Source organism: Ruditapes philippinarum, unplaced genomic scaffold, assembly GCF_026571515.1.
Source record: "Ruditapes philippinarum isolate M1 unplaced genomic scaffold, ASM2657151v2 ctg360_1_1_1_1, whole genome shotgun sequence".
Taxonomy (NCBI): domain Eukaryota; kingdom Metazoa; phylum Mollusca; class Bivalvia; order Venerida; family Veneridae; genus Ruditapes; species Ruditapes philippinarum.
Genome location: NW_026863741.1, coordinates 210,951 through 283,039, shown reverse-complemented (window position 1 = coordinate 283,039; position 72,089 = coordinate 210,951). Strand labels below are relative to the sequence as shown.

Here is a 72,089-nt window from a genome sequence, read left to right as displayed (position 1 = left end):
AAGTCCTTTTAGCATGCCAAAATTAATGCAGAGTAATGTAAAGGCCATGATTAATGTAGGATTTACATTGTATGAACGTCATGCTTTAAAAGGTATATTGCATACACAATAATTTGCATCTACATACTGACTTAGACATGACTTTTGTCAAATTTTGTTTATTTGATTACGAGTATTTCCAATAGGATTATTTTAGCTTTAAAAAGAGATATGCATCAGTTACTCCGGTAAATCGATCTTTAACCAAAGTAAAACAAATATATGTTCTGGAATATTTTTGGAAAATGTCTAAGATTCAACTTAGAGTATTATTGCTGATAACTGGGTGTTATTTGTTTACTGTGTGTTTAATATATAAGTGCATGCCGTTAGTACACAACAATGCTGGTGATGATAAAGATTTAAGGCATCTTATTAACAATTCAACACCGAAAATATCAAAGCAGGATCTATACAAATTAAACTGGAACGAAAAAAATAAGATGTTCTTCAAGAAAGTGAGGAATATTATAAAAAAGAGTGAGATAGTTGACCACCATAGTACCAGTGATAGTTTAGATTGTGACTCAACCAGTACCAACAAATTTCGGCGGATAAGTGCAGGGATATATTTTTATTCAGCCTATTTTGATACACGCAATGAAACTGCAAATATCCGTATGGTAGCCGCTATTTCAAAGGAAATAAACAAAGTTTATTTAAACGCTACGCTTTCGTGTGTATTTAATACAACTGATGACGGTGAAAATAGTTCTGTAACTTCTGTGGTGTATTCTCCGCTGCAATCGTATGAGATGTGTGAGAATCATAAAAGGCTTTTTGGGGGATGGATGTTTTCATGCCAAGTGCCTAAAAACTTAAAATCGAAACCATCAAAAATACAACTGAAGTTTTCAGATTTTGATAATTTTACAAAATCTACATTTAAAGACATTTGTATAACTTCCCATCATAAAAATGTTAAACGACGGAAATTGAATTTTGGTGTTTGTGTACCCCCTTTGTATGGCGAAGTAAAAGCGAAGTCCCTCATAGAGTTTATAGAATTTAATAGAATCCTTGGTGCTGAAATATTTATTTTGTACATTGACATATCTATAGATAATTTATCAATGGAAGTACGGAGCGTTATACATTACTATGAAAGACAAAACGTAATTATTTCTCATCCATGGCGACTTCCATTTACATCTGAATCAATATGGTACCATGGTCAATCACTAGCAATTAATGACTGTTTATACAGAAACATGGACGACTTCAAGTATTTAGTTTTTATTGATCTAGATGAATTCATTATTCCGCAGAATGAACTGATAACATGGACTGACGTCATCAATCGAGTTAAAGATAACGATCCTGAAATGTTCAGACAAAGTATTGGGATGTCTTTTAAATCAACATTCTTTTCGAAAGAGTTTTCAAGACATGTTTTCTCAAATGAAATGAGTATGACCATGAGAACAAACAGAACTAGGAACTTCAGTTTCCGCAGGAATAAAGTGCTGGTTCAGCCAGAGAAAATCTTTGAACTTGGGATACATCACGTCAGCAAACCACTGCATGAGAGAGATAGTCAAAACATTATTAACATCCCAACATCTGTCGCTCATATTCACCATTATCGTAGTTGTGTTAATGAGTTTGGTATACATTGTAAAGTTCGTATTGAAGATTATACCGTACCATATAAGTATGGTCAGCAAATAATTGATAATTATCTAAAAATTGTTTTTGATATAACACCATAATGTTGTGAAAATAATTAATTACTTTTTTTAAGTTTTGCATGCCAGCGTTCAGAATTCTTATTATACGAGAATTTTATGACGTCACTTTCAACTTAAGGACGTCATTTCCTCTAGTTGTTTAAGCCGTTACCGCAGATCATTATAGCAATACGTGCGCGACAAGACAACGACTATGGAAACACCGTCAAAAGAGGAACATCGTGTTTTTCTTAAGTTTTGCGTTAATCTTGGGAAAACGCCAACAGAAACTAAGCAACTTCTAGAACAGGCAAACAACGGACGTACTGTTAGTCGACCATTGGTATTTAGATGGCATAAAGAGTTTCGGGATGGCAGAAAGTCAACAAAAGACAAGGAAAGGAGCGGTCGCCCATCCGTCATCTGTTATTAGTAATCAGACGGGAACTGATCAACGCTATCCGTAAGAAGCGGCCGGAAATGCTTGCGAATCTGGAGAACATCTACCTACATCAAGACAATGCGCCTGCGCATACATCATCTGCCACTTCTCTGGAACTTGATGTTCTCGGGTTTAACCGCATCGCTCACCCACCCTACTCACCCGACCTGGCCCCAATGGACTTTTCCGTTTTTCCGGCCATCAAATCCGAACTACGAGGAATCCGGCTTGAGGACCTAGTTGAACTGCGCTCTAGAGTTATGAGCATTATTGCAACATTTAAATCTGACTGGTATAGAAATGTATTCGCCAAGTGGGTTACGAGGCATGAGAAATGTGTACGTTGTGAAGGAAGATACTTTGAAAAGGAGTAGCAGTTGACTTTTCTACGGTGACGTTAAACTCTGGAAATAACGGCAACGTCGGATAACGTCGTTGCGTGCGCCGGGTCACCGGTAGTGTCTGTGCCTAACGCTTTGTAGCTTTTGTATACATGAAGCTATTGTTATGAAATTTTACACTATAATAGATGAGGTATTAAAGTAATAAATAGTAAACTCTTGTTTGATTTTATCTTTTCCAACGCTAAATATTGACCCAGTCTCAAAACTTTCCGAACAACCCTCGTACATATTGACAAATTGTTCCTCTTTGTCACTGGCTATTTGTTTGTTGTTATTTTTCTAAGACCATTGTAACAAGACGCTTTCTTGAAGCAGACTTCTTACGCATAACACGTTTCAACATCCTGAGATGTAATAGACAAAATAAGATATACCGCCAGGAGTAGATACAACCATATGGCAGGCAAGGAATGACATGTGTCAAACACCCCGTCCAGATTGTCAATAGTATCTCTTATTGATACCCCCTGGAATAAACTTCTGGTCTATTTTTCTATTGTTGATTACCGCCCCAGACTTATTTGATTTTTTTCTTCCCTTTTGTGACAACCAACTGTTTGTTAAACTCCTGGGATTCTAATGAAAGTTATATAAACAAGAGATTATATAATTGCAAAATTCATTATCTCTGCGTTGAGTTGCTATTCTTTTGCTACGCCGTTGAACGTCGTCGTCTCATATGCAGTGCCTGTTTTGTAGCACATGGTAGGAGCTGTTCTTATTAGCAGTTTATGGCGGGCTCAGTTTAACAGCTTATCCGTTAAATTTTCTTTAATCGTTATACTAACAATTTGATTCCAAACAGTGGTGTGTCTATTTTGGAGAACACTGGTATTTTCATTGTTTGTTATTATAAAGTCTTCACTGTTTATTCATTTTTTCATGGACTTAAATGGCTTTTGAATGGGCAAAATCGTTGATGGTATAATAACTGTCTTGACATTAATATGCCAAAGACAGAATACAACATATAAGTATTGTGAATTCCAAACGATTAACAATTATTTAAAACATAACGATGTTGTAATTTACATTCTCTTCTTAAATTTTTTATCTATAAATCAGTTTTTTCCGGGTTTCCCTTTCTGAGATATTTTTAATCTTTTGCTGCCAGATCTTTACTTATATCATTACATGTATGATGTTATTTGTTTTGAATATTGTTTATATTACAGAGATCTTCTATTATACATAATGTATATAAAACTTACGTTAATGGAAGAAAACAAACGAAGTAAATATTAAAATAGTTTTTTGTCTAAAACAAACAAAAATCTGATATTTTTAATAAAGCATATCTCAAATACAGGTATACCTGTCTTGAAGGTTCTAAGTGAAACATGTATAATACTAGTCTTGTTGTACTATATTCGTAACAAACAGTCAGTTGAGGGTTTGCTTTTCGTTTTGTTTTTTGTTGTTATGTTGTAATTTTTTATTTATTTATTTTTTTTTTTGGGGGGGGGGGGGAGGGGGTGCTGTTTTTTGTGTGTGTGTGTTTTTTTGTTGTTTTTTTTTCGTTTTTTTGTTGTTTCTCTAGCTCAGTCTGTGGTCATTCACATTTTAATTTAAGTTGCTATTTGTAACACTTTAGAAATATGTTAAACTAGATTGAGGAAAAGTACTTTTTCTCACGTACTTTGGTTTATTGACGTCACATCTGGCGGTATTATTACATATATATCATTTCTGTAAAAATGTATGCTCCGTACGTTTCTACTTTTTATCACATTGTTCTTTTTATCTTTTGTTTACAAATGAGAATGCAAATGTAGGCAAATGTGTCGTTATTTACATCTACTTGAATCATTGTCTTAATAAGAAATGTTCTGAGGTGAAGGTACATGTATATAAATTGAAAGCAACATAGTTTCCTGTAAAATTTCCTTATTTAGAAACTTTGAAATAGAAAATGTCAGATAATCATGACTTAATATATATCTTTCAAGTGGATGTAAGTTCTCTTTTACCTTCTGTTGTTTGACGTGTGATTTAATTTATCTGGTATTTAAAGTATTAACAGAAGCAAGTTATCTTCAGTAACTATAAAAAATATTTTAAACTTGAACAAGTTCGATAACGATTGGATCAAATCAGTTCTCTAAATGTTTATTTCTTGTTTATTTCCCTGATGCCTAGAAATTCCGTTATGCCATAAATCTGAACAAAAATACAGTCACATCGTGTTGTTATTGTTTTCTGGAATACTAGTACCATTAGTCTCTACCTAGAACAAGAGCATTTGTCAAGCGGGGTCAAGCTTTTTTTATTATTTCCAAAAGCAAACACATTAGGGAAAGAACACTGTAGAAGAGGATATTAAACAGAAACACAAAGAAACCTTATTTTTCTGTACATTATTGATTTAAAATTTCATAATTGACCTTCACAGTTAAGGCATTTACAGATCAAGGGTCATGTTTCAATTTTTGTACCTGTCAATGATCACGGGCATTAGAGTTGCTTTTTAAATATATAATTTGAATATGTCCGTTAACAACAACGTTATGACAATTACAGAAAATGAAATCCATAACGACTTGTAGTGTCTTGAGATCATTAATTAAAAGTTAAGAAATGGTGTGATTCTTTATTTATAGCACACTTTTCTGCTAATAGATGCTGCAGCTTATTTCTTAAAGAATTCTTGTAATACATGTATTTGTCAAATAATTTTTGCTTTAAGTTCTATTTCAATAGAAATTTAACAAATTATCCCCACGTTAAGACCACCATTATCAGTGGCTGTACGTAATACCCGAGGAGGAGAAAAGCTCAAGACAGTCTATAACAGTAATCAACGAAGGGGAACAAAAGTAGACGACGCTATAAAAAGTTTGTTCTAAGTTTGTTAACACTTAGGATTTTAGTATTGGTATTAGGTTTTTTAATTACGTTTTTATTCGTGGTATATGTAAATTTGTCTGACACTAAGTTTTCTTAAAATGCTAAGAGATTGCATTTGGTAACCACAGATCTCTAAACCTATCAGATTATCTTAAAGTAAACTATATGTAATAAAAGCAGTTCAATTCTGCACACGTTTCAAGCCCTTTCGGTCGTGACGCTGACAGGCTTTTGTACAAGTTATTCAAAATTCAGCCTACATTTGTAGGCAAAACAGTATCAACTTACAGTATTCATACATAAGTAAAAGAATAGTCATAGTGGTGATAGGACGTAAACTCATTGAAACATAAACACTCAAATACAAAATTTATCTACAGTATTTGTATTCTAAGTTTACAGCTTGATACTAAGGCAAACGATATCATCAGATACTTCAATGTTACTCTTTTATAAATAGTATTCGGTATTGTATTATTTGTAATATTCTAAATTAGTAAAACTTATTGATAAAATGTACAAGTCCTGTTTATCTCTATTCTACGATTTGCTATGTCAATATCTATGTCAATTTGACAATATTATTATTATTTTTAGATGACATTATCATTATTAGTTTGAACATATTATAAAATTCGGTAGCACTAGTTTTAAACTTGTATCGTTCACTTTTCTTGCTTTACACTTTATCACACTCTTACATTAAAGAGATTTATTATTAAATTACAATGCATTTCTTATCTCACAAATAATCTTTGCTTTTCAACATAATACATTTTAGACTAAAGAGATGAGTTAAATTAAAAGAAAATGACAATACTTTTAACTACATTTTAAAGGATTGTTCGTAAAAATATAAATAGCTCTGTCATACCGTTAATGAAGCCCGCTATAAATTGCTTGATTTGTCAGAGAATAGTTCTTTACAATTAAGTTTAGAATTATCCTCTTTTCACTTTTTCGTGCAATTAATATGTCATTCTACCAGCTGAAGTGACACATAAGACTTTCCATGCCTACCTCTTATATTGGTTTAACTTTCATATTTATGACTATAAAAAGGAATATCGCATCAAACAAATTAAACATTTTATAGAACTTTCTCAAAAAGGCGTTTGATACAAAATGTAAACAAAAACTGAATCATTTTCTTTAAGTATTTGTTCAGTTGTTGCTTGTTTTTGTCTAATGGGATAACTTTAAGCTTTAACATTGAAATGTTGGATATTAAGTATAAAAACAAGGGATTGACGTAATAGAACTAATCAAATCACGCCTTAAGTGCATTCATTACCCTACCCAACATGCGATTGTAATCCTGTGAATGTCAAGTGATTTAAAACAGTTATTAAAGTTGATTTGGTCTGCTACTGTTACTTAATGTAGTTTGAAGTCATACAAGTGTAGGTAATAACGAAGATTAATTAACCTTTGTCATTGAACGCAACATGATATATTTAGCAGTTTGAAAGACTCTCCTGGTCTGTGCTTTGCGAAATATTAATTACTTTGTTAATCTTTTCATAGCTAAACCTGTTTGCTGATATTGTAAGTAATTAAGTGCATAACGATCACTCAAAATAACTTATCTTCGTATTTCTAAGAATTCAGAGACTATGTTTGGATTGCCTGCTGGTGTAAAAAATTCATTTCAGGCATTTTAAGTTTACAATGTTTGGTTGGTAGCCGTTTTGAACTAAAACGAAAGTTATACAATTAGCAATTTACTGCTTAGAAAATCTATTATCGTTATAAGTCATGTTAAGTCATAAAATGAAATTATGTTGAGCCCGTTTTTTTTTTTTTTTTGCAAATATTTTCGTTGTGTAGAAAACTTGTACTGTAGTTAAATATTATTCAACGGCGACGTTTCTGACATTTAGAATAAGAGTTGTAAGATGTTCATTTCATATCTGCACGTTGACATTAGCATAATTCTATTGTATATTAAACTTATTCACAGTAGTTGAAAGAAACGTAAAAAGCCGCTTTATTCTAATAATATTCAAGGACTAAAGACAATGATTTTTTAATATTCAATAAAAGAAATAAATGTGTTTTGTCCTTCTTATTTGTTTCTTTTTTTTTATTGAATATTAAAAAATCATTGTCTTATATATATATACTACAATTTGACACTTTCAGTAATGAGTTGACAATGTACTTTTATTTTAGTACAGAAACAATTGTGGATATTTTGTCGGCATATTGTTTCTACGTAATTATTCTTTCTACAAAAGAATTTATTTTAAGGATAGTTTACATAGTAACACACTGCCTCAAATCTCTTACATTTGATGAACAAAGATAATTATATAATTAAAACTAACAATTTGTTTCAATGTTTATTCAAAATGACATTTCAAGTCGTATATTTCTGCCAGTTTTGCACAGTAAAATATAATGAGGAAGTTATAGTTTTTAATAAACAGTTTTCAACATATATATATCAAACCATTGACGGTAATATTGGTCACTGTAACATACATTTTCATGGTTATAAACAAGAATAAAGATGATTTTATAAGAATAACACAAATACAAAGCTTCAGGTGTGGCTATATCTTTAGTAATTCAGCCAATATTGATAACGGTTGTTAACATCAAAATGAAGTATAAGCTTTCCATCAAAAATGAGTTTTCTTTAATTAATTCAGTGCATCTTATTACTATCTCTATTTAATCTGAAATATGATTATTTAAAACATGGTCAGTGTTGCTGCTACAGTGAGGGTTTCTAATATTCATAAGTGGTATATAAAGGTGGATTGAGAAGTACTGCCGTTGGAAATACATATCATATCATATCATATCATATTGTTGAACTATTTTGATGTAAACTTAAATTTTAATTGTGAAATATTCTAAACAGTTTTAATAAAATGATAGGAAAGATATCAATTTGAGTCTGGACAATCATTGTCATGTGTTGTACGCAATAGATGTTGTTTAAACTTGCTTGTAATTTACGGAAGTGAGCAACGATTGAAACGATTCACAAAATAAAAATGTTAAAAACGTATAATAAATGAAAATTCTCAAATTGCATTACACCCTTTGGTGTAATGGCAGTAATGTAGGCATAATATCCTTTTTCGAACATTAAAATAAATGTTGCTTATATATTTCGCATTTGTTGCATTTAGATAAAACGTGATACGTATTTAAGATAAGGTTGTTATTATACTGAAACACAGTATTATCAAATTTATCTAGCTGCAGTCATTTGAGGGATCTGTAAATATATAAAATACTTCCATTTGTAAAATAAAAACAGCAATTTCTCGACAATAAAACGTAATTGCATTGGAACCAGATAGTTCCGCCTTTCCTTGGATTTTATGTGGGTGTCAGACTATCTCATTTTATTGCTACCTTTTCTTATTTCAAAATTCCCAGTCGATATTGGTTCCATGACACAGACAACGGAGATACTCTAGTGGTAGTTTGAAATGGCAAAATTTGCATAATTCTCAAACGAAAATAGAGGACTTATCAATGTTATTCAATCAAGTTTAAGATAGAATCTTTATTTGTTTAAAAACGTAGATATTCTACATTGCGGTATTTGTCTGAGTTAAGACTTGTTAGTTAAATATCTTCCTTGCACTAAATTGTCTAAATGTTAAAGAAACTTAATTGTGTCAAGTCACACTTTCTATTTAGATCATTTTATGTTTAATATAATTACATAAAGTGAACCCACAAGCAATGCTAGTTCATCAGATATGTCTGGTACTAATGAATTTAAAGGAAGAAACCCGACAAAATTTTCTCTAAGCACCAATACTTTATCAATCATTGTCGATTTTAACACGTCTCAGTTTACACCAGGTTTGTCATTTACTCTAAATTCAAACACAATTCTTTTGTCATGTATTTCCTGGAATTCTTAGAAAAAATCCACCGATCACCTATAATGGGTGATGTTTATAGTTGTTTTATACATGTATAAGCATGGTTTATTGTTTAAAATAATTAGAATAAAAAATATCATAATCAATAACGGCATTTAAGAAAAACAGCAAGAAGTATTCAAGAGTACATATTCCGTTGACAAAATAAGTATTAATGGCAGTGGTTAAATCCGCCCGCTTTCACCTCTAGCAAGATTGTTCAGTGTTGCCATATTTTGATGTCATTAAAAGAATAGACTGAAAAGTTATTTTAATGTTAACGTGATAATGTTTTATTTATCCTCCAGTGTATTTCATCATTTATCTGGGAAAACAGTATTTTCAAAATACATTTTACACTCAGTTCTTTTCTGGACAGGCATTCCGTAATAAATTTAATATGATATCATATATTTCATGAATTACATATCATTGCTTGTATGTTACGTATATTGTTTGTATATGTCTATATGATGTACCATGCGTACGATGAAATAAACCTTCTTTTCTGCTCTGGTCATAAAAGCTGAAATGTCATACAATCCCATCCTTTGAAACATATTTTACAGTCGATACTGAGCGAGCTATAAGACATATTTTAATGTTGACATTAAATGGACAAAATGATTCATAAATATTTTGTCTACAGAACATAATTTGAACTTAAGATAGATGGTTTTATACCATGAGTTATCACATTGTATGCTATTAATTTAATAAACAAAAGGGAAGAGTGAATTATTACATCTGAAAAAATATGTCTAATAGTATAAAAAAATGACGTTTCTTCTTCCTAGAGTGTTGATAATTAATATACAAGGCATTTTAATTTACAAGATATTCTAGTATTTATGTCTAAATTCGCAACAAATACCTTTTTTACTTACTGTGCCTGGATCTTTCATTTCGTTAAACAAACATGCTAAAGTTCGAAGAAACATTTGGAAAGAAAAAGAAAACGTGTCAACAAACATTTCATAAGAATTAATTTTAACTCATTAACGATTGTCTAAGTATGTCTATTCATTCTTGATATTTGTTTTAATTGATACACAATAGTATTATAAATTTAACATCATGGTGAAGATAATACAGAATAATAAAATGATTAAAGAAATGCAATACTGACAATTGATTTTAGAATGTATTGACAATATCATGTGTATTGTATATATGTAGACAAAGTCATTTCATAATTATTCCATATAATTTGCATTTGATAAAAATACATCTCTATATGTACTTTGTAATACACCTTTTTAACAACTACTGTGTTCAGTAAACCCTATTATATCATAATGTTACGTTATGATATTTACCATAGCGGTGAATTACTTAAAAAGACATATATTTTTTCTAGCAAATGAGTCATGTTACATCAGTACATCGGTTTTATCGCAAAACATTCTCGATTAAATAGTTACGATTAAAAGAAATACCGAAACGTGTAAAGAATTAAATCCTACGTCCTATATTGCACCATATTTTGTTTTGTTGTACTCGCTGAGTGTTCTTTTTAGTTGCTTCGACCCGCACGTGTAAAAAAAACTTTACTGATATTTCATCATTTTTAATGTATCCACGATGAGTTAGGTGTAATCGGTTTAAAGAAATATCGTAATCACAATTTCTCAATCAAACCTGAATGAACAGATTTCTAGAACATGGCTGACTACAATAATTTTGATAAGCATTTGACATGGATTTTTTATTATATGTTTGATATTTTAATTAGGATTAGGGCGCATGTTGCAAGTTCCAGATAAAAATACACCACAAAAAAAGAATAAGAACATGACAAAATCATCGCTAAACTTATTAATGTAGCAGTTGAGCAATATGTTGATATGGGACGTTCACCGCGTGTTCTTATACAATGTATGTGAGTTTTAAAATATAGTCAACTCTTGCTACGTTACGTTTCATCCTAAGTAAGAGCAAATTTAAACGACGAAAGAATATGAAAATGTCATGATTTATAGTTGATATAAATGTTATCGCATATAATGTTTGTTATAGCTTTATATCTGTAACGTCAAGAATAGCAGCTGTGTGGCTTGATTCGTATCAATTATATAAAAACTATTTAATATTTATAAGAGTGGGATAATATATTGAAGATGAATTTCATAAAACAACATTTTTTTATCATATATTTATTACATAATATGTGAAAACTATCAGAATATATGCTAAGAGATTTCAAGAAAATATAAAGAAAATATTACATTTAAGTTTAACGTATTTTTGTAGTGAACATTTAAGCTACGAATGATGTTTATAATCTCGTAGGCGCTTGTATTAGAATTTATCTTAACTATCTCTCTTAAGTTGCAAGATTTTATTGCATGATGTTATTACCGGAATAAGTCTAGCCAACGAAAATTATAAATTTAAAAATATTCGTAAACAATTGTATCCCGTCAAAATGAAATATTGTTTCACATCAGAGCAAATAGTGGCGTCTGCACTAAATGCATTAGAGAGCGTGAAGTTGTTTTATAAGACGTTAACATGCGTAAATATAACCCGAGCGGCTAGGCGAGGGTTATATTGCAAACAGCCATTTATATAGGGGCCATATAACCTGCCAACAATCTTCATAACAGCAAGCATCATTTTGTGAAGAAAAGGTTAGATTTCTTCATGAATCGACAGCAGCCGTGTATATAAAACTATATAAACGTCACGATTTTTATCCAATGAAAAGCGACGTTACAAACGTGCAGTATTATAAAAACCACCATACTGGTGTCCATGCAAGTCATATTCTTTCTTACCTGGTCTTTACATGTATGATATGTTTTTGTTTTTTTTTTTTTTTTTTTTTTTTTTTTTCAATCAGCTGGAGATATGTAGAATTTACATTGAATGAACGTGTACGTCATGCTTTAAAGGGTACATAATTACATAATAGTTTACATATACATAACATATCAAGCTCATGATTTGAATTGTTCTGACTTTGATATGATTTATGTCAAAATCATTCTGTTTATTTTCCACGTATTATTATTATTATTATTGATTTCACTAGCTTACGGAACGTCGGTGGTTCTACTCAGGTGCCCGTTCGTGCCTGAAATAATGCACGGAAGGGCACCTGAGGTCTTCCTCCACCAGTAAAGCTGGAACGTCGCGATATGACCTATACTGTGTCGATGTGACGTAAAACCCAAAACAAACAAACAAACAATTGATTTCACGCGTGTAAATTGATAATGAAAGAGGGGAAATAAGAAATAAAAAATTAAAGATATTTATAATAATTAATGTTTTGTTTGCCTGTGCCAAGAGATATAAATCAAAGGGCTGCAGCTCTATGGTATTTTCTGATTTTTGCAATCTAAATCATACTGACTATCTGTATGTACTTTCCTGTATAAGTTTATTTTTATATACTATAATTCATCTTACGCAGCGACAGCGTTTTGATTTTCTTCTATAACAGTTTGAGATTGATACATATGGAATTTTGATTAAAAAAAAATATAGAATTGCCTCGACTAGGATTTGAACCATAGGCCTCTCACACCCTCAACGAGACCGCTTACCTCTGCACCACGGCGAAGTTATACATATGTACCTTGAATAAAAACGAATACATTATGTAATTCTAAATTGAGAATTTCCATTTCGTGTTTGTAATCCTTATTAATTTCGAGGTATTTTGCTCACGATAAACCTGTTGTTTAACACTGATGAAATTAATTTAGCGAAAATCTTCTCGCCAAAACAGTCCGACATGTATATATTCCACTACTCGGCAGTCAGATTTATTTGTGTACTACGCTCTGGAGTATTCGGTAATCGACATAGCTAAAAATAGCATTTTCATTGATTAAAATGATTCATGATAATCCGAAGCTTTACGGAAATAGCCGAACATTTTTCATTGGGTAAAAAAGATATTCATCCGCGAAATTTGTGATTGTAACCTCATATTTCTGTTGACTAATCTAAACTTTGAATGCACTGTAATTCGTTAAATGCCTACATTAAAAATTATTCTTTCTTTTAAATTGCTGGTTTTTAAGCAGTTTTGAGTGAGAACTACTTTGCGTTGTTAGGACTGTTAGGAAATTTTGTGTTAGACCGTGGATGTTAGCTATGTATTTATTGATCTTACGATCAGAAAATACAAAAAGTATGAATAATTGATGTTATAGCCGATAATCGATTTACATCAAAGTGCAGCATATTGACCAATATAAGGTGTAATAGCACATTTATTATTTATCAAGTATAGATATATTATCTATGTTTAGGGTATTTGGATGAAACATTTTGGTTTATAGCATATAGTTAGCCACCAATGTGTACATTACAGACGTTAATATCCCTATTCTAGGATTATTTTACTTTATAAACAGAGATATATACAAGTTACTCCGGTTAATCGACTCTTAGCAAAAATACTGGCAATATTTTTTAACAATGTCTAAGATTCAACTTAAAGTAGTATTGCTAATAACTGTGTGCTATTTGTTTACTGTGTGTTTAATATATAAGTGCATGCCGTTAGTACACAACAATGCTTTGGATGATAAAGATTTAAGGCACGTTATTAACAATTCAACACCAAAAATATCAAATCAGGATCTATACAAATTAAACTGGAACGAAAAGGATAAAATGTTCTTCAAGAAAGTGAGGAATATTATTGAAAAGAGTGAAATAGTTGACCACCATAGTACCAGTGATAGTATAGATTGTGACTCAACAACTACCAACAAATTTTGGCGGATAAGTGCAGGGATATATGTTTATTCAGCCTATTTTGATACACGCAATGAAACTGCATATATCCGTATGATAGCCGCTGTTTCAAAGGAAATAAACAAAGTTTATTTAAACACTACGCTTTCGTGTGTATTTAATACAACTGAGGATGGTGAAAATAGTTCTGCAACTTCTGTTGTGTATTCTCCGCTGCAATCGTATGAGATGTGTGAAAATCATAAAAGGCTTTTTGGGGGATGGATGTTTTCATGCCAAGTGCCTAAAAACTTAAAATCGAAACCATTAAAAATACAACTGAAGTTTTTAGATTTGGATAATATTACAAAATCTACATTAAAGGACATTTGTATAACTTCTCGTCATAAAAATATCAAACGACGGAAATTAAATTTTGGTGTTTGTGTACCCCCTTTGTATGGGGAAATAAAAGCGAAGTCCCTCATTGAGTTTATAGAATTTAATAGAGTCCTTGGTGCTGAAATTTTTATTTTGTACATTGAGAATTCTATAGATAATCTATCAATGGAAGTACGAAGCGTTATACGTTATTATGAAAGACAAAACGTAATTATTTTTCATCCATGGCGACTTCCATTTACATCTGAATCAATATGGTACCATGGTCAATCACTAGCAATTAATGACTGTTTATACAGAAACATGGATGACTTCAAGTATTTAGTTTTTATTGATCTAGATGAATTCATTATTCCGCAAAATGAACTGATAACATGGACTGACGTCATTAATCGAGTTAAAGAGAACGATCCTGAAATGTTCAAACGAAGTATTGGGATGTCTTTTAAATCAACATTCTTTTCGGAAGAGTTTTCAAGACATGTTTTCTCAAATGAAATGAGTATGACCGTGAGAACAAACAGAACTAGGAACTTCAGTTTCCGCAGAAATAAAGTGCTGGTTCAGCCAGAGAAAATCTTTGAACTTGGGATACATCATGTTAGCAAACCACTGCATGAGAAAGATAGTCAAAACATTATTAACATCCCAACATCTGTCGCTCATATTCACCATTATCGTAGTTGTGTTAATGAGTTTGGTATACATTGTAAAATTCGTGTTGAAGATTATACCGTACCATATAAGTATGGTCAGCAAATAATTGATAATTACCTAAAAATTGTTTTTGATATAACACCGTAATGTTGCCCAATTAGTTTATTATTTTCTGAAGTTTTTGAAAACCATCGTTCAGAGTTCTCATGATTCATATTGACAAAATGTTCATCTTTGTCGATGGGTGTTTGTTTGTTGTTGTTGTTTTCTAAGATCATTGTAAGACGCTTGTCTTGAAGCTAACTTCTTACACATAACACGTTTCAACATCCTGAGATGTAATAGACAAATTAAGATATACCACCAGGAGTAGATATAACCATATAGCAGCCTGCAGGGGCGTAGCTAGCGCTACGCACCTACGCACGTGCGTAACATTGATCCCGGAAAACGAAAACTCAAATATACTAAAACCGGTGAGAAAACTAAAGGGTATAGGCGTGGGTGGTGTTGGAGTGTTTTGAGACATGGTTCCAACATTTATATAGATCTAACTCTAATTATATCATTGATTCTAATATAAATATAGATCTTCGAAGTATAGATCTAATTAGTTTCAATAATAATATAACGTAAAGAGTATTAATCCGTAAAGAACTATTATGAAGCATAATACGGTTTTAACGGCGGTAATGCTCGCTCGAAATACACTTCGCCCGACATACAGAACGAGTTACTTTATGTGGCGAGATTAACAGCAAAACAATTGTGGAGACCTGCGACGCCGCTCCATTCTTTGGCTGTAACGCCAACGAGGCTAATGATACGGCGCCCTTCGAGCAAATAGCTAATGTTCATTGTTCATTAATGTGTTCGTTTAAACGTTTGCATTGGGGTGCCAGAAAGATAAATCACACGACGTCGCTTGTTATAACCACGTTTTATTCTGTCGAGAAAACGGGCAATTATGCCTCAGAAATGAATATATTATTACTTCTTGAAAAAAGGAGAAGCATGATCGAGATCAAGTTTTAAAGCTGCACGCCTCCAAATGAGCAAAAATATTTCCTGAGAAAGTGTACTAAGATTTTAGGAAAGGTATACAGTAAAGATTCAAAATTCTAGTAAAACTTTACATGTTATGTGCTATTAATGATCGAATTTTTCAGTATGTATAACTAAATTTTATTGCGTTACGAACGCAGTAAGGGCTTGCTTATTTTGACCTCTTCATAGTAATTTACATAGGTTGTAAGTGGCATTTATAATGTCTAAATTGCATTATTTTGGTAACTTTACAATATTAAACCGTTAAATACATTTTAAAATTTTCATGAAAATTAGCATGAATCTGGAGGTGTGCTGCTTTAGAACATTTAAATAATGGTTTCAGAGCTTGTTAAATGCTTCTAACATGAAGAAAGTAGCGCTTAATTTGAAATTATTTGTCATAAAAGTAGCAAGAAAAATGTAAACAAATTAGTATTTTGACTTCCATACAAAATATTAAATCTAATCGCAAAAAATGCACAAGAAGAAAAATATGTACCTTAATAACAGTAAAAACGTTTTTCTTGTGTTTGTTGTTGTTCTTTTTCAGTGACGCTCCTAAAGTATGACCTCAAAGGCCCAGTATGCCCCAGAATTATTTTAATTTTATGTCTCAAAGGATTTTTTTAACTTTTATAATTTCTTTCACCAGTTTCTTATTGGCAAATTATATAATCCCACACGAATATAATATTATCTGCATGAAAGATGTATTCGTGTGTGATCATTATCAAATTTGATTGAACTCATTAAAAAAGAAAATTGTGTTGGAGATATAACTTTTATTTAACTGTATTTATTTATACAAATTTGAATGCGATTTGTTGTGTAATATAAAAGAAACTTACATTAGTTGGCATTACTTAAAGAATTCTTAAACTCTCGTCAAAGGCTTGTTACTTTTTCTTTAATCGTTTTACATCATATTTTTACATCAATGACAACTCATGTGAGATCCTATACATGTATATATATATCATATTATCTGTAAAAATAAAATAATTTTCTATGCGTAATGGCATTATGTACAAATAACGAAAATTTACTGTATATATATACATTGTATAAATGAGTATGCTAGATATCAAACTGAGAAATGAAAATTTGCAATATTCTCACAAATGCGAAGGACTCTTTTTCAATTTGATATATAGCATATTAGCCCAAAAAGAAATCAGTTTTCTTGCTGTGTGCCGTATAAGTAAATGACAGCCATGGACGACCGTTTTCATCAAAGCACTAGAAACAGAAATGATACCAGAAGTTCGACTGCTACGCGAACATTGAGCAGACAAAAGTAATTTAAGATAATAATCATCGCTACGTAGTAACTGATAACATTTTTAGATTTTAGTTAGTAACGATATTTCAATTGAGAAAAAAATCTAAAAATGAAGAAAACACATTATTTTCTGTAAATCTATAACACGGTGCGAAACATCACTGTTGCAGGCTCCATCCACAATATAGAATCTGTGCTGCAAGATATACCGACAGAGCTTTTTCCAAATGTTAACAAGTGTCTGCATTTCCTTCCAGCAATGCCAGTGCTGAACGTTCATTCATCAGCTTGAAAAGGCTAAAGACTTTCTAGTGCTAAACGATGACCACTGGTCATCTCTCTGGCTTAGGACTTTTGCAGATCCATAGAGACACGGTGATCTAGGCTGACGTTGTTGTACATAAATTTGAGTTTATCACTTTTATTTGCTGACTAGTAAAAGCGTACACGTCGTTTGTTTGCGTCTGTTTATACAATGTATATCATTATACAACGTTTATCAAATACCTTGAAATATTATTATACGATCTAGCAATTATATCTAAGACGTTCTCTAAATCACGTCACATAAGTCATATCATTAAATAAAAAGTTATCAATGATAATATTAAATTCCTTCTGACTTCAATTTGTAATTTTATGGACCTCAAATGGGCATGAAAATGCATAATTTTAACATCTCTAAATGGTGAAAATCAATGAGCTTCCGGGGGCTTCGCCCCCTGGACCCCTACCAGGGCTCTGCCCTGGACCTGCAAGGGGGCCTAAAGCGGCCCCCTTAACCCCCTGCCTGAACGTGCGTGATATCGATTTCGACCTAGCTACGCCCCTGGCAGGCAAGGATCGACATGTGTCAAACACACACGTCCAGATTGTCAATACAATCTCTTATTGATACCCCCTGGATTAAACTTATGTTTTTTTTTATATTGCTGATTACCGCCCCACACTTATTTGATTTTTTTTCTTCTCCTTTGTGACAACCAACTGTTTGTTAAACTTCAGGGATTCTAATGAAAGCTATATAAACAAGTGATTATATGATTGCAAAATTTATTATCTCTGCGGTACGATGCTATTCTTTGGCGACGCCGTTGAATGGCGTCGTCTCATACGGAAGACCTTTTTTGTAGCATATGGTAGGAGCTGTTATTATTAGCAGTTTATGGCGGGCTCAGTTTAACGGCTTATCCGTTAAATATTCGTAACAAACTGTCCTGGCACTTCATTAATTTCCGTATAGGTCAGGTGATAAACAATGGTATCTAACGAATATATCGATATCTTTGTTTACTTCACACGTCAATTAGTTGTGGTGTATTGGAATAGATGCCTGATTACTGATCTGAAGTTCCCTGGTTCGATACCTTACCAACACCACGTTATGAGGACATGCAGTTTTTTTTATTTCATTTTGTAATTTACTTGCAAGAATTAATTTGAAATCGTTTTACTACATCTGGTTTTAAGGATACCTTTTAAGTAGTGTTTTTATACAATTTTATTTTTTATACATTACATTATCTTTAATTAATAAAAAGGACAGCACGTTCATAATACAAATTAAAATACTACACAGATAGAATACACAACCAGAAATCAAAACGTTCTGTACGAATAAAGAGAGAAATGGCAATTTTGAAATAAGAAAAGAAAAGAAAAGGGGCTGAACCAGGATTCGAACCTACGAATGTATGTCTATATTCTTGAAGTGAAAGTGAGGGATTTATAATTTAGACCATTAAACAACTGGTTATATACAATCATATCGATTTACAAGTAGATAGTAACGTTTACGGAATTTACCGACTATGGGGTCAAATGCAAGAGTGCCAGGTCAATGTTGCTGGACAATACTTTACCAAATGTTCCTTTTTGTAAAACTTTAGAGATATGTTATATTAAGGTGATTCCGCTTTGTCAGCCATGTTTGTTTTCACAAAGTCTGTCTAAAGTGAAAGTAGGCCAAAATTCATATAACAACAAAGCTCACATTGTTATATGATGAGCCATTTGCAAGTACACTTCCAGTTCTATGTTTTAAAGACTATTTTAAACAAAAATAAAAATGATAACAATAAGAAAATTTACCTTGAATGGGCTAAATTTCTGAAGACCAAAAACATTCTGTTGCAAAGTTTTATGCACATTTCATGAATGGCAAAATCCAGTTTAAAGTCTATTTTAGTGCCAACAAATGCTATTTTTTGCAGAAAATACAAAAAACTTTAAAAAACATAAATCTTAGGAAAGTAGTTTATCTGACCTTGAAAAAACATGGCCACCATGACATGTGTAAAAAAGTAGTACTATGAAAATAAACATCATTTACCTATAAACATCATTTACCTATTTCTTGTGTACATGACAAACAGACACACTTCACTGTTACACATAAAAAGGTTAGATTTTAAAGTTTGATTGTGTTTTCATTTTAATTGAAGTTCATAAGGCTATAAATGATGATTGTTTTCTTGTACTTTCAAATGGTTCATCATTTTACAATAAGAGCTTTGTTGTTATATGAATTTTGGCCTACTTTCACTTTGGACAGACTTTAGTGAAAACAAACATGAAGGACAAAGCGAAATCGCCTTAAAGATCCTGTATGTTTTGTGATTGATAGTTACTGTGTGTATACCACACTTGCAAAACATTATATATGTATATAATTATGCAAATAAAACAATTTTCAAACATCGAAGAATATGTAAAAACACTCAAAGCATTGGTGGCACTATACAAAAACAAATTGGTTTATTATCTCACAACCTTCACCTTCAACCTGACATTCTGAGACCCAAACAAATTCAGCGCCTTCTGTGCTTTGATTATTAAATGGCCTTATTACACTCCTGTGCCGCAGTTTATGTGATAACTCCCTTTATTTACATGAAATGTTAAATTGGGTAGATCTCTAATATCTTTATAAATAATGCTTATTTGAACTTACAATATTGACAAATCTTAATTTGAGCATCATATTTATGAAATAAAACCATCAAAAAATTGTGTAACGGGATCTTTAAACTACATTGAGCATTCCTCGCGTATTTTGGTCATATTGACGTCACATCTGACGTTATTATTACACATACTGTATATAATTTCTCAAAACATATAGCTCCGTACGTTTCTGCTTTTAATCACGTTGTTCTTTTTTATCTTCAGTTTACAAATGTGAGAGCAATTGTGAGGGAAATTGTTCTTATTTACATCTACGTGAATCATTGTCTTTATAAAAAATGTTCGGGGGAGGGGGTATATAATTTGAAAATAACAAAGCTTCTCCTAGAATTTCCATATTTAGAAACACTAATATTGGAAATGTCAGATAACCGTGACTAGAAATATATTTAAATATATCTGTCAACAAGCTATAATGATCAATAAGAAAGTTCTTTTCCTGGTATTTGAAGCGTAAACAGGCACGTTTCTTATCTCTGAAGTAATCTTTAGGAACGATATGAAATATCCTTAAACGTGACCAAGTTCAGTTACATACTTGATTGAATCAATTCTTCCAATTTTCGTTTTATAATTTCTATCCTATGCTCCCAAGAAATCATGTTGTACCATATCACATTGCAGAATGGTCGAAATAAACAGTCGCATGGTGTTATTGTTGTCTGGACATTCAGTGCCATTTGTCTGTACAAAAAGCAAGAGCCATCGCCGGGCGGGGGCAACGCTCGACTTTTTTTCTACTTTTTCTAAAAGAAAACAAACGGTTTAAACAAATCTTTAAAAAAAAATTAAAGAAAGAAAATGTTTCTCTTTTTTATTTTAATAGGTCTGTCTAGTCACACTTCTTCATGTATGAATTATTTCCATAAATAAATGACAAAGTTAAGAAAATAAAAGCAAAAATCAATCATCTGACCTTTTCGGTCAATGTCATGTAAAAGTCAATGTCATATCTAAATTATTCAAAATGTCCGATTGATAACAGGTGATATTTTGTCTACGTATAAATTAAATCCGTACATTAATAACAAAAAATTATGACAACTTAACCAAAGATTCCATAATTTGACCTTGACGGACAAAGTCATTCAAAGCTTAAGGACCGTTAAATATAACCCATATATCAGTTAATGATACACATGAAGGTCTTATTCTAATATTCTAGAGAATATTGTGTCATAATATGAATTCAGTCAAAAGTTATAGCAAGTTATAGGAAAAACAAATAGAAATTTATTAATTTGACCCTGACAGCAAGGTCAATTAAAGGCCGAGGTCACATCTAAATTAATCAATATGCTCAGAGGGTCTTGTCCAACGGGTTTTTTAAGCAAGTATGAAGATAATCCATTTACTTATTACCAAGTTGCAGTCAACTATAGCAAAATCAGTGAAAATTTGATAGTTTAACCTTCAAGGGCTAGGTCATAAATGAGCAAAAGTCAATTTGAGTTAGGTATACATGAAGGTATTATCCTAGAGAATGTTGTTTCTTAATATGATGTCAATCCATTCATTAATAAGAAAGTTATATCCAGTTACACACACAAAGAAAATTTCAATAATTTTACATTCAAGGTCAATGTCATTTATGAGTGAAGGTCAATGTCTGTCTGGTTAACTTGAAGGTCTATGGTAATAAATTGTTGTGTTCAAGTTTGAAGACAATCCATTAAACAAGAGGGCCATGATGGCCCTGAAGTCGCTCACCTGTATATAGGCCCCCAGAGCGGGGCCAGTTTAAACCCCAGGGCTTTTACTTGAACAAACTTGGTAGACACCCATTAGAAGATGTTTTATGCTAAACATCTAAGGTCTAGCTCATTTAGTTTTTTTTAAAAAGATTGTTTAAGTTTTAACTATACTCATATAGTTAAAAGCAATGACAACCCTAGGGCGGGGCCAGTTTTGACCCCAGGGCTTTAATTTGAACAAACTTTAAAGACACTCACTAGAAGATGTTTCATGCTTAATATCTAAACTCTAGCTATTTGGGTTTTTTCAAAGAAGATTTTTAAGTTTTTTTATACACATAGAAGGAAAATCAATGTCACCCGGGGCAGGGCCAATTTTGACCCTAGGGCTTTTATTTGAACAAACTTTGAAGACACTAACTGGAAGATGTTTCATGCTTAATATCTTAACTCTAGCTATTTGGTTTTTTTCAAAGAAGATTTTTTTAAGTTTTTGCTTTACACATAAATAAAATCAATGATCCCCCGGGGCAGGGCCAACATTGACCCCAGGGCTCTTATTTGAACAAATTTAATAGACACCCATTAGAACATGTTTCATGCTAAATATCTTAGCTCTAGCTCTTTGGGTTCTTTAAAAGAAGATTTTATAAGTTTTTACTATATGCATATAGAGAAAATCAATGACCCCTTGGGGTGGGGCCAATTTTGACCCAAGGGCTTTTATTTGAACAAACTTGATAGACACTCATTAGAAGATGTTTCATGCTAAATATCTTAGCTCTAGCTCTTTGGGTTATTTAAAAGAAGATTTTATAAGTTTTTATTATATGCATATAGGGAAAATCAATGACCCCCTGGGGCCGGGCCAATTTTGACCCCAGGGCTTTTATTTGAACAAACTTGGTAGACACCCATTAGAAGATGTTTCATGCTAAATATCTTAGCTCTACCTCTTTGGGTTTTTTAAAAGAAGATATTTTAAGTTTTTTCTATCGGTTGCCATGGCAACCAGAGTTCTGCATGGAATTAAATTCTTTGAACAATTTTTAAAGGTGACCACCAAAGGAACATTCCTGTGAAGTTTGAATGAAATTGGCTCAGCGGTTTATGAGGAGATGTCATTTAAAGTAAAAGTTTACGGACGCCGGACGGACGGACGCCGGACGAAAAGCGATCACAAAAGCTCACCCTGTCACTTTGTGACAGGTGAGCTAAAAAACAACAATGTTATAGCATCTTACAGCTTAAATCAAGCAAACTTTAGACAGTTGACCTTGGAGGTCAAGTTCATTTATGAAAGAAGGTGAAGTTTAGTCTGGTCAACTTGAAGGTCTTGTCCCAAGGGTTCTTGTGGCCATGTATGAAGACAATACACTTACAACTAAACAGTTATGCTCAACGTTAGTTTGTGGATGGCATCAGGAACGCCGCCATGACTGTAACAATACCTAACTTTTCTTTCTTTGAAATAAAGTCGACCTGAAATTGGAATACTGCTTTTGCATGTGTTTGAAAGTCTGATTGGACAGTGTTTGGAAGCCTGGCTACAGAGCAAAGCAAGCATGCAATTTGAGACAAAAGACCATGAATAAGCTGTAGCCTAAAGGTCATATTGCAACACACCAGCTTTACTTGTGGAGGATGACCTCTGTTAAACATTTCAGGTACAAACTGAAAACATAAGAAAAGTATAACCAATCTTCTGTGATCTGGTCCCACGTGTAATAAGCCATAAATCGGCATTACGAGGCATGGAATAACTTAACAACTTAACCACAATGCCACATGAAGATTACATATTACAGTGTACTAATATTAATATGGACAGACACATCTATGATTGATACCTGAATTTGTTTTCATAAGTCAGTGAAATAAAAGGTTTAAAAGATAACAACACAGAGTTATAACATAATTCAATATTTTACTCCCAAATAAACTATATAGCAATTAAATAAATGCAAAAAATAAACAATAATAGAAAAGTAAAAAAAATCTCAAATACCAATGGGAAAAGCTTTAAATAAAGAGGATTGAAAGGTCAACCTGTCACTGGGATGAACAATATTGTACAACAATAACTCAACACTCGGTCAAATATTTCTCCTACTTCTTGTTAATAGGACACAATACAGTATATTAAATTTAGACACAATCTATCTGAAAATCTGTTATTAAGCATGAAAACAAACATTCAGAACAATGCAGCATAATTCAAATTAACAATTCAGCATTCAAAACAAAAATGTGTGCCTACACATAATTAATAACTAAAAAAGATTCAGAAATCACTGAAAAAAGGGCAGTTTAACAGCAGACATGCAATGTTTTTTAATTTGTCTATAATCATCCCAAAAAAATTTGATACACAAAAAAATAGTTATTTTTATAGTACCGTTGACAGTGGACTTATTATTATAACAATGAAGTCTCATTATTTCCTTTCATTCCCGGAAGAAAATGGTTTCAAATTTCATATAAAAATTCTTTTTTTTTCCTCCTATAATTCCTTACTTAGAAATTTGCTATCTGCAGACAAATATTTTAATTTCAAATACAATGGACAAATAACATCATATATAATGTCTACAAAAACTAATTGTGGTTTCAAATAAATCACTTTCATGGCAAAGTTTTAACTTTTTTCTCATTAATTTCATGTAACATGGGTAATGAGACTATTAAAACTGTCCAAAAATCACAATTTATTCTTCCATAATTCAAAATATTATTTTTTTGGAACCCTTGAACTGTAGGCAAGACTAGATAAGGAAGCTAGCGAAGTTTGTTAATTTTATAAGACTAATGGTTATCCTTATAACTGGTGGAGAGACGTAACATTTCTTGGAAGAAGTACTTGTATATAAAAACCCCCACCATACTGGCTTAGTATAACACAACTAAATTGTAATGTAGAAAATGACAACTTATTATACAAAATTGACAAAGTGCCAGTAAAATTTCTCTCCCTGTATAGGAAAACAAAAACAAGTAAATTATGTGGTTACGTTTGTAATATCATATATTACCCTGCCATTCAATACTTGAGGCAAAATAAATATTAATAATAATTAATAATAAAACTTTATTATCTTTGGATAAACTTGCTTGAAAATTAAAGGTATCTGAAGGGTATGTAGAAATAAACACTTTCATATCAATATTTTAAATAGAAAAAATAACTTTGTCCCAATGCTAAGATACCTGTTTTATTTTTAACATTGCATATAGTGTTGATGTTGTACATTTTTAGCTGAATCTATTGAATTAAAAAAAACTGCTGATAAAGCAAAAAACATTCAATAATTAGTTAGTGACAAAATGTAACGGCAATTGCAGTTTCTAAGCTATTTACATGATTTAATTGAACATATATATATATAAATATATGCATTTTCAATACAATCTAGCTTCTTTACAACCATCATAAGATCTTGTAAAATTCAATACATTATATCAAAAATGGCCTATCATTTATTATGAATGATAAAAAAATGGCCAATCAAAACAGTGATTTTCTGTACTTAAATATGGTGTAATTGTTTTTTCATACAGATATACATTAAGAAACAATGTAGAAATAATATAAAGCTCGTAAAAGGTATATCATTTTTATACAAGTCTATGATTTTTACACCTTATACATATAAATGATTCTGTATATATTATTATAAGTTTGTTGTGAATGAAATACAAGAAATGAAGATATATAAATATAAATGTACAATGTACCACTGTTCACCTATTCTAGAAGCTAACTATATATCTGCAATGTTTTTTTTTTCTCAAGAAAATTCATCTACATGTACACAGTACAAACCACCTATTAAGCTCAATAGTGAAAGCATCTTATTAGTAGTCCAGGTGTCCCTGGTTCGATCCTTGGGCAAGGCATAATTTTTTATGTGACAGTTGATATCTCAGACATTTAGTATTATGATCATTTGTCTTAACTTTTGATTCAGAAAACATGTCAGATTAGTAGTCGGTCATTTGCAGAGAAAATGGTAGTTACTGGTTAGTTATCCAGGAAAAGGGATAAGTTAGATAGATTGCCAATGCTGAGATATCACCAAAATAATGTTTTAAAATTGGCGTTAAAACCCAAAAAAGAAAACAACAAAAATCTACAGATGCTTGAATATCTACTGGCCAGCCAAAACAATATATATATTACTGCTATCTACTATACAATCACAACTTGTTATGACTAGTATAACATTATATGACATCCTAGCATTCTATCACACTCTTTAACTGTTCACAGACTTTAAGCAAACTTAAACAATAATATCATATCTATTTATAGTAACGACAGTATCAAATTATAATAATATCTGATTTATAAATATATGTATGTGATTATGTAATATACTGGGTCATCAATGCGAGATACAGGGCTGACTGTTGAAAAATTATGTACAACCTGGGAGGGGTGGTAGTGCAGGGGAGGTGAGAAGGGGGGGTCTGGGCTTTTGGTGCAGAAAGGACAAGCAGTGTGTCAGGCTAGGGTGTGATAGTCGAAAAATATTAATTTTTGCTTGCTGTCAAAGACAAACCCATAAAAATTTGTACAATTTTACAATTTTACTATAATATAGGCATATTATGCCTATAATAACTTAAATACAATAAATATATAGTTAATGAATTTTAACAGTTATTATCATGATTTGCTTTTTTTCATATTATACAAAGTGAAATACTTTATCTCAAATTTAAGGAGTCCTGATTTTTAAAAATTTCAACATTTCAAGCATAATCAATACATGAATTAAGTCACCCAGTTTTGTACTCATCAATCTATTTGGTTCTCAAACTTTAAAGTAGATTTTAGATTAGACCAATGGCTGCACTTCTTTTAAAAGGTTGGTTCCAAACTGATAAAAACTGATATAAACTTAGTTTAACTAAATTCAACTATATGAAACAACTTTTATCTTACAAGAAAAAAACAACAACTTTTATCAACATATCAACATAAATTATTAAACAAGTCAATCTAATTCTATACAAACTTAATATGCATTTCATTCAACAGACAAATAAAGCTGATTTTATGTTATTAACAAATTAAACACTTCAGTGATATTTTTACTACAGCCTACAGTAATCAACAATGTTTTAACATACGCACCAAATAATATTGTTTTATAAAACAAGAGGGCCATGATGGCCCTGGATCGCTCACCTGACACAACCGCATCCAAGCAATGTCTTAAACAAGCATCATGACCAAGTTTGATGCGACTGAGTCAAACATGTGACCTCTAGTGTGTTATAAAGATTTTTCCATATTTGGGCAATGTGACCTAATTTTTGACTGGACACGACCCATATTCAAACTTGGCCTAGAAATCATCAAAACAACCTATCTGACCAATTTTCACGACATTTGGATCAAAACTGCAGCCACTAGAGATTTAACAAGACTTTTCTATGTTTAGCTCCCGTGACCTAGTTTTTGACCAGACATGACCAATCTTAGCACTTGACCCAGAAAACATCAAAACAACATTCTTGACAAATTTCCTGAATATTTGAATAAAAACTGCAGCCACTAGAGTGTAAACAAGCTTTTTCTATTTTTAACTCCTGTGACCTAGTTTTTGACCTGAGATGGCCCATCTTCGAACTTGACCTAGAAATCATCAAAACAACCTTCCTGACAAATTTCCAGAATATTTGAATCAATACTGCAGCCACTAGAGTGTTAACAAGCTTTTTCTATGTTTAGCTCCTGTGACCTAGTTTTTGACCGGAGATAACCCATCTTCGAACTCGATCTGTATTTCATTGAGACAAACATTCTGACAAAGTTTGATGATGATCCAATCAAAACTGTGACTGCTAGACTGTTAACAACCCAATTGTTGACGACGCACGACGACTGACGCCGGACATAGCCCCATCACTATACCTCACCTTGACCACTTCGTGGTCAGGTGAGCTAAAAATAGCACAGGGCAAGATAATTAATATACAGAAATGAGTAATATCTTCTATTTACTATACAGAAACTTAACCCTGCAAACACAACATGTGAGCCGAACAAAAATTAAACAACATAATATATATATATATATATATATATATATATATATATATATATATATATATATATATATATATCATAATACCCATTCAAAAAACAATAGTTAATAATAAATAGCATCTACTAATATTACATGGATTTCTACACACTACAATCTATGAGGATACAATTCTGATATCCTTCACATTCATCCCAATAGCTGGGGTTTTGAGTTTTAAGTAGTATCAGTCTGTCCATTTCATATCACAATATTTAAAGCGGTTACTCTCGATTTTATATTGTTTGTTTGGTTTTTCAGCGCACCAACACAAGTGTAGGTAATATGGCGCCAAAACAAGTAAGATGATTTTGGCAAAACATTGGGTGTTACAAACTTCAAAGAAACATAAGGGGTCAAAACCACCTCACCTGCTGGAGCTTAGAGATGCTTAGACCTTAGTTATTTGAACCCATTTAGTGGCTTCTTACAATCAAGCAATGATAAACAGAGGTTGCAATTCTTAAGCCTAAACCATTAAAGGCAACCCCTCAACCACAAGGGGCTCCATTTATATTTTTCAGTTTAAAGTCATAACTCTGCAATTATTTTTTTTTGAATTAAGCAGTTACTACTCCATTCATTCTTGAATCTACAGTTGATATATGACATTAAGACTAATGGTTATTTGTTTCTCCATGCTGATTTAGGAACTATATGGGGTAGTTGACCACTAATGTCGAAACTGTTAATTACTGATTAGTTATCCGGAACATCTGGTTAGGTTGACCTATAGCTGAGACATGACCAAAAATGTGTTCAATTCAGACATACAAACAAGGTAGCTGCTAGAATATTAAGTACATGTATCATCTGTATGATTCTTTAGCATAAGATAGTAACTGTCCAATTTATAAAGTAATAACTGTTCAATGTTCAATATTCTTATGATTAACATGAGTAGTAACTGTTAAAATTATTCTTGCGTTTATCACAGAAACAGTCCATTTTTAGCTCAATAGCTCACTATGAATAATGTGATAGTTCTAAAGCAACTTTCCTTGTTATTATGATGGCTTATGAATGTGTGCATTAAAATGATATAAACTATTGTGCATTTTATACCAAATAGCCATTCAAAATGAATAATGTAAATAAACAAAGCCTCCGAAAATTAAAATTATGTTAAATAAATTAAGGTGCAAATATTTGTTTATATGTGAAAAAAAATAATATCAGTGCTTAAAATTTCAGCTGAAGGTGTATGTTGCAATAAAATAATTATGAAACTATAGAGAATAAATTGAATTTTCTATATAATCTGACAAATAATTTGTCATCCTTTTATAGTTTAATGAATGAATCTTAATTTTTAAGAAATATATGCAACAAGACCTAATACAATAAATGATTTCCAAAGAATATATCTATCTAAATGCCATAACCTCTTAATAAGGTGTAAGTTGAAACTATTTCTATATACTCTACAATCATAACTATTAACATAGGTCAAGGTTGGCCTGGGTTCTATTGCAACTGTCCAGCTTTAGTGGTGAAGGAAGACTCACAAGGTCATGAACAACTGTGGTCAATTTCAATGAGTATAAATAATATCTTTCAAATGCTTCCGATGACATCAAGCGTTGTTAATAAAACATCCATTTCCTTTGTTTCTTCGTATGTTCTCAGCACTTATGTTAGTATATATCTCAAATTCACTATAGGAAACATATAATATATACAGTACAGGTTTAAAACATTACAGCTCTCTAACACACTGTTGTTTTCCTCTTCATTTCTTCAATCATTGCAACAGCTGGGCCATATATGCACAAACTATCAACTTAGCCTGCAAATAAAACAAAAAAAAAACAACTTTTACATCAAAATCATGTTTACAAAATTATACTGTCTCTTACCATAGGTGGGTAATCTCGAGCTAAACTATCTTAACTATCTTAAGATTTATGCAGAAGATGAGAGTAAAATATCTATCCTACTCACTGAGGACTAACACATGTATACATAAACTGATGTAACACAGTATAGAAAACTGCTTTTACATGTATCTTTTACTGTTTAAAAATCGTCCTATGTCTTAGATCCAATTGCTTAAAATTAAGCAAAACTTTCAACCCCTATGAATATTATAAATTCTTTACATTTGTAAAGAATTTTGTAAACACAATGTCTAGTATTCTAAATATCAAAATTTCATGAGGAGATAACTTACTTTAGAATCCTTTGTCTTTATAGTATTTATGGTCAGTACATTTTTTCCATCCATCAATGGGGAAAATGCCAGTACAAAATTACCCTCCTGAAAAATGAATGTAATTTTTTAATACACATAAAACACAACTACTAGTAACTGTTTTACATTGGTTTAAAAGTCTAGCATACGATGTACAATTTGCATCCCTTTTTAATTTAATCAACATTTCCTTATTATATATATTATGACCATAATCACATAAAAAATCACTGATTCTTGATAAATGCGTAAAAATATCCCAACTTTTCCAAAATTCATGCAAAAAAAATTAATACTTTTAAAAAGAAAGAATGTGTTTTTTATTCATGAAATGAAACTGTAACAGTCTGATGTTATAACAAGGAATAACCAAAATGAAAATACAACAAGGACTGTCAGAAGGAGAGTGTGCTCAACTAACCTCAGTGTTTGAAGTAAAGCAAGAGCATGGATAATGTAGAATTTTCTAAGTTCAAAAATGGCTATAATTCTATCAGAATTCAGTTTAGAGTTACGGTTCTTGACAATGACGTTCTATTATGCTCTCAAGTAAGTGTGTGAAGTTTAAGCCCATTCTTTTCACTTGTTTTTTTTTTTAGATACAAACTTGAACGTTAAAACTTAACCAAAGTGTGACGCCAACACCAATACAATAGCTCTCCATATCCTTCAATTAGTTTAGCAAAAACTAAGCAACCAACAACGTTTTCAGACTGCAGAAATGTACAGACTGACTTTGCTTTAGCCTTTACACTGATCGCAAAGGAAACCAATCATTACAAAAAGTATAAAAAGAGATCACAATAGTTGATGACATCCAATCTTTGCAATCAAATGACTGTATACAGGCATAAGCTTTGAATCTTGTTTTTTGATAGTGTTAAAAAGTTCCATTTATCTTTAACAAGTGGATAATACCATTATTCTATGTACCTTACTGCAAAATTCTCTAAAAGTGAACAAACTTAACAGACCTATCATGCTGCCTTTAAACAAAAACATCTTTATTTACCTCTGTAAGACATGACTGATGATGTCCATTTAGTGTAACAGTCCTTACTGCATTCGGTCCATACAGACGGCACATCACTTCTTGGTTAGAAAATGTTGCATGACCAATGAACAACAAATAACCAATACCTGAAATAACATGACAATTTCCTTAACATGATCACAATTATCATATCAAAGGGAGGTCACCATTTATTTTCTCAACAAGTCAATCCTCTCACAGTTGTCTTTTCATCTTAGTTATAATACACTCATTTGTAGCATTTGCATAAAGAATAAGTCGATATTTTAACAAATGCAAATGTTTTAACATGTATCACTTGGAAATGATTTTCAAGGAGATATATCAGGAATCAGAATGTCTAGTCATGAAGAGTAAGACAACGCTTGTTAAACCATTAGCATGCTGGGTGGCTATAGAATCTACACATGAGAACAGTGCAGACCAAGATCTGCTGGCACATCCTTGCTCTATGATCTGCACTGTTTACTATTCAGTCAGTACATTCTTCGAATTTTCCCTATAAATAGAAAATGGTTTTTCCAATTGAAAAATGGACAAGTCCATTTAAGATAATTAGTATGGTAAGTGTTAATTTCAAAAACTCATATTGAACAGCCAACTGTATTGAATATAATCAAACTGTACAGAGAATGTACAGGCTGGCCAGACTTTATACTGTAGGTATAGGCAAGCCACCATCACAGGGAGAATTTGAAGAGCTAAAGTTTTACCTGAATTTGGTGGTCGAAGATTATGCTGGAATGCAATTTCAAACTTTTCACTGTCACAAATGTTAAACAACTGTGGCTTGAACAGTGAAGTCAACACCTTCGCTGTTCCATTTAAAGTTATTGAGACCTGCTTGTTAAACTCTGACATAACCCTGTAAAATATGTAATAAATTGTAATTTATTTCAAACACAAAAAAGAATTTTATGACTTATCCATTTTACTCAATAAATGTAAATTGTATGAACAGAAGAAACTTTTCCTACAAGTTTATTTTTTCACCACAAAAAATTCTATCTTCTTTTCAAAAATGAAAGATTCAACATTGTTCAAGGAAAAATTGCCCCAGTTTCAAACTCTAGTATCTAAGAAAAAAAAACATTCATTTACTATCTATCTTATGTTTTGGTTTGGTTTTAAGTCACAAAAACACTGTCAAGGTCCATGCATTATTTCAGACTGAAATGAGCACAGTATGATACAATTCAACCATGAAAATTATTTATTCTGAAAATATTTATTTCTTCTGTATGTTGAGAGTAAGGAATATAAGGATCTAACACCGGATGCCAATGCAGACTGAGATATCTAGCTATTTATGGCGGTAAAGAGGGTCTGCAAAGTTTTCACTTAACTTTTACCCCAAGAGCTAAAACTTTTTTCTCGTACCTCTGTATGTGACTTGTAAGTATAACTTCTGTATCAGGGTGTCGTAACAATCTTAGATAGTCGAGGGCAGTGTGACCAGCCTCAGATGTTGTATTAAAGTTAGCTCCACATTCCAACAGCAACCAAAGTATCTGATTATGTCCTCTCTTAGCCGCCTAAACATACAAATAATCAAGTTTCATTTTCGTATCAAAATAAAAACAATCAACAAAACAATGACATCATAAAGAAGAAATTAGTATTCAGATATAATTGATATTCCAGTGTCTGATATAATGGTAGTGTTCTGGTAGTTTACCATCCATATTGCGACAGTAAGCCATATTAAATTCAGCAGAGCACAGTTCAGTCACTGCATTGTTCCTGGGCAGACTGATGAACACTTTACCAGTACAAGAGGCCTTCACTTTCTCATGGAACTGATAATACTTCTGTACATGCCAGAGCAGAGGTACTGTGTGAATGACCATAGAAAGGATTTCATGATCAATCATAATTAAAAAGACCTCCATCATCTGAGAATCAAAGCTGGGTGTTCAAGCAGATAAAGTGTTAAAAAGACTTTTTAGTGAGAGTGTCAAGTGACTAAGGTTGCAGACTTTGAACCTCTTGATTCTTATCATTGTGGATTTTAATCATAACAGAAAATTGAAGAAGCTGTTCTGCTAGCTATCAATCCTTGCTCAATGTTTTAAATGGAGGGGCACCTGTGGTTTTCTTCCACTAGTAAAACTGAAAAGTCACCATTTGACTGAACCAAGAGAAGCTTAGCTGTTCCTTTAGGTACTTAAACCCACAAAGGTAAAGATGAAGTGATAAATAGTTTGTTATTTTAACAACTCATGCAAAAAGATTCATTTCATTCAATATATAATTCCTAAACAAAAATAATTTTCAAAATGCTTACCTACAGCAGTAAATGGGCAATATGATTATTTAATACAAACAAGAGGGCCATGATGGCCCTGAAATCGCTCACCTGTATATAGGCCCCCGGGGCGGGGCCAATTTTAACCCAGGGGCTTTAAATTGAACAAACTTGGTAGACACCCATTTGAAGATGTTTCATGATAAATATCTAAGCTCTAGCTCTGTGAAAATTTTTAAGTTTTTACCATACACATATAGTGAAAAACAATGACCCCCTCTGGGCAGGCCAATTTTGACCCCAGGGCTTTTATTTGAACAAACTTGGTAGACACTCACTAGAAGATAATTCATGCTTAATATCTAAACTCTAGCTCTTTGGGTTTTTTAACAGAAGATTTTTTAAGTTTTTACTATATACATATAAGGAAAATCAATGATCCCCGGGGCGGGCCAATTTTAAACCAAGGGCCCTTAATTTAACAAAAATGGTAGACACCCATTAGAAGATGTTTCATGCTAAATATCTTAGCTCTAGCTCTTAAGATTTTTTAAAAGAAGATTTTTTAAGTTTTAACTATATACATAAAAGGAAAAACAATGACCCCCTGGGGCGGGGCCAATTTTGACCCAAGGGCTTATATTTGAACAAACTTGGTAGACACCCATTAGAAGATGTTTCATGCTAAATATCTTAGATCTAGCTCTTTGTGTTCTTTAAAAGAAGATTTTTTAAGGTTTTACTATATGCATATAGGGAAAATCAATGACACCCTGGGGCGGGGCCAATTTTGACCCCAGGGCTTTTATTTGAACAAACTTGGTAGACACTTACTAGAAGATGTTTCATGCCAAATATCTAAGCTCTACCTCTTTGGCTTCTTTAAAAGAAGATTTTTTAAGGTTTTACTATATGCATATAGGGAAAATCAATGACCCCCTTGGGCGGGGCCAATTTTGACCCCAGGGCTTTTATTTGAACAAACTTAATAGACACTCACTAGAAGATGTTTCATGCCAAATATCTAAGCTCTACCTCTTTGGCTTTTTTAAAAGAAGATATTTTAAGTTTTTTCTTTCAGTTGCCATGGCAACCAGAGTTCTGCATGGAATAAAATTCTTTGAACATTTTTTAAAGGTGACCACCAAAGGAACTTCCTGTAAAGTTTGGATGAAATTGGCCCAGTGGTTTAAGAGGAGATGTCATTTAAAGTAAAAGTTTACGGACTACGGCCGGACGCCGGACGAAAAGAGATCACAAAAGCTCACCCTGTCACTTTGTGACAGGTGAGCTAAAAACAAAATTCATAAAGCTACTTGTCAACAATTTTCATGTAATAAATACTTACATATATAAGAGCAGTTTTTCTATCCTTGGATTCTAGGTTAACTTTTGCTCCCAATTCAAGTAGTAAGTTTACTGTGCTTATCTCAGCCTGAAAAATAGTTAATAATTACATTATATTTAAAATATAAAATTACTCAAAAACACAACCTATGTTAAAGTGTATTAATTCAATATTTCAAAAAAAAGGCAGTTTTAGATGCAAGCTATCAGTATGCTAAGAATATGAAAGTATCTTCTGGTATGTAAAAAATGACAAGAAGATAACATAATTTATTTCTTTGTCTTGATCAGAAAAAACTACCTAATGTTTTATAAAAAGTATACTACAGACATAACAACATGGTAACTTTAAACCTCAAATCTTAACTATTTGCAATGTCCTATGAAATTTTTGTAACAAATGCCAGAAAAAATAATATCTGTCATATGTTGCGGTTCAGATCAGAATATCCTTCCCGGGGGGACCCCACCGATTGGAGAGAAGAAGATCCAGATCCAAACATATGTCAAATATTTCTTCTTGCATATTCTGTCATATCATTTCATATTTAAAATGGTTTAAGGTGACAACAGACACTTTCCGTGGTACTCACATAAATGTCATTTAAACAAAGTTATTTTAGTTATAATTGTTATTTATTTAATCTTTGTGCATTACATGTCGTTGATCATCATAAAAAATAACATATTTGACAAAAATGCCTTTGTAAATGATTGATTTTGAATAAAAATCCTAAAATTTTAAATCGTCTTATCAAAGTCATTTTTTATTTTTTTGCCATCAAACTTTTAGAAAATAACCATACTTATATTATCTGGGGAACCGTGTCTCAATTTTTTTCTATCTTTTCTCAAAAAAATATTACGTAACGTCAAACATTTTTTGCGACTTTTTTCACCATACATATTACGTAATTAAAGATAATTAAGTCGCTGATTGAGCAAACAAAAATCCCTGACACGGTTCCCTCCGTAAATGAATTTCCTTTCATGTGCTTTAAACTGCAAGTTAATTGCTTGAATATTTAAAAAGTTATGCCGATTCAAAGTTAGTCCGACCCGCATCAAACGAAGTGTCATAAATCGGCTGTTCTCTCTCGGACCCCTACGTTTCATGCTAAACAATTGCATAATACACAAATATCGCACCAGAGAGGGTCACAAGTTGCGGTAACATACTCTAACAACATTTTATGACCCAGTGACATCTGACCAATTAAAAAGCTGCTGATTAATATCAGTTTATAGCCGAAATTTCTTCAATTCTTAACGTGATTTACTATCCGTCTGGTATCTGTCGCACATATCACGTGACTATCGGTAAAATTTGAGGCACTCAGTGGGGAAATGGAACGCATTTGCGCACCGCTAGCGGGGTATTTAATTGTTTCCTTTTTTGAAGTTTATTATTATGATCATCAGCATTATTATTGTAATTATACCAGTGTCACTCTGCCTGTGTATTTGTGTATGAAATTCCGTTAAAATATAAAATAAAATAACAAAAACCTGAGCTTCTGACAGTCTTTTAAAGTCCATGGTAGATGTACAAATAAGAACGGGATATTATATATTTTTTCCACCAAATTGATAATGCTTCACATATTTTAATAGAAATAAAAGGTATTACTCGATCATTATGATCTGGCCTTCTTGACTTCTATTTTGAATATCATCTATGCACGGCATAGAGATCCAGTTTCTACCGGGATAGACAATAAATTTCATACTTTGTCCCAGATTTATTAGTACTGTGTCCGATTTACTGGCGAACAATTTATTTTCACCGAGAATATATTTTAATGTCTTTTTTTATTCATAGAGAAATAATCATCCTTAAACAATCTAAAATGTTTTAGAAATTTGTCAGGGACACCTTACCACAAGTCATATAGGCGTTCACATAAAAAATGTTGTCTGTTTTTGTTGTTGTTTTACTTGACATTGTTAGAAAACGAGGTTGAATGTAAAGTAAGCCCTTGAATCCGTACAAAAGTCTATCAGCTCAATGTAATATCTATCAGATTAACGGGACAGACAAATTATTTTCACACATTATGGATATTTTAGCAACTACATTTTAATCAACCCTGTGGTTGTGCGATTTGCCGCTATGCTTAATTATTTATGTTTCATACATTATGTTACGTACATTGGCCGACAAATTCTAGATTTATAAAAAAGGCTAAATGTTGAGATATTCATAAAAGATGTCCGGTAGTTGTACGATACATGTATTACGAGAAGTATGGACCAGTATGGACCAGTATGGACCTGTAATTCACGGATATATGGAACTACCGATTTCCCTCATTGATGCCTCAACAGGGGGCGGAGCGTTATCGATAATCGACAGGTTACGCGAATAGCAGATACAAATAGTATAGGTACCGTTTTAAAACGTTTAAAAACACATTTTTTGGACTAACTGCTTCCAAAATTAAATCACGAATGTGTTCAGAAAAGGTTGATAAATCTACTTAGCAAAAAATCTCATTTTAGGTATTTTCCGTTGTCACCTTAAGTCAATAGGATATTTGTCCATGGAAATTAAAATAATTTCATCCATAACTATTTTCTAACAATAGCGTATGAATTTACAACTTTAATAACAATGGCAAAATGACGTCTTTTTTAGCACATAGTTCCTTCTAAAATGATGTCATTTTAATGCGGTTCATTCATAAAATGCGCTAAATTGACGTTGTTGTATGGCAGGCGACTCATCTGGCACCTCTATGCCAGATGAAATTTCTGGCATGGGTAAAACACACAGAAACGCCTGTCTGCCATGCAAGAAAGTTGATTATATCAACCAAGTTTTATTTCGGAAATATAATTTTGAATTTGTTGTAGGATAATGCACGATTCAGATACACAGTTATATAAATTTATTAAGGTTTATAGGCTTGAATGATTTCTTCAAACATTGAATGATATATACATTCTTGTACTACAACACAAAACATGCTGTCAGAAATGAAAAACCTCAATAAAAATATATTGATCAACACTGAGCGGTAAAGTACCATTCATTTGCTTTACTATAAACAATCCTTCCCTTATTCTTTGCATGATCATGAAATAACCACTCAACTGTTCAGTCTGTTTAATAAGGAAATAGTGTGAAATGAGTTAGAATATAAACTCATTCATTTGTTATTAGATTTCTTCAGGCCTTTATCATATAAGCATAAATTTGAGCAATCATGGGATAAAGACTGAAGAATAAGTACTTACACTGTGACAAGCTATCATTAATGGTGACATGCCATTATTCATTTGAGCATTTATGTCTGCACCGTGTTCTATGAGTAAATCTGAAATATCGTCATGTCCTGAAATATCAACAGTAGCAATTTGTCACTGAAAATAAATTACAATATGTCATAAATGATTATGTCTAAAAACAAACATGGTCAATACATGTATCACATGTTATGCTTTTTTGCTAGGCTTAAAGTTCATTTATTTCCATCCAGATCTATCACCCATCTACATTATATCAATATGTCTGAAAAAAAAAACGAAGTTATCTTACAGGTGAACATATCCATAAATAAATATTAACCATATCAAATGTAATGCCTTTTCAGGGTTGTCAATTAAAGTTTTCTGCTGTATCACATACAACAGAGTGTTTTCAAAGTTCCAAATTGCAACTGGGCTTTTCGTGTATTGTGTATTTGTGAATATATAAATGAGTTGAAAAAACAAAGTATTATACATACGAATATGTCCTTACATTAATATCAACATTCTTTTACAAGTTATGTTTTGAAAATATCCAACTTAAAAAAAAGATTGCTATGAAATAAAACTATTTCCTTTCTATAATAAATTATACTTATGAGTCTGAGATGGAACCTCAATATAGATAGGTGATGAAATTTACATAAAATGGCTGCATATTTCAAGGTATGAAAGGGCTATGTAAACATACAATATTCATCCATATACACTGTTAACAGTACATCTATCCGTCAAAGAGACATGGCTGCAGTACTTGTATAAACAATTATAAAACAATGATACATACCATGATGCACTGCCCACATTAGTAACGTTTTGCCATCCATATCTGGACGCTCTAAATCGTACTTGCTTTCTCCAAGTAGCGCTCTTTTTACCAACTTATAGTCACCTGCCATCACAGCATTGGCAAACTCCTCTGTAAAAACCACATGTATAACAGTTTTGAAACAAACTTTGATATCTTAATTGTAACAATTATGCATAACAAATAAATCAAATTTTTGTAAATACAAATCAAATTAAATATTATATTTTTGACAAGCTAAACAAACAACAAAAAATATCTAAGCCTGCTTATTATGTTAGATATTTGTATGAAACCATGGTGTACGATAGAACTTTTAACTCTCAAAATAGAACTCGGTAGACTGTTCATTTTTTTATGGCATAAATCTCCATGAAACATGTTATTTCAAATATACAGTAGGATTTCGGTAAGTTGAAGGGACTTGTGTAAAAACTTCAAACTTGAACAAGAGATTTACACAAAGTGTAACATAAGCAAAGGGTGATAACTTAAACTAAATACAGGATATTGTATAGTAAATATGTTCTGTGTGATTATCATGTGACACCTTATGTCTGAAGTTCTCAAAGAAGCTAATTTTGACTGTTAACTTTCTCAAAGAAACTATTTCTGACTGTTAGTTTTCAAATACAAATAATACCAATCAGGGGATATTTCTCACACATTTATATGCATACAAAGGCTGTTAGACACACAGCTATGTAATTAACACCTGCCATACAAGTTGATCTGCAATCAAGATCGCTGCCAGAAAAGATTTGAAAAAGATCTAAAAGTCTAAGGTGTCAAATTAATGGACTTTGAAAAATTTACGGTAAAAAGTTCACAAATTAATTATTCTTTACGGACCACATAAAGACTTCATAACACTAACAAACTTGACACATAAAAATTTGAGTCAAATATAGGTTTTAATAAAGAATAGATAGTGGGGAAATCTGGACTTTCATATTTCTGTGACACATCAAGAAAATTGACAAATCAAAGTTCCACACATGCAGAAGTTTTACTTTACCTACAAAGTACATCAATCATGGGCACTGCATTTCAAATTAACTCACGAAAAACCAGTAACAAATTCAAATTGCTAAGAATACCACTCTCACTTTCATATAAAATCATCACATAATTGTCATAAGATTAACTTAAAATCAACTTTGAAGTTCAAACTAGACTGTGTCTATATTTTTCATTTTGTCAAAAAGGTTTTGCAACAAATCAATAAAGTATTGAGAAACATACAAAAAGAAGATTACACTGACCATTTGTAACAGTAACTGGTTCTAGAGTAACTTCAGCTTCAAAAAGGTCCCAGTCTATGTCATCTAATGCAATATCTAGATCCTGGTCTGTCGGTATATCTACAATACAAAATCATACAGTGCCAACACATATACTACCAGTCCATATATCAAATGATATCAAATTACACCAGGGATCAAAGATGCAGAGAGATGAATAGACTCCAATAATTAAAACCAATTCATCTGCCTCTTACAATCACACTGGGTTATAAGTGGCTGCAATTGATGCCTCAGCCTCTTAACAACTCCTCAGCCACAAGGGGACTTTTTGTATGTAAGATGAAAACACATTAAAATGCTACAAAAAGGGCTAACTCGGTAACTGCACTTTTCTTTAAACATAGATTCATGTATTAAGTGTGTTTTTCATTCAAAGTCAAACAAGTGCATTAATTTTACAGATTTCTATCAAAATACTGCATATTTTTTGTTGAAAAAATATTCTTATCACCTTAACCAACATATTAATTTTAAGCATGTGCCCCCCACCCCCCCATCCCCGAGTCACAAAGAAAAGCATTTAAAATTTGGTGTTTTATATATCATTTGTTTTACATATTATTTGGTGTTTTATACATCATTTGTACCAGATTTGGTTAAAAAATATTTTCACTAAGTACAAACCTTTAAAGGCCTGGCTTGAAAATGGAGGGACCAGCCTCTCATCCATGCCTTGCCTGAATAATGCTTCACTTTTCTCGCTTGCTGGAGAGTGTATACCACTGTCTAACGTATTCTCCGAGATCTGTCGAGATAACTCTGTATTAGCACTTATTTTAGTTCCTTCACTGTTTCTTACACTGTTTGAACATTCATCTTCATTCACACTTATAGAGCTTGAACATTTATATATGTCTGGTGTATCAGAATTTTGAGATCGATTAAACTGCAAGAGATCACTTGAAGGAAGACTGTCTGAAACTTCACTGTTTTTAGATTTCATAGGTGCAAGCTCTCTGGTTTCAGAGATAGCCTCTTTCTTATTCTTAGCACTGTCATTTCTGGTTTTCTCATTGATATCAGAAGGGAGTGACCCAAATAACCTATTATTATCATTATTGTCTTCATTTATGAGATCAGGATTACTATTATCTATATTTTTATTATGTTCTCCAAGGACATTACTTTCTTTTGGATTTAATTCTGTATCCAGCTTAGGAACTTTAGAACTTTCTGTCGGAAAGTGTGATAAGCTAGTGGATGAAACCTTTCTCTTCTTGTCTTGCGATCCGTGTCCTCGTGGGGAAGAATTTCTTGACTTGTGCTTGTGGTGTTTATGGTGTTTTTTCTTCTTCTTTGATGAAGACTGGTGATTGGAGGATGAAGATTTTTTCCCTACAAAAAAGAACTTTCATTTTAAATCATGGACTAATAGGACTTAGAGCATTGAAGTCTTTAAAAGGTATGTCTATTTTTGATCATGAATAGTTTGAACATATAAGCACTACCTTACTTGATGCAAAATGTGAAAAAGAACTTTTATACAATATACTATATGGAAGAGGAACTTTCAGTGAACAAGAGCAAAACTTTAATAAAGGTATATCATGCAAGTAATTTTAATTGTTTGTGAGATGTTGATATTATCAAAGCAATAAGATACTAGAAAGGTAATATGGGAAAGCTAACACAAGAAGTTTGCTTTGGACTCAAAACACAATATGAGTGAAACATCAAAAATCTAATTTAAGGTTTCCATACCTGTGCTTCTTTCAAAGGGTTGTATATCTGATGTTTTAGGGAGAACCGTGTAACTTGAACAGGTTTCTTGACCTTTGACGGAGCATTTATTTCCCATATCAGCTGTTATTTCAGGCATCTTCTTAATCACAAGGTTTAAAGATGGCTTTATCAGCTCGCTGTCTGAACTGTCTGTCTCAACTGTTATATCTCTTGTATATTCTTTATCAGCATATTTAGGTATACTGTTCATTTCTTGATCAGTATCTGAATCCTTTATAACAATACCAAAGTCATTACAACAAGCACTACTGTCAGGTCCTAACCCAGTCTTCCCATCAGATGTAGGTTTAGATTTCTTAGCTGTGCTTGTAGGCCTTCGTGAAGCACTCCCTGATGGTTTTGGTGTGCTGGTTTTGTCACTATCACTTAAATTTCGTTTCTTCTTCGATTCTGGTTTGCTAGTAGATTCATCAGTGCTGGAGGAGGTCTGGTCTTTGTTTCTAGACTGTAAAGTCATGGACCGCTTCTTCACCTTTGAATACATATCATTGTCAAATACATTAACTCGCCCAGCTTCCAATTCTTTCCAAAATGTGTTCTTGAAGTTAGCAGGGTAGGGTGAGTTACTGTCACTTGAATCAGAACTATCAATACGACCTTCCATTATTGCCTGTTAAAAACATTTTGTAAATTAGTCTAGTAGGATTATTTAATAATTACAAATTTAAAGTACAAAACACAAGTTAAAAAGTCATATATTGTATTGCTAATATTGTATGGCTTTACACAATTTATCTTAAACAAAATCACAAAACTTATTTTATAAGCATTGACTGACCTTCTGCATAGAAATCTATACTTATTTTGACCTTACATATATATTGGCTCAATTTATTTGGTCAATCACACTCTACTTTTTCATCATACGAATATGAACAACGACAAACAACACAAAAATATGTCTAAAGTAAAGACTGACTTGTTTAATTATCAGTATGATCTTAGGGAAGAGGAGGGAGGCATAAAGGAATGCAGTCCTGTAGAGCAAATAGTTATACAACATTAATTTTGGCGCATTTAATTCTACAGGGCAGTTTAGTATTTCCCGTACCAATGAGTATTTTTATCAGGGTGGGAGCTGTTTGCTACTGTATTACTATAAGTGGTTAATTTTGCGATGTGGAAATATATGTGATTTTTTGGTGAATTGAAATTATTCGCAAATAATTCATCACACAAAATTATTTCTTTTCAGGCACACTTTCTTCTATCATTTGAAACACGTTTTCACATCATTTGAAACACGTTTTCACACAGCATCTTACATGAATATGTTTGACTGTTAAGTATTGAGATAAATTTTTCTCATTGCTTGTTTCTTTAAGTTTGGTCTAAACAAATCACAAATGTTTTAATGAAATAATATATGTGTTAATAACATGAAAGGTTATTCATTTAATAAAAGAATGTTTCAAAATATGACAAAGAAATGTGTGATCAGGCCCTTTATCAAACTAACAATGTATATTTCAAACAATTATATAAACAATAAAGGTGTTAAATTACTGAATAGAATGATTACAATAAAGACATATTCTGAACATGTACCTGCTTAATTAAAGATAACACAAAAACAGTCTAAAATTCAAGAAATCATATTTTCGCAAATATTTTCACACGCAAAAAGTCTACTTTTTTACCTTTGCAAGATTTTTGTGACGCAAAAATATCCACTTGTACAGTATACTAAAAGATACTCAAGTGGCCTACAAGTAGTACCTGGGACTATAGTAACCCCAACAGGTAACACTCGATACATTTTTCTGTAAATTTACTATTTCTACCTTTATGTCATATCTATATTAATTTACTAAAATATATTATTTACAGATACAGTGCCAACTCAGCCCTATGTGTCAACTTGGTCATTTATTGAATAACATATTGATATACTATTTCTGTTTTTTGTGACAATGTACTTATCTATCTTTCTGTTCTACCAAACACCTCTAAAGGATGTAGATGTAAACTTATAGTAATGTTGAGAGAATTTGTTGTGTTTAACACACAACGCCATTTCAAGAAATTTTGAACAAAAAAAGATGAACCAAATATCTTAGGTACATGCAGATTGAAAACACCAGTATCAAATACTTTTCATACCTTAATAATACTTAAAATCTTATTAGTATAAACAAATTAGTGTAACAAACATTAATTATTTAAAAATGATGAAAATATAAAACACAATGCATAGACATTAACAGTAATATAAATATGGGCAAAGTTGACCTGTGATGAGTTTGTGCTCTGCTCCTGTGACCTATACTGAACAAGTAGAAAAAATAAGTAAATTAAATGACCATACCTTAGCCAAGTTAGGTACTTAGCATACAGCATAACAGTTTAGTTGAGTATTTACTATTATTGTCCTTACAGATCTATACAGTTTGACTCAGTCACAGAAAAATAGTTTTTGTTAGATGGGTATTGAAAATTGAAATCAGTTCTATGGGAAAAATGAGAACGAGGATCAACCAGGCACAGGCAATGTTCACAGGACGCAGTCCCTGACAAACACCCAGAGATTTTTCAAGTGAAAATTTCAACCAATATCTTAAGATGTGTAATACCTTTGGTCATTTCCAGCGATTTTTTTCCCTATATAAGTGGTACAGAATAACGGACCCATTCACAAAGGGACCATCACAATTTTCAGACTAGGTCCAACGGACCCGTTCACAATTCTGATGAAATTTCACATTTCCGATTAATTAAGCCTTTAATAACATATTAACTGGCGATCCCTTGAACATCGCAGATTGGACTGTAGACTGATAATGTTTTATAAGATATACCATAACCTAGTCGCAATAAATCTCCCAACTTATGTTCAAACCCCACATAGATTAACCAGACATATGCATCCCTTATCCCTACGCCAAATTCAGGTATCCTCTGACTACCATAAGTACTCTTTCTTCCCTCATAGCATTATACTATGGAATAAACTTCCTAGTATTATTGCCACCCTGCCCAACCTGAGTCAGTTCAAACAGGCAGTGGTGGGTTTGCAGTACTAGTCTTACTCCCAGTGTTTTTAAACTATTTTATCTCTTATCATCTTGTTTCACTATTAACATTTTAACCATGACTAGAATACATTTCCAGTCTCACCTTCCAAGCATGTCAATGTTTGGACTTTTCTTTTTTAGCTTTTCTTTTCACCTTTTACTAACAATCCGACGTGCACTAAATTCCTGCCTTTAACACTCGTAAGAGGGGTTGGCAGTATCCAGAGATAGAGATAGATAGATATTTCCTCTCTTCGCATAGTGATGCTAAAGTTTTGCCTGTTGTGTTTATCTTAAAATGCATAAGCCGACCATTATTTCCGGTGCAATCGCCCTTTAAATTTTTATACTGTTTAAATCCGAAACTTTTAGGGCCCGGAATCAATACCGAAACAAGCGTCTGGTAATTTCTGTAAATATCACTTAAAATGTCTCGTAACAGTAAATACTACATTAAAAAAATTATATGTGCTTACTGCTTAAATAGATTTTCACAATTTTAAGTAAAAAATTCACAATTTGTTCAGAAACGATGCTTTTTTCACAATTTTATGGTACCGGACCCATTCACAATTCAGGGAAAAAAATCGCTGTTTTCCAATATGTTCCATTATCCTAAGTGTAAGTCTTACTTAACCTAAAACTTATGTGCTATAGAAACATATACGCTGAGTTTATATAGGGCCCAAGATCACTGAAAGGCCAATATAGTTATAGGGTGGAGCTGACCTTGATTGAGATTCTTTCAGTTATTGTATGCTTATAACTGAAATCAGCAAAAAGTAACATAAACAGCAAAGACAATAAGTCTTATGTCTAAGAAATACTACTGTTGATTTAAATATTACTATTAGATGTATGAGCTTAATTACCTTAATTGATATTGACCTTTTCGAAAACCTAGCTAAACACCGTTTTCCGGTACGTTACCGTTTTAGCTCTGGGGAATTACACCAAATGAGGTACATAACACAGTTACGTGATATTTCTATTTTTCTAATATTATTTAAGCGTTTAAGGTGATAAAATTGATGTTTTTGAAAATTATCAATATTCCTTTAATATCTATTGCAAATAATTCAAAAAAAATAAATTATTTATAATGAAAATCAATAAAATTCAAACAGACGTAGTGGAATCCTCCATAATAAATAAAGTTATTTTCTGCGTAAACTTGTGTATTTACTTTATTTTTTGTATGGAATTATTCATACAATGATATTTAATTATTTTCTTATAAAGAAATAACTGTTTTATTTCAATTTAATTTTAAAAAAGGCCGAAAACATCGAGTTCGCTATTACACTCCATTAGGTGAATTCCCCAGAGCTATGTACAGAAAGTACCGGAAAACGGCGTTTAGCTAGGTTTTCGAATTCGTGAATTGTTCAAGTTGGACAAGTCTGAGAAAAATTATAACAAAGGAAAGTCTTCTTTGCTGCACATAAGAAAATATTGAAATAAACGGCGATCTAGAAGTACCTGCTTATTTTTCCTCTCCTCTGTTCTTCGTTTTGCTATTTCTTGTTGTTTCGCATCATACTCTTCAATCAGGTCTTGGCAACATTCCAAATTTTCTCTTGGTTCCCATGTATCTTCTTCTGCGCTATAACCTTTCCATCGAACTTTGTACAGAACAGATCCCTGATACAAAATACAATTATCATGAATGAATTATCAATCAGAGTTCAGACACACGAGAAAATTAGATGTAATAATATTTCGACTACTTTGATTCGAACATACATGGGGGCGAAACAGCCAAATTCATAAATCACTTCATTTTACAACCAAGCTGCAAATAATCGATTTAAATAATATTATTAAGGGTTTTTGATGTAGGTCTGAGATATGAACATCAAAACATCTATACTTTCATTCAATATAATAAAGAAACCGTGGCCTTTCTTTGTTTATATTTACGATCCAGGATTGGCCGACTTTTAGGTTTTTGACCTACATTTCCCTGCAAAAGGAATTCAGAGAATTTCCTAAATTACTGGTACGAAAAGGCTTACTTTTACTTTAGATTTCCCAATAATCTTTTCAACTTCAAATAACTCCTCTTCCTCGCCACTAGAATCCATTCCCTGCTCTGATTTATTCACCTTTTTCCTACTATTACCAGTCTCGTCCCCCCTTTCCGCCATGTCGACAAGTGCAAGTAAAACTGGGTCATGCGCTCTGGTATGGACAAGTCCATATATCATAATAGGTGTTATTGACGTTTCTACAGGTGGTACGTCTTATTCTAATAAATAAATTTCACGATGGATTATTGGGTTTTATGTGTAAATGATATATTAACAATACGTCTAACCATAAAACAACATTTACTTGAATTTGTACATTTATATTGATATTTTTGTGAGTTAAATACTATCACTCCCAACCCTTGATATTGTGCTAAAATGGACTGTTCCATAGTAATGTATTTCTAAATTTAGCAACGTTTATTGCGAGGGATAGTAATTGCTGCTGACCATTTTCACGGTGAACTCAGGATTGTAAGATGTCGTAAGTTATTCTTTGCTTTTCATTGAAAATTATTCGGTTTAGCATCATGTACAGGTGTTTTTTCGCACTTGCAGTTACCTATCCCTTTAAATAGGTCTTAAACCACTAAATTTAACTAAAAAAAACCGCGACAAACTGCCATTATAGTATAAATATATATACCGTGTTTGACCTAAGGCAATTTGAAGTAATTATTATAATGCATGACACGTGGCCTGCTCAGTGGTCTGTTTATAACTTTTTTTCATGTTGAAATGTGGCAAAATGTAAATAATAACATACAGCACCTTATTATTTTTACCAATTCCCATCTTATGTTCCCAATGATTTTGCAAGCCTTTTACTGATATTACATCTATAGATAGATATACAGATGTCTATCATTAATTTAACAGGGGCCACTGTCGTTTACATAATGCACAATAAGTAGGGCTAACCTGCATAGACGATCTTCATGTTTATTCATGTTTATTTTTACAGTAAAATTAATATGACAGTTATTTTCATCGAGTGGTATGAAATTAAATATTCCACGAGGGTTGCTGTAGCGATGAGTGAAATTATATAAGAATGTTCATACCACGAGATAGTTTTTGATTTTTGAATTATTTTTTATTTTGAATTACGTAAAACAGTAAAATTCAAAAGTCTGTAACGTGATCAATTGGTTGCACGATTTAATTTTAAAAATTGTGTTTATTTCTTTCACCAGGTTAATTAATAAGAAAGAGTTACAAGAACAGTTTTTGTTAGAGAACAGGTATGGCTTAAAAAGTAGATCAGACCAAGAAATGCCATGGCCGCGCAATACAATACTTCTCTATTGCTTGAAGACTTACGAGGCACCAAATTCTGCAGCTGTACAAGGTAAACCACGACCAGGATGCTCTTGCAAAACTGAAAATTTGCCAGTCTGGTATAGATTAGATAATGAGTCAAGGAACTACAAGCTCGAGAACGGAGAAACGAAAGAAGTAGATGCTGTACATGCCGAGGTAAAAATGGCGAAGCAAGTTATAGCTGAGTTGGGCAAGATGGATCCAAAACCTAGAAAAATAGATGTAGCGTTAGTAGGAAGTTATTCCCCTTGCAACGATTGTGCTGATGTTCTGATTGACTTGAAGAAATATGTGCAAGATGGTATGAATATTATTTGTAATATTAAAGTGAAGTTTTCTAGCTTTTATAATTGTCACCTTTCCGACAAAAGCAACAATTTACCAGGATTATGTAAACTCCTGAAGAATTCAATATCTTTGGAGACATTTAGTGGCGCGGACGACTGGAATTGGTTTCTTAAAAGCGTCTTGAAAATGTCTGTTGACATTGATTCGTTGATTGGCTTGTCTGATGGACGAAAGGAACGCGAGGCAGTTGACGATGAAATACTGCACGGCATAAAGTTTCATATGGAGACAGACGGCCGACCCATGAGTGTACCATTTGGCATTGGTAATTCGGCTACCTTGAAAGACGCACAGTTTGCAGTGAAAGACACCAAACGTAACATTGCTGGAGCAGTTAATGCAGCTGCCAATCGACTTAAGAACTTGGATATTGATATTAAAACTAATAGTAAGATAGTATTCTTTAATAGTTAAGCACAATAATCAAATCAATCAAATTTATAATTCTCTATTGCAAAAATATTAGGCTTTTGTTCCCGAATAAGCAATTTCAGTACTTTCCCATGTTAAAGAGATGTTCTGCTTATCGATGTTTTTGAATTGTAAGACCATTTATTTGATTACATTACGGTCTTAAATCTCTTTATGGGGACGCTAGGGCTGGCAGAGTGCTTCGAATCACTTGCCCCTAACCACTGTTGTTCCGAATTGGGTTCTTTCATGTGACGAAGCTATCCATGCAGCTAGCTTACGAAATGTCTGTGGTTCTACTCAGGTGCCGGCTCTAACCTAAAATAATGCATGACTGATCAACTGGATGACCTGAGGTCCTCCTTCACCAGTAAACGTTTGACAGTCTTCGAATGACATTGAATGTCGGTCACGTGTGACTTAAAAAATCTAACAAAATGAACAAACTTTTCCTTCAGTTGAAGAGTATAGAGATGGCTTTCTATACTAGCTTGATAATATCGTTTGAACTGTACTTGTAGGGTAAATTAGGGTATCATATAGGATAACCTTATTAGAAGCAGAGGGCATTTATTGAATGTTAATATGTTATATTTTGTTAAATGTTCGCACAAAAAGGATTGTTTTGATCTCCATTAATCATAGTTTCATGTTGATATATCATTTTTATTCGCCCGTTTGAAAAACGGGACGTATTATGGGAACGCCCCTGCAGGCGGGCGGGCGGTCGGGCGGGCGGCGTCCAATTTTGTCCGGAGCATATCTCCTACATGTATGGAGGGATTTTAATGAAACTTCATAGAAATGTTCACAACTATGAGGAGCAGTGTCGCGCACATGAACCAGGTCTCTAGGTCAAAGGTCAAGGTCACACTTAGAACTCATTGAAAAATGCTTGTCCGGAGCAAAACTTCCACATGTATAGAGGGATTTCAATATTACTTGGCACAAATGTTCACCATTGTGAGGCGGAGTGTCGCGCGCAAGATTCAGGTCCTTGCGGCCAAGGTCAAGGTCACACATAGAGGTCAAATTTCAGATAAAAATATGAAGATGTGTATATGGACCATTTAGTCATCATTTATTGAGGGATTGTAACACAAATGGTCATTATCAAGACTATGGCTGTGATACATATAATTTAGGTCAATATATACAAGGTCAAGGTCACTAAAGATGATGAAATATCCAGATTTTGTCCGGAGCATATCTCCTACACGCATGGAGGGATTTTAATGAAATTTCATAGAAATGTTCACCATTATGAGAAGCCATGTCACGCACATGAACTAGGTCTCTAGGTCAAAGGTCAAGGTCACACTTAGAGCTCATTGAAAAACGCTTGTCCGGAGCAAAACTTCCACATGCATAGAGGGATTTCAATATAACTTGGCACAAATGTTCACTATTGTGAGGCGGAGTGTGGCGCACAAAATTCAGGTCCCTGCAGCCAAGGTCAAGGTCACACATAAACGTCAAAGTTTAGATAAAAATATGAAGATGTGTATAGGGACGATTTAATCATCATTTATTGAGGGATTATAACACAAATGGTCATAATCATGACTACGGCTGTGACACATGTACTTTAGGTCAATATATGCAAGGTCAAGGTCACTAAAGATGGTGAAATATCCAGATTTTGTCTGGAGCATATCTCCTACATGTATGGAAGAATTTTTATAATACTTTATGGAAATGTTCACCACCATGATATGTATTGCTCCATGCATGATCCAGGTCTCCAGGTCAAAGGTCAAGGTCACACTTAGAGCTCATTGAAAAACGCTTGTCCGGAGCAAAACTTCTACATTCATAGGGGGATTTCAATATAACTTGGCACAAATGTTCACCATTGTGAGGCTGAGTGTCGCACGCAAAATTCAGATCCCTGCGACCAAAGTCAAGGTTACACATAGAGGTCAAAGTTCAGATAAAAATTTGAAGATGTGTATAGGGACCATTTAGTCATCATTTATTGATGGATTGTAGCACAAATGGTAACTATCATGACTACAGGTGTGACACATTTAATTTAGGTTAATATTTGCAAGGTCAAGGTCACTGGAAATGATTAAATATCCAGATGTTGTCCGGAGCATATTTTCTACATGCATGGAGGACTTTTAATGTTACTTTATAGAATTGTTCACCACCATGAGACGTAGTGCCCTGCACATGAACCAAGTCTCTAGGTCAAAGGTGAAGGTCACAGTTAGAGCTTATAGAAAAACGCTTGTCTGGAGCAAAACTTCTACATGCATAGAGGGATTTCAATATAATTTGGCACAAATGTTCATCATTGTGAGGCTGAGTGCCGTGCATAAAATCCAGGTCCCTGCGACCAAGGTCAAGGTCACACATCCTGTGCATATCTTCCCTACTGATTTGTTTTAAGGTTCATTTAACAATACAGTGCCAAGAATAAAAACTTGCTTGCTAGATAACACTTATCCATAATGCCCCCATCTCCATCTAAAGCTTTCATAAACGGGCGTATTTTGTGACTATGGCACCCTTGTTTTCCTTATCTTTCTGATGTACAATTATAGAAAAAGCTCATGTGGTTATGACTTTCTTTGTTTCAAATTTCAATTTGTTATTGGGCCAAAACTTAACTTAACGTGTGTCATGTTCATATTAATTAACATTTACTTAATACATGTAATTGCATATTGGTAACTTCCTTGATATCACAATTTCAGATGAAAATGCGTCTGAGGACGCCAGTATATCTATTTGTATTCCATCAGTATATGCCACTCTTGAACAACTATCAAAACCAGGTTTCATACGAAGAGCAACGAAGAGAGGTAATAACGAGAGTAATGAACAACAACAACAAGATAAGACTCAGAGGGACAATGGTCATGAGGAAAACTACAGACAAAGGAGAGGTAATCGGGGGAATGGTAACAGGTATTCTGGAAATCGACAAAGACGAGCACATGGGTACAGGGGACAAGAGCAGATAGTGGACAATTATGATGAAGTAGATAACGGTATAGTAATTATTGTATATATAGTAAATTATTCAATGATATGTTTTGTTTTATTTTTTAGCTCGACTATTCGAAGAATATGAGAGCTATTGTAGTCGCGTCGGCGTCTGCGTTGGTTAAAGTTTTTTGTAAAGTCAAATATATCACTTATTGCTTGAGATAATCAATTGAAACTTACAATACTTATTTTTATAGTAACGAGGTACATCAGATTGACAAGTTGGATAACTCTGCCTACAATATTGACAGAATTATGCCCCTTTTTAACTAAGAAATTTTGGTTAAAGTTTTTTGTAAAGTCATATATCTCAATTATTGCTTGAGATATTCAATTGAAACTTACAATACTTATTAATAGTAACAATGTACATCAGATTGACAAGTTGGATGACTCTGCCTAAAATATTTACAGAATTAAGCCCTTTTTTAACTTAGAAATTTTGGTTAAAGTTTTTGGTAAAGTCAAACATCTCAATTATTGTTTGAAATATTCAATTGAAACTTACAATACATATTTATAGTAACAATGTTCATCAGATTGACAAGTTGGATAACTCTGCCTACAATATTTATAGAATTAAGCCCCTTTTTAACTTAGGAATTTTTGTTAAAGTTTTTTTGTAAAGTCAAATATCTCAAATATTGCTTGAGATATTCAATTGTAATTTACAATACTTTTTTATAGTAACACTGTACATCAGTTTGCAAAATTGCATAACTCTGCCTGCAATATTTGCAGAATAATTTGCCCCTTTGAAACTTAGAAATTTTGGTTAAAGGTCTTCAAAGATATTTACTTGAAACTTTACACATGTACTTAGGGTCATAATTGGAGGGTCATAATTGTATAATGTCACTGACCAAGTTCCATAACTTTATCTTGCATTTAGGCTGATTCATCTCCCTTTTTCTACAAAGTCTCTTGGTTAATGTTTACATGCAAGTTTTACATATCTCAATATCAATTAAAGATATTTATTTAAAACTTCACATATACATTAAGGGTCATAATTGTAGGTCACTGACCAAGATCCATAATTCTACCTTGCATTTAGGCTGATTTTTCTCCCCTTTTTCAACTTAGAAATTCATTGTAAAGTTTTGCTTGTGAGCTGTTATCTCCATATCTACCGAAAAGTTTGTGCCTTTTTTGGGACAATTTTATGCATTCATAATAATAAAGCAGTGATTTACTTGATAAAACATTTTAATAACGCGCCTTTGTACCTTTTCAGTCAATTTTATGTATTCATAGGTAATTAGCATTATTATACTCAATAAAACATCCTTGTGACAACTTTTTCGAATAGTCGAGCCAATACTGTCCTCCGACAGTTCTTGATAAATTAAGCAAATGTGTATTGCAGTTTCCCTTTTTGATAAATTTTGTTTTAACATTATATAAATAATTAATATGTTTGTGAGTAACAGTAAAAATATCATCCGGTCTCACGAGGAAAATACTGTTACCCGAGGCTTTAGCCCCAACAGATTGGGACACATTGACATTTTCTATAGGATTTTAGTCTTCAGGTTTTTACAGTAAAAAAGTTTAGTCACATGCCATGATTGTAAGAATAACTCCCATTTGGTTACGGGTATTGACATATAATTCCCGATAGGCTAGGCAAATTATATTTTAGTTTACGAAGAAAAGCGTAATTCTTTTCATTACCAAATAACTTAACTCTTTTTATTACCAGCGTTTATTTAATTAATTAAACCATAAATGATTCATATTGAAATAGCAGAGAGGAATTTCTTTCTCTTTTTGCAGGACAATTTGTGGGTTACCAACAAAATTACCGGCACCAAGGTAGATCAAACAGACATCACCCTATGTGCTATGATCAAGACTTTGGTTATTGACTAAGAAATATAGTCATTTAGTGAACATGAATTCAACTTGTGTCATATCAAGAGATCAAAGGGAAACATAGTGGATAATTTAGATTGTTGATTACACGCATAGAAATGAGGAGAGACTTCTTTTCTGTCATTACTTTTTAATGCATATACAATATAAATGAAAGAAATTAATATTGCCTAATATGTGTCCGTGCCTTGCTGAAAGAGAAAACGTATTATTCGATGTCCTTCACAGGTTATCTTTATTGTTTGTGTTGGTTTTTTTTGTTACGGGGTCCAGAGAATGGTCACATATCAGTATTATGTAGTATTATTTGTTGCTTTAATTTTGTTTTATTATTCACTTGATTAATATTTGTTATCGTTTAGTATTATTGTTGGTGTAATGTTTCTTTATGTATGTAAATAAATTTCAGTTATTTTGCAGTAAACTGTTGTTTTAATAGTCTAATCAAGAAATCTTTAATAGACATGACATTTGCGCTATACATCGGTCATTATTTAGGTACATTAAGTTTTTATAAAGTTCAAAAGTACCTCTTGGACTAGTTTTCTTCCGCTCGAGGTAACAACAAGTTTGACCTATTAATACCGTATAAATGATTCTGCATATCGTGAATAATTAACCTTTACAATATGTTAATATAAAATAGTGAATCCTATTACATGTATGTTCCCGGTCTTCTGTGAAGTTGTAAAATTTGAACATTTTAACAACCGTTTTTTTTTCAGTCAGCGAATATTGAAAACTAAATAGGTTTTGATAAAACCTAGATATTTCTTGCCGGCGTTAACTTGTAAAAACTTAGACAACATCTCATATAACAAATGACAAGATTATTATCAACAAATCGGTTACGTATATTTAGAAAACAAGCCATGTAACGTTTATCCATAGAGTAGTGTACTTTAAGAATAATAAAATTAAAACGATGAGTTTTTGTTTTTTTGACATTGAAGTTGTTCACAATCAGGTTGTTATATTCAGATACATGTTTTGTTGTTTTCTTGCGTCATTATTTCAGTTATATACTGGCGAGTGATATCTTAACGAGAATTTTGCGCCAGCTGTACTTTCTTTCTACATTAGTTAATAGTCTCCACGGGTCGTCCGTGACCGAGTGGTGAAGGTCTGAGATCGAATGCCGACAGAGACTTGGGATTCTTTCATTTGAGGAAGCTATCCAGCTAGCTTGCGGAACGTTGGTGGTTGTACTCGGGTGCCCGTTCGTGAAATAATTCACGGAAAGGCACCTGAGGTTTTCCTTCACCAGTAAAGCTGGAAAGTCGCCATATGACCTATACTGATTCGGTGCGATTTAAAACCCAACAAAAAGAAATGTTCTCCAATTTTATACATGTACATAAAAAATGCGATGAGTAACAACCTTATCGTCCACAAAATTTTTACTCGAAACAAATTAAGCTTGTACGTCTTAAAAATCTGTGTTCCCCTGGGCTAGTGCGTTTATCAAAACTGCTGATGTATATACATGAACTATAAATGTACATAGGTTGAAATGCAGCACCTATTTTACCGGAAACATGCATTAAATAAAAAAGCAAATACTAGGCCAACGCCCTTATATTGCACGTTATAATAGAAATATTCTGATGGAAACTTTAGTTGGAAATAAGCAATGAACTACAATTACTGCTTTTCGTACACAGAATCTGAAATTTGACGAGAAGGACCGATCAGTTACGATTGGTTTCAGTGTTATCTTCCAATTTGTCAGAATAAGCTGATGTATTGATTAGTGTTCATAAAAGAAAGTAGAGCAGTATAGCCACAATGATGATTATCGCTATAGGATAAACACCAACACTGTTGTTAGGTTCCTGTCCACCACACTGCCTCGTTTTCAAGGGTTTATATGTCCTGTCCCACTGTGTTAATATTGCTTCTCTAGCACCTTGCCATGCACCTGGTCCAGTTAGACGAAATTGATATGGAGTGCATGGTCCGAAAAAACACTTGATAGCAAGTTTTGGGTCTTTCAAAAACATTTGCTCTGTAAAACAAGAAGGTAACACATAATTATTTTCTAATTTACCATGATTTGCCATCATCAGAATAAAAGGAATTTTAAACGAAAATCAGAGCAGTTAAACAATTAAGATTACCAATTAATACGCTAATTTTAATTGTAAAAACAATAATACAGCAATCGCTTACTTAAATTTGGTTTACAGCCTATCATAGTCGCAAGCTCGTCTGAATACGGTATATAATCGACTTGTATGGTATGCCGCTTTGAGTCCTTGTACCTTCTTTCCATTGCCCTGCGTTTATCCCTTATGTCTATCCACATTTTAGCCTTATCTGGTAACTTAACCAAGCCCTAAAATACAGTTACATTATTATATTGAGTCACAGAGAAGATCAACATGTGTTGGAAGTAAGCATCCTAACATATTTTATCATCTTTAATTTTTTAGCTTTAATTTGTGAGTGTCCAGAACATTAGATTGTTGCTTTAAGAAAATCGACAATAGAATAGATTTTAAATTAAATGTTCAACGAAAAGGATATGCGATCCACTCGTAGTACTTGCTTTGAATGTGTGGTCATTTTGCACGAAACACGAAATGTAGGACGCCTATGTACGTTTTATAGTGTCGTTGATGTATCGAAAACTAGTATCCTTAAAAATGTAATTATTTATTTAACATTAATATCCAATCCTACCTTCTTGGGTGGTGAACTAGTATTCGTTTACCTTGAAAACGCGTGAAGCGAGTCGGCACTGCAATTCACATATAGGCATTATCGCACCTAGCGGTTGGAAACACCCAATTATTGCAAGTGTTTGCTTTCCGACAGAAGGTGGAAACATGAACTTATACAGATTTACTTTGTTATCTTCTACTGTCAACGCCTTTTCATCAATGAATGGAAAACCGAATATATACCCTGTCGCCAATACCACTGCATCGATGTTATCGACTTTTGTGCCATCAACAAATACTGCGCCAGTCTCTGCAAACTCTTTTACATTATCTTTGATGATCACGCCTCCCGCTATAATTCTGTTTGGGAGTTCATCGTTCACTGTTGGGTGCGCGGACATAGGACCGAATTTTGGCTGTAGACCGTACTTCTTATGATCTATTTTACTGTTCAGTCGATTCATAGTAATGGATAATGCAAGGGATGGAAACTTTCTTAACACTTCAATTCTATATCGCCTATTACGAGTCATATCTCCTGGATCCCCTTTATGCTCTACTCGACTGAAAAGCCAGGCACCAGATCGTGTACTCAAATATACCTTATAAATGATAAAGAACTAATATAAGTTAAATTTACAGAAACACACTATAATAATACCGGTATGCTAATAAACTTATTTTAATAAAGATTTTATATGGAAAAATTACTTTTGTGATAAATTGCTTAATACGATAAAGGGAATATACATTTACTGAAAGGCACGTTCATTTGAAAGTTTAAATTTTCTGCTAGATTAAGATGTTTTGGTTGCAGTCCTCTATACTACCATTATTCCCGCCCTACCTGAGAAGATATACGACTAAGCTCTGTGGCTACATCACCACCAGAGTTTCCAATACCAATGATCAAAACTCTCTTGTCTTCGTAACCATGATAATCTTTGTAATCATGCGTGTGCGTTACGGTGCCTTTGAATTTATCTAACCCAGGGAAATCTGGTACGTTTTTGTTAGCATGATGACCAGTGCATACAAGCACTCCGTCAAATGTATGTGTCTCAACATGTCTGGTTTCATTTTGCCTGGTTACAACTTCCCATGTGCCATCAGTATCAAATTTACTGGTCGGTTTAATCGTTACAACCTGAAATCAAATAAAGATGTGTACGGTCTGATAATTATTATATGACATGAAATAAGAGTTGTTTCCAATTTATACTTTTCTTTTTTTTCTTTTTGCCAAGTCGTATTTGGAAGCATCGGTAGTTCACATTCACTGTTCAGGGTCATTCACCTTTGAGGTGTTAACCCGATTACGTCTCGATATGTACACTGTGTAACACTGGGTACCACTATGTCCGTATGCTTCGGTTGTAAACGTGTACAAAATATCTGAATAACGACTAAAACATAATATATTCGTTGTATGCGAAAAAAAAAAAAAACACATTTTACTGTTTTTTTAATTGAGTTGCATGATTCACTTTGTCAAATATAATATCTGTTAAGTGTTTATCATGAGAGAAAAAAATGAAAATAAAAATACCTCGGTGTTTAAGTTTATGTACTTTCTCAGTCCGAACTTGTCCGCGTACATATGGAAATATCTATCGACATACTTATTGTGCATGTAGATCGGAAACTCTGCCGGGATAGGAAAATCACTGTAACACATCATCTCCTTTGATGTATTAATCACAGTAGATTTCATCACACATGCCTGACCTTCCTCCACATCTTCTGTGTAATGCCATAATCCACTTATATAGTTACCCCTCTCAAAACAAACAGGTTCAAGTCCCTCGTCCAGACAGCATTTAATTGCCGTGAGACCACTGCACCCGGCTCCAATTACTGCTATACGCTTCATACCCTAAACATTTACGATCAAGGCCGTCGAGCGTTTAAATGTATTTAAACAGGCAGGGTCGATTTATTAACTAGAACGTTTCACTGTCGTATCTTTTTTTTTACCTTTTAACGTGAACATAATACTACATAATATTACTCCGTTCTTATTATTTCTCGTTGGTAGATTATCTATATCAGTAACGGAGGAATGTGAAAATAACGCACGATTCGCAAAATTGTGCAATAAATGGCGGATACCTGACAGGATTTCCAACACGGCAAATGGACTGGCCAATATATTTATTATTTAACCAAACCGGAAAAAAAGAAATAGCCGAGACATTACTTTTATCCCTCATCTAGATTATTTCCACGACATTGCTTACATTCAAAATTATTACTTGACCACCGTTTTGAGCGTGACGTTTTTTTTTAACGACTCTTACAAGTACAACAATGCATATTATACAGTATAATTTCGATTTTCAGTAGGTAAGTGACATTTACTAAATGTCTGGTGACATAGAAAATTGAAAAAAAAAACGTATGAAATGTGATTTAAGCCATTTCTATGAGGTAACACCGATGTACAATTATAGAGCTTCCCGGTAACGCCGGAAACATATATGGTTCCACAGATTGAACGCCATTTATCAGCGAATATAATCAAGTTATTTGCGACCTAGTCAATGTATTTTCTTCGTAACTCATTAAGAATTAGAGATTGTCAAACTTTCAACATTTTGATGGCATATTGTAACTTACAAATACAATTTGATAATTGTTTCCTGAAATAAATTATTATTTGCAGACATGTTGCTCACGACTGGTCTTGTTAGAAAATAAGAACAATAAAAAAATTTTGCAAATAAGTTAATATAAAATAAGAGAAGTGTCTATATATTTTATTCCTGAAATAATGCACCAGTAAAGTTTGCAAATCTCCTTATATTATGTCCTTTATTGTGTTGGCGTGATGTGAAACCCAACCATAACAAATATTTGGCTGTAGAAATTTCCCTGGTGAACTTCTGTGAAAATGGATTTATTTTATATAATTCATTTTTTTCTCATATATAAGTGTATAAGTTTTATTCAAAAGATATTTTACTTAGAAACTATAATGCCTAAAACTTATAAATATCATAACCTAAAGTTAAAATTAACTAAAGTTAAATAAATCTTAACCCTTGGGGTAAAGATTAACCCCACTCTTGGGGTTTCATATTGCAAAATGTATATGTTAACTTGTATTGGAAAAAAAACATATGAATCTTAGAGCTTATGCTAAGCATAACAATAGACGTTTACAAAACTAACAGGACTAATGACCCTAAAAGAGGCCATCAGTAGAGAGCCAGGTCCCATCCATACAAGGTGACTATTTGCTTACTCAGGTAGCTCATTTGTACAAATATTTAAAATATCTAATACTAATCTCTCAGACTTTGTGAATATTCCTAGTTCATAGCTGAGCAAAACCATTTCATAAATTAAGAAAGCAAAGGTGAAATAGACTAAAGATAGGCTGAATATATTTTGGTTACTTACTCAATGTACCGGTATATGTACAATGTATATGTAGAGCTACTAGAGATGTGTTTGTCGAAGATATAAATTATCCATGCCATGAAGGTCTAAAAGTGGACTTCTTTGTGTTTACTATGTCAAATAATAAATAAAGAGTGAGAACAATGAAAATTCTATAATTTAACAAAGCCCATTTTCATAACAACCATCTCAGCAGGTATTGAGAAATTACAACCCCGTTGTTTCCTTGAGTAAGAAATTTTCCACGCATTGCTTCATACTCACTTCAACAAGACTTATATTACGAAGCTTATAGCTCCGTGGTTTCAGGTGCTTATTCTCGCCGATCAATGGCGTTCAACCTGTGTTACAATTCAATATATTGGCCAGTTTACTTACCGCGTTGGAAATCCTGTCAGGTATCCGCCATTTATTACTCAATTCTGCGTTACTTATTTCACGAATCGTGCGTTATTTTCACATTCGTGCGTTACTGGATATGAGCTCATCAAAACTAGTGTGTGTGAATATTAAGAGTGGACAAATACATCATGCCCATTATATAATAATACTTATAACCCTGCATTCTGAATTTGATATTTGTCAAAATTCTAGCAAAAGTTCAGACTTATGTTTTAGAAGCTATTGGTGATTTATTTTGACGGGAAATAAACTTAAATCAAAGACGAATATAGTATTGTATCTAATTATATGATATTATCATTATGTATATTGACTATTATAACAGTCTCGAGTTCCTTCCCCTTACACCCCAAACTGTAATGTTTTAGCCGTTTTAGTGATTTAGCTTTTTCGGTGATTTCACGGATGAATCGCTCGTTTGGTACATACCGATATAGTAGAATGGCGATTGTTGGCTCATAGAATAAATTATAATTAGTCATCAATGATGAATGAAAAGCAATATGTATAAAACTACTTACGAACGTTACGTTACTCTACATCTTCAGAAAAAGAAGGAAAAAAAACGTTTCGTCACAATCATTTTCGTATCCGAAAATGCGTAGCGCTGTTTCATTGCATTTGTCAATATATACAGAATTAAACTGAGAAAGAGTCTAAGATATACGTTGTAAATCTGTGTCACCGTATTTTAAAAGTGAAAGGGCTTGTCATAAATTATCAATGTCCGTGCCTTTGAAATATACTTGACAACATTATATTTTCCGAATCCGGCGTTAATGGATGATGGTCATGTGATACCTATGTATATTTCTATACTTATATCCTTTCAATCATTAAATCAGCATAATTATATATTCAACATGGATTTGTGTTCAAATGGACTGTAATGTTAGTAAATGACATTTGTCCTAAAACATATACAAATATATTGTATAAAATTGCGTATTCCAGTGACATTATATGAGCGGGTTGATATCCGTAGTCGGGATTACCTTCTCCAAAATGCTAATACAGACGGCATACATACCGGGAACCAGAATAATTATGGTATTACTGGTATTCTCGACTCAATTTCTTATATAATATACGTATATATGTATTATATAATGAAAAAGCTTTTAGAAAGACCTTAATTGCGGGAAAACAAAAGTATGTGAACGATTTAAAATCCTTAGACCCGGGAGGACATTGCGGTCTTGTTATTGGACAGATTGAACAGAATTCCAAACAGAAACATGTAATCCTGAACCTGGGGAAATTGCAGGATGTTCCGAGTTGTCTGGAAGTTTAATTCTTGCTTTTATAATTCCGCTGCAATCAAATCCGTTTAAGCAGTCCCCTCATTATGTATCTGGTTTATTCCATTTTAAGAAAAGAGTAAATCAAATTGATAAATTGGTGGATGGGTGGAATCTTACCATGTTTACACTTTGTGTTTAAAATCGGTTTTAACCAAATAATGTAGTGTTTGCAACCCTACATTTGTCGGTTGTACTGAATGAGCCATACAAGGCTAAGTTGTACACATACTTAATTTTCAATGTACGGTCGGACGCATTCGTACTAGACATACATTATATAGTTTTATTTTTGTGATCTTTTTATGAGCGTACATTTATTGCTCTTGTTAATGGCACACTGCAGTATTATTTTTGGCCAAAAGGTTAACGTGTATACCTGTATTTGTTGTGAATATAGTCAGTCAGGTATTGGATCTAAAACCAATTCGTTTGCTTTTAGTTTGTGTTAGATTTGAAGTCACACAGACAAATGTGAGGCAAAAATGATGGCTTTTCAGGTTTACAAATGATAGAGGAAGACATCAGGAGCCCCTTCGTGCATGATATCAGGCATCTGGGTATAACTACTGAAGTTCCGTATGCTAGCTCGATAACTTTTTCACATGAAAGAATCCAAGTCACTGACGGGATTTGAACCCTAAGAAATTGGAGGGGGGGGGGGGTTAAAGTGATTTGAAGTCGGCGACCTTTATCACTATAGGCTACGAAGACCCCTCGAACCGACAAGCCATATAGATAAAGATGACATTGAACATCGGCTAAACAAGTATTAGTTTAATTTGTAATATATTCTAATATTTTGTAGGCACGGTCTAGCTAAAGCATAAATCAACAAAAAGACTACTGCAGTATTCTTGTTAATTTTTTCTCCAAATACAAAAAATAATGAAACGTCGATATTTAAAAATAAAAAATATAAACAAACTTTCAGCTTTAAATTTAATATTATAGATTACATGCTTAAAGAACTAAGCAATCGCTAATTTTCGGCCCTTTTTTCTAGCCCTTTCCGCCAGTCTTCGAACACAATAGAAGAGATACGGAACGCATACGGTATTTCGGCATAACCTACGATAAGAAACTAAACATGTAATTAAATAGTAATTTAATGGTTGGAGTTGATGGCTAAATTTCTACCAATATATCGAGAAAAGTTCAACCTAAATTAAGCAAATTTGAGCCGCGTCATGACAAAACCAACATAATGCGTTTGCGACCAGCATGGATCCAGACCAGCCTGCGCATCGGCGCAGTCTGATCAGGATCAATGCTGTTCGCTTACCAACTCTATTACAAGTAGAGAAACTGATAGCGAACAGCATGGATCCTAAACAGACTGCGCGGATGCGCAGGCTGGTCTGGATCCATGCTGGTCGCAAACGCACTATGTTCGTTTTGTCGTGACGCGGCTCATTTATAGATATAAAAGTAAACAGTACACTATTTATATACTTATTATTATGGTTGTAGAAACCGAAAGTACAAAATGTCTACCTGTTGACATTAAATCGGATTTGGTTATAATTGTACATCAGTGGGCATAATTAAATAGTAATGTATTCAATTATAGTTTTATCAAAATTAACTTAATTTTCCTTTGGATGTCATATATATATATACATTCGTTATAGTATTACATTATCAATGATTACAGCTCTGTAAAACCACATGCATGGTGGAACTACTTTCAATCCGTATTAAATCAGAGGTTAAAATACAAACTACCATGTAATATGATTGTGTCCTGTTTTGTACAAACTAATAATGTAAATATTGTATATCCGCACACTTGTATTTGCATTCCGAATCGAGCATTTTCTACCAAATTCAATGTATCATCTGTAAAATTTAGATAATATAATAGAACAACATTATTGCGACTAGAATTATCAGTATATGAAAGACACCAAAGCCATTTCCCGAGGGTTCTTCGCCACACTGTCTCGTTTTCAGTGGTTGATACGTCCTGTCCCACTGTGTTAATATTGCTTCTCTAGCACCTTGCCATGCACCAGGTCCCGTTAGACGAAATTGATACGGAGTACATGGTCCGAAATAACACTCCATGGCAAGTTTTGGATCTTTCAAGAACAGCTTCTCTGATAAAAAAATATATTAGTATGTAATTAGGGTGGATCAGGGTTTTTTTTTACAAAAAAAAAAAAAAAAAAAAAAAAACAAAAAAAAAAAACATTATAACGTTTTTTGTCTCTAGAACCATGTAAATGTACACGCATTTTGAAATATCATTTTCGTTTTATTTTTGCCTGGGCTTTAACAAAGTTAAAGTTTTACAATGCAGTCTGAATGAATATCAATTCTTGATCGTATATGGATATGTAGAAGATTTATAGTCAATAATAAGGAAAACGTTGCATGTAAATTTTCACTCTAGAAGCCGTCCCCTGATGCTACTGTTACTTTACCGGTAGGCGGCAGCGCCTATACGGTACGTTTATAGGTTATCAAACTTGTAAAAACGCAAACACCAGTTTCATTATTCTGCGATGATCAAAGTGTCGGAAGTCATTTTAATGCAAACAAAGTTACCCAATCTCCTACGCAGTGATTTCCCCTTATCAGTACAAATCTCTGCCATCACAAACATTTTGATATTTTATATTTCTTTTGATTTTGAATTTATTTTTCATTATTTTGTTTACTTATGATAATTTTTTTGATGAACTATAAGAAACGTAGGTACGTAAAGTTAAAAATAAAACAGATAGAGAAAAATGACTTTAGATTTTCTATGTAACGGTCGATATTTACATTTGAATATCGACGTTACGTCATGTGACTTTCATTATCATGCGATTACAATTCTGCCAAGGGATGTTATCACTGCGAGGAGTTTGAAATTTACCTGCTAAGTAACAGTTATTGCGCGTGCAAGCTCAAATAGAATATTTAGAGAACGCTTAAGTTGAAACTATGGGAAATTATAACTTACTTAAGTTTGGTTTACAACCTATAAGTTCTGCAAGCTCATCCATAAAGGGGACATAATCGACTTGTATCGTATGTCGCCGCGATTTCTTATATCTAAAGGCCATAGCTTGCTGCTTAGCTCTGATATCCTGCCACATTTCGTCTTTGCCTGGCAACACTACTTGTCCCTAAAAGAAATTAACATCAAACTTATGGACTTTAAAGAAGATCTAACGAAATAACGACATTCAACAGCAATGTTGGCTATATTCCTTAATAATATTTCATAATCAAGTTTTAGAAAACAATGAATTTAAACGTAATATCAAATGCAACAGCTGGTATCCCTACACTGTAGGTACAAGGTGTATCTTATATAGTAAATTAAGACAATCGACAGTCGATAATTACATGCTTTATACTGCATACGCTTGAAAGAATAAAAATAGGAGCTAATAAAAATACTAACTAAAGAAAATCTTGTACCTTGTAAAACTGATGAAGGTTCAATCATAATTCATGCAATATATGTGAACATAAAACAAACGAACAAGTATATAAAAACATATAACTTCTAATTAGCTATAAATCCTTACAAGAGTTTTGTTTAAAATCAATTTCTCAAAACAAATTAATAGTTACCTTAATAACACGTGTTACGAGTCGGCACTGCAATTCACAAATTGGCATTATCGCTCCAATTGGCTGAAAACATCCTATAATTGCAAGCGTTTGCTTCTCTAAATCTGGTGGAAACATGTACTTATATAAATTTACTTTATTATCTTCTACTTTCAACACACTTTCGTCAATAAATGGAAAACCAAATATGTATCCTGTCGCCAATACCACTGCATCGATGTTGTCGACTTTTGTGCCATCTACAAATACTGCGCCATTCTCGGTGAATTCTTTTACGTCATCTTTAATCACTACGCTGCCTGAAATAATTCTATTCGGGAGTTCATCATTCAGGGTTGGGTGAGCGGAAAGAGGGGCATGTTTTGGTTGTAGTCCATATTTCATATGATCAAATCGGCGGTTTAATTGAGTCTTTATGTAAGCTGTAATTAACGATGGCATCCTTCTTAATACATCCGTACTGAAACGTTTTATGATCATCATATCGCCTGGAATCCCTCTGTCTCCAACTCTTTTAAATAGCCATGTACCTGATCGTGTACTTAGGTAAACCTAGAAATATCAAACGCAGATATAAGATTTAAGCTATGAAAATGTAAATGTTAACACGCTGCATTTGGGTTTTACCTTATAACTCTGTAAAAGCTTTATTATAAATCATTTTTGAAACATGAGCAAAGGTGTTGTAAAACATGTAAAAATCTAAAAGTAAGCGTTATTTTGAATGTTTTAAATGATACAATACACATAACAAGCCCGTTGTTTTGTATCTTTCAAATCAATGCAATTTAAATAAAAAAAATCACTTGCCTATCCGCGTACATCTCTAAAATACTAAATGTACATTATTTACAGACTACTATAAATTATGCATATACATGTTATAATAATTATATAGATCTGCATATTTTTTAATGAAAGGCGCCATGGACATTGCCAATGCGTTCGCCGTTTACAAAATAATTATGATTGATATCCGCAAAGTGACATGCAAAAATGATAAATATAAATAATTGTTAATTTCTTGTGACGTTTTGTGGATTTTAAGCCACGCCGACACTGTAAAGGTCAAATGGCGACTGTCCAGCTACCGGTTAAGGAAGACTTCAGGAGTTGCCCCATCTTGCTTTATTTCAGGCACTCATGGACACCTGTGCAGAACTACCAATCTTCCGTAAGCTTGTTAGATAGTTTAATCACACGAAATAGTTCAAAGTGCAACTTTGAAGAAAACTTCGAACAAAAAACGGTGAGAGGAAAATGATTTGAAAAATGATATCCTTAATTTTAGAATACAGAAAGAGTGTAACATAACTAGATACATCATTTTATCTTTATTTAATGGTTTTTTTTTTATTATACACATCATAATTCCATAAAAATAAAGATTTTGTTATGCATTGAATGCAACAGATTTGTATTTAGTGAGAATTTCAAAACGTGTCAAGTTTATTAACCCCAGGTACCTTTTCACTTACCTGAGAAGTTAAACGACTTAGCTCTGTAGCAACATCCCCACCCGAGTTTCCAATGCCAATGATCAAAACTCTCTTGTCCTCGTAACCATGGAAATCTTTGTAATCATGCGTGTGCGTTACGGTGCCTTTGAATTTATCTAACCCAGGGAAATTAGGTATGTTTTTCTCAGCGTGGTGCCCAGTACATACAAGCACTCCATCGAACACGTGTGTTTTTGTGTCTCCTGTTGACTTTTCTCTTGTAACAATATGCCATGTACCATCAGTTTTAAAACTGTTTGTCGGTTTCACTGATGTCACCTAAAATGTTATTCTTTATTATTACACATTTCATATCATTTGGTCAATCATACCTATATAAACTAATTTCTTCATGCTTTAGTTACATAAAGTTTCATTTTATTTTATGCATCTAGTCTTATTGCAGATGTATTTTCGATTCATACATTTTTATTAACAAATACTTGATAACGGTATGGTATATCTTTAATAAATTTATACCTCTGTGTTGAAGTGTATATGTTTCTTGAGTCCAAACTCATCTGCGTACATATGAAAATACTTGTCTACATATTTATTATGCATATATATAGAGAACTCTCCCGGTATAGGAAAATCACTGTAACACATCATCTCCTTTGATGTATTAATCACCGTAGATTTCATTACACATGCCTGACCTTCCTCTGCCTTTTCTGTGTAATGCCATAATCCACCGATATAGTTACCCCTCTCAAAACATACAGGTTCAAGTCCCTCGTCAAGACAGCATTTGATAGCTGTTAACCCACTAGCACCTGCCCCGATCACTGCTACACGTTTCATATTCATATTTTCTGACATTTTGCCTTCAATGAAATGTTTATCTATGGTGTTATATCATTATCTTAGATAATGATATAACACCATATTCTTACTGTACACTAGAGAGGGATCCATTGACATTCTGCATACTAAATAATGAACTCCTTATTATATAATCTACATCGTATTTATCAGTGTTTATAGTGCCAGCTACATATTAGATATTGCAATGTTCTAAATAAGCACAATTTCACAATCTGATTAAAAGAGAACGAATTAAAATTTAAAATCAATCGGACTAAAACGAATTCCAAATTCTGTAGTTTTTTGTTGTTGTTATTGTTAAATTCAACGAGGCAAAATGAACATACGCACCGTTTGATCGTTCTCAACGAGTAACACAAAAGAATGCCGAATAGTGCGCTGATGTAAACGGTTACCGATGTAAACACTTAATCGTGTATTTAGTCCCTAAATGAGATATGCGACTCCGACAGTGCTAGCAAGTTCTGCACCAATCCTGTCCAATGAAAAGTTAGTTTTCATTCGGTTTCAGAGCATATAATTATATGATATGTGGTATCATTCCACTGGCACCAGAGTCCTTAAATTATCATAAAATAAATTAAATTATACCCATATTTAACACAAACTGTCCGAAATATTATCAAAAAAATCAAAAAAAATCCAGACACACCCCCGTGTATACTATCATATATAATTTTCAAATATATAAATAAATTTGACACAGACATACACCCGTATATACTATCATACATTGTATATAATTTTCAATTATATAAATAAAGTTTAATTCATTAATAAATAAATTTTGAACATTAAATATGATAGTGTATATATATAGGTTTGTGAAAATTATTTACATCTACAAAATACCTTTCAAACACACTGGATCCCAAGAAGGATACAAGAACGTGGAAAAAATAACAATAAATTTGGAGAAAATAAACGTTCATTCAGTGCTAAAGTATAAATACCCAAGTACTTTCGGCGTATTATGCCTTCATCAGGGTGTATTACATGTATAATGTGCACACAATAGAGCACAAAATCTCTATACGTGTGTACTGTATAGTATCAAAAATTGAACTGAAACACAGTCGCTAGAAAGGTGATAAAATTGCATCGATTATGAATAGACCGTTATTGAATGGTCATTGTGTTATACTTTACAAAAGAAAATGTAGCCTGCGGTCAATATGGCATAAACTCGATTAAATACATATATATTTTAACATAAAAAAATAAAACTACACGTATAAGGGCGTTTTGTGTTTTTATTACTAAAAGTATAATGTAAGAAAATGCAAGTTACAAACAGTGTGATATTATATGAAGTGGAAATTTACGATAAGATGAAAGTAATAGAGATGCTCTCAGGCCAGGGAAAAAGAGCCCTCCCCGGCACCGCCTGATAACTAAAGTTAGGTTTAAAACAGTTTGTCCAGAATGGGCGAGAAAAAGTGTTAAAATTAGTCTCCTTTATTGATGTCTGATGGCTCTAGCGTATTCAGTCGGCGAATCCTGTATGTCTCGCGTGATTTCCGTGTTACATCTGACCACTTTGTGTTATGTTCAATACAACAGAGGGACACGTCTTTAAAACTGTGTCCCTCATGGTGAAAATGTTCAGCAACTGGGGATCTGTTAAATTTTCGTTTTTCCAGTCAGAGCGGTGTAAGTTCATTCGTTTATTTAATGGAAGTTTAGTTTCACCGACATATTGTTTGTTTCAAACTTTGCAAGAAATAAGATAAATAAAGTTTGCGTTCATTGAACGCCGCCTTTCCTTGTTGATCTTGTTTATCATATTTTACAATTCATTATGTCTTTGAGAGATGTTTTGGCCCCTATTTTTGAGGAGAATGTTTTTGTAAGGGACATGACAGCACAGGTTTGGCATTTTGGTGTGCCACACGGTCCAGACTGACCTTCTTTATCTGTCATTATTGGTCTCAGTTGGGCTCGAACAAGTATGTCTCTGAGGCTTTTAGGTCTCCTATATGCAATGGTTGGTTTAGTTGGGATCTCAAATGCAGACAGCAAGCACAGGAAGGAACTACTAGAGTACAAACATCACTCTAGTGGTTCTACACAAAATAAAATTCCATTTGTGCTCACATATCACCCGGACTTACCAAACACTAGAGCCATCAATTACAAACATTGGCCAATTATTGAGTCTTCACAGAAACTTAACAAGATGCCCCAACTAAACCAACAGACAGGATAGTTTCCGGCCAATAACTTACGTTAAGAATGATTTATCTTAATCAAACTTTGTATGTAGCAAACCTATGTATAATCCTCGCTTCGGATTGCTTTTGGGTATCTTATGGTTAATGTCATGGTTATTGGTACTTAACATAGAAAATCATGTTTCGATCAACACCAAGAATTAGTAATGAAATATTTTTTATGTGTTGCAATATTGGTGACGACCTCGATTGGGTTAGCGTTTGGGCCATTTAAAGTCAATGTCACGGTGGATGTCACTTGATATTGAAAATTCTGTTCCCGGTCAATAACTAGGGTTTTGAATGAGGTAATTCAATGAAACTTAGTGTGCAGCAAGCTTATGTAGAGACCTCACTAGGTCCCTAGGATTAATGCCATGGTTGCTGTTGCTAAAACTAAAAAAAAAACAAGAACAAAAAACAACAAAAAACGGTTTCCAAATATGCCAAAAACGGCGATAATCAGTAGCATTGTTATGTCATTCCAGGGGAATAAAACGGCATATGACCCCAAGTAAGAGAATGTGTGTGCACTGAACGAGAACTAAATAAAAGTAGTTTTTAAAGTTTATAAACTCTTTCACTGGGAGTTTAGGAAATTGTGTTAAATTTTGGGAAAAACGTAATTCCAAAATACTTGAAAGAAATATATTGGTATATCCCTTTTTTACCGAATGGGACATGCACAAACATTTTGCTGAACGGTTTAATGACCTAGTTAAACTAGAACTCTGCGAGTCGGATGTGTCGCCTTGTGAACAATATAGTTTAAGAGAAATGGCCAGGACAAAAATGAAATTTGAAAATCAACAAAGGGCAATAACTCAAAAAATAAGAAATGCAGATCAGCAGTTTCTGTGCACTGCACTTCTTATCAATAAGATCTATCATACTATTAAGTTTCAAGTCTAAAGCTTTTATAATTTATGAGAAATGGCCTGGACAAAAATAAAGTATGAAAATTAACAAAGGGCAATAACTCAAAAAATAAGAAATGCAGAGTACCAGTTCTTGGGCACTGCACTTCTTCTTAATAAGATCTATCATCCTATTAAGTTTCAAGTCTAAAGCTTTTATAATTCATGAGAAATGGCCTGGACAAAATAAAGTATGAAAATTAACAAAGGGCAATAACTAAAAAAATAAGAAATGCAGAGTACCAGTTCTTGGGCACTGCACTTTTTCTTAATGAGATCTATCATACTATGAAGTTTCAGGTCCATAGCTTTTATACTTTAGGAGAAATGGCCTGGACAAAAATAAAGTATGAAAATTAACAAAGGGCAATAACTCAAAAAATAAGAAATGCAGAGTACCAGTTCTTAGGCACTGCACTTCTTCTCAATGAGATCTATCATCCTATGAAGTTTCAGATCCATAGCTTTTATACTTTAGGAGAAATGGCCTGGACAAAAATAAAGTATGAAAATTAACAAGGGGCAATAACTCAAAAAATAAGAAATGCAGAGTACCAGTTCTTAGGCACTGCACTTCTTCTTAATGAGATCCATCATTCTATGAAGTTTCAAGTCCATAGCTTTTATACTTAAGGAGAAATGGCCTGGACAAAAATAAAGTAGGAAAATAAACAAAGGGCAATAACTCAAAAAATAAGAAGTGCAGAGTACCGGTTCTTGTGCACTGCACTTCGGGTCATTAAAAGAAGCATGCATACCAAGTTTGAAGTCAATCCGACTTATAATGACTGACTTATGCTCCGGACAAGCTTTAGGGGACGCCGACACCGACGCCGACAACGACGCCGCCGACGAAAGTAACCCCTATATGTCGCCTTTTTCAAGGCGACACAAAAATGCAGTAATATTTTGTCGCCGACTGCAAGCTCTGTAGTATTTTATGATCTTTGCAATCTAAATCGTACTGTTTATATGTATGTATTTTTCTGCATAAGGTTATTGTGATATACTATAATTCACCTTGTAGGGCGCCGAGTTGCAGCGAATGGGTTGATTTGTTTTTGCTATAACAGTTTGAGTTTGATAAATACAGGATTTTGCATGGCCAGAGTTTCTAACTTGCATTATGAAAACATTTATGTACATTTTTTTGAGAGCCACACTTGCATATCGTGGCAAATTCCTTAAGAAAGAATGTAA

At 32.9% G+C, this 72,089-nt stretch overlaps 6 protein-coding genes across 7 annotated transcripts; 3 read left to right on the top strand and 3 right to left on the bottom strand.

The window, feature by feature from the left end:
* Positions 1-362: 362 nt before the first annotated feature.
* LOC132723191 (beta-1,4-galactosyltransferase galt-1-like) lies at positions 363-1,751 on the top strand. The gene has a single exon (XM_060707866.1). The coding sequence runs from the start codon at positions 363-365 to the stop codon at positions 1,749-1,751; it is 1,389 nt and encodes a 462-aa protein (XP_060563849.1).
* A 12,062-nt stretch (positions 1,752-13,813) lies between these two features.
* On the top strand, positions 13,814-15,202 carry LOC132723190 (beta-1,4-galactosyltransferase galt-1-like). The gene has a single exon (XM_060707865.1). The coding sequence runs from the start codon at positions 13,814-13,816 to the stop codon at positions 15,200-15,202; it is 1,389 nt and encodes a 462-aa protein (XP_060563848.1).
* A 12,302-nt stretch (positions 15,203-27,504) lies between these two features.
* LOC132723184 (M-phase phosphoprotein 8-like) lies at positions 27,505-47,270 on the bottom strand. 2 transcript variants are annotated; one of them, XM_060707861.1, is made up of 14 exons: positions 47,108-47,270; positions 46,572-46,733; positions 44,308-44,343; positions 42,034-42,685; positions 40,957-41,667; positions 40,291-40,389; positions 39,005-39,136; positions 38,206-38,303; positions 34,967-35,053; positions 32,751-32,905; positions 32,084-32,235; positions 31,350-31,477; positions 30,317-30,403; positions 27,505-29,932 (listed from the first exon to the last, which is right to left on the bottom strand). In XM_060707861.1, exons 1-14 carry the CDS (start codon positions 47,237-47,239, stop codon positions 29,888-29,890), a joined length of 2,676 nt encoding a protein of 891 aa, XP_060563844.1. In that variant the 5' UTR covers positions 47,240-47,270; the 3' UTR covers positions 27,505-29,887. The 2 variants fall into 2 exon arrangements, with proteins under 2 accessions (XP_060563844.1, XP_060563845.1); XM_060707862.1 differs by lacking the exon at positions 44,308-44,343 and having other exon boundaries at positions 47,108-47,269.
* Positions 47,271-47,471: 201 nt separating this feature from the next.
* LOC132723185 (uncharacterized) lies at positions 47,472-54,957 on the top strand. The gene is made up of 4 exons (XM_060707863.1): positions 47,472-47,606; positions 48,319-49,181; positions 51,910-52,206; positions 53,984-54,957. Exons 1-4 carry the CDS (start codon positions 47,602-47,604, stop codon positions 54,073-54,075), a joined length of 1,257 nt encoding a protein of 418 aa, XP_060563846.1. The 5' UTR covers positions 47,472-47,601; the 3' UTR covers positions 54,076-54,957.
* Positions 54,958-55,407: 450 nt separating this feature from the next.
* LOC132723183 (flavin-containing monooxygenase 5-like) lies at positions 55,408-58,763 on the bottom strand. The gene is made up of 5 exons (XM_060707860.1): positions 58,298-58,763; positions 57,596-57,895; positions 56,799-57,350; positions 56,255-56,420; positions 55,408-56,090 (listed from the first exon to the last, which is right to left on the bottom strand). The coding sequence occupies exons 1-5, from the start codon at positions 58,619-58,621 to the stop codon at positions 55,840-55,842; spliced, it is 1,593 nt and encodes a 530-aa protein (XP_060563843.1). The 5' UTR covers positions 58,622-58,763; the 3' UTR covers positions 55,408-55,839.
* A 4,534-nt stretch (positions 58,764-63,297) lies between these two features.
* LOC132723182 (flavin-containing monooxygenase 5-like) lies at positions 63,298-68,040 on the bottom strand. Its single transcript, XM_060707858.1, has 6 exons — positions 68,014-68,040; positions 67,412-67,758; positions 66,911-67,210; positions 65,433-65,984; positions 64,813-64,978; positions 63,298-63,958 (listed from the first exon to the last, which is right to left on the bottom strand). The coding sequence occupies exons 2-6, from the start codon at positions 67,751-67,753 to the stop codon at positions 63,708-63,710; spliced, it is 1,611 nt and encodes a 536-aa protein (XP_060563841.1). The 5' UTR covers positions 67,754-67,758; positions 68,014-68,040; the 3' UTR covers positions 63,298-63,707.
* Positions 68,041-72,089: the final 4,049 nt, after the last annotated feature.

Excerpts from the sequence above, each read along its gene's own strand:
- LOC132723185 (XM_060707863.1), top strand. Across the intron at positions 49,182-51,909 it reads TATTGATATTAAAACTAATA|ATGAAAATGCGTCTGAGGAC; the intron begins GTAAGATAGTAT and ends TCACAATTTCAG. Across the intron at positions 52,207-53,983 it reads TTATGATGAAGTAGATAACG|GACAATTTGTGGGTTACCAA; the intron begins GTATAGTAATTA and ends CTCTTTTTGCAG.
- LOC132723183 (XM_060707860.1), bottom strand. The coding sequence starts at position 58,621 with ATGAAGCGTATAGCAGTAATTGGAGCCGGGTGCAGTGGTCTCACGGCA. Across the intron at positions 57,896-58,297 it reads ACATAAACTTAAACACCGAG|GTTGTAACGATTAAACCGAC; the intron begins GTATTTTTATTT and ends ATTTGATTTCAG. Across the intron at positions 56,421-56,798 it reads TCGCTTCACGCGTTTTCAAG|GGCTTGGTTAAGTTACCAGA; the intron begins GTAAACGAATAC and ends ACTGTATTTTAG.
- LOC132723182 (XM_060707858.1), bottom strand. The coding sequence starts at position 67,753 with ATGTCAGAAAATATGAATATGAAACGTGTAGCAGTGATCGGGGCAGGT. Across the intron at positions 67,211-67,411 it reads ATATACACTTCAACACAGAG|GTGACATCAGTGAAACCGAC; the intron begins GTATAAATTTAT and ends ATAACATTTTAG. Across the intron at positions 64,979-65,432 it reads TCGTAACACGTGTTATTAAG|GGACAAGTAGTGTTGCCAGG; the intron begins GTAACTATTAAT and ends AATTTCTTTTAG.
- LOC132723191 (XM_060707866.1), top strand. The coding sequence starts at position 363 with ATGCCGTTAGTACACAACAATGCTGGTGATGATAAAGATTTAAGGCAT.
- LOC132723184 (XM_060707861.1), bottom strand. The coding sequence starts at position 47,239 with ATGGCGGAAAGGGGGGACGAGACTGGTAATAGTAGGAAAAAGGTGAAT. Across the intron at positions 40,390-40,956 it reads TTCAAGCCAGGCCTTTAAAG|ATATACCGACAGACCAGGAT; the intron begins GTTTGTACTTAG and ends TTTGTATTGTAG. Across the intron at positions 32,906-34,966 it reads GAAAAACTGCTCTTATATAT|GCGGCTAAGAGAGGACATAA; the intron begins GTAAGTATTTAT and ends TTGTATGTTTAG.
- LOC132723190 (XM_060707865.1), top strand. The coding sequence starts at position 13,814 with ATGCCGTTAGTACACAACAATGCTTTGGATGATAAAGATTTAAGGCAC.